This window comes from Solanum dulcamara, chromosome 8, assembly GCF_947179165.1.
Source record: "Solanum dulcamara chromosome 8, daSolDulc1.2, whole genome shotgun sequence".
Classification (NCBI taxonomy): Eukaryota; Viridiplantae; Streptophyta; class Magnoliopsida; order Solanales; family Solanaceae; genus Solanum; species Solanum dulcamara.
The window spans coordinates 3,515,039-3,587,127 of record NC_077244.1 but is presented as its reverse complement, the minus strand read 5'-3'; the positions used below and the strand labels follow the sequence as shown (position 1 = coordinate 3,587,127).

The 72,089-nt window shown below is 36.2% G+C and overlaps 3 protein-coding genes, 1 long non-coding RNA gene and 1 pseudogene across 6 annotated transcripts; 3 read left to right on the top strand and 2 right to left on the bottom strand.

Moving 5' to 3' along the window:
• The first annotated feature begins 1,288 nt into the window (after positions 1-1,288).
• Positions 1,289-3,227, top strand: LOC129901418 (probable protein phosphatase 2C 25). The gene is made up of 3 exons (XM_055976584.1): positions 1,289-1,824; positions 2,122-2,460; positions 2,593-3,227. Exons 1-3 carry the CDS (start codon positions 1,336-1,338, stop codon positions 2,935-2,937), a joined length of 1,173 nt encoding a protein of 390 aa, XP_055832559.1. The 5' UTR covers positions 1,289-1,335; the 3' UTR covers positions 2,938-3,227.
• Positions 3,228-15,714: 12,487 nt separating this feature from the next.
• Positions 15,715-28,594, top strand: LOC129900765 (ERBB-3 BINDING PROTEIN 1-like). 2 transcript variants are annotated; one of them, XM_055975795.1, is made up of 10 exons: positions 15,715-15,821; positions 15,927-16,046; positions 16,853-16,937; positions 17,046-17,195; positions 17,500-17,653; positions 26,983-27,198; positions 27,302-27,438; positions 27,543-27,634; positions 27,773-27,955; positions 28,306-28,594. In XM_055975795.1, exons 2-10 carry the CDS (start codon positions 15,956-15,958, stop codon positions 28,380-28,382), a joined length of 1,185 nt encoding a protein of 394 aa, XP_055831770.1. In that variant the 5' UTR covers positions 15,715-15,821; positions 15,927-15,955; the 3' UTR covers positions 28,383-28,594. The 2 variants fall into 2 exon arrangements, with proteins under 2 accessions (XP_055831770.1, XP_055831771.1); XM_055975796.1 differs by having other exon boundaries at positions 15,716-15,821; positions 28,309-28,594.
• A 1,622-nt stretch (positions 28,595-30,216) lies between these two features.
• Positions 30,217-51,879, top strand: LOC129898938 (ran-binding protein 1 homolog a-like; annotated as a pseudogene). The gene is made up of 5 exons (XR_008769450.1): positions 30,217-30,451; positions 31,581-31,691; positions 31,776-31,802; positions 32,060-32,193; positions 51,346-51,879. The product of XR_008769450.1 is annotated as a ran-binding protein 1 homolog a-like (transcript).
• Positions 51,880-55,767: 3,888 nt separating this feature from the next.
• LOC129898936 (pentatricopeptide repeat-containing protein At1g12620-like) lies at positions 55,768-56,448 on the bottom strand. The gene has a single exon (XM_055973648.1). It carries the CDS (start codon positions 56,446-56,448, stop codon positions 55,768-55,770), a length of 681 nt encoding a protein of 226 aa, XP_055829623.1.
• A 7,827-nt stretch (positions 56,449-64,275) lies between these two features.
• On the bottom strand, positions 64,276-64,726 carry LOC129901689 (uncharacterized). Its single transcript, XR_008769905.1, has 2 exons — positions 64,607-64,726; positions 64,276-64,509 (listed from the first exon to the last, which is right to left on the bottom strand). It is a non-coding gene; the product is annotated as an uncharacterized LOC129901689 (long non-coding RNA).
• Positions 64,727-72,089: the final 7,363 nt, after the last annotated feature.

Sequence of the window (72,089 nt, the reverse complement as noted above, 5' to 3'; positions counted from 1 at the left end):
AATTTATCAATTTAATTTATTTATTTTTGCGATTCTTTTTTAGTAAAAATCAAAATCAAACCAAATAATATTGATTTTCAAAATTTAAAACTAAACTTAACCGAACCAGGGTTTTTTGTTGACTACATCCATCTTATAAAATTGACTACTTTTAGTGAATTGCATGTTAAGAAATGCGCCAAGTGTCAGCTGTACTATAAAAGTCAAAACATGGGCATCTTTTGATTAGCGTGTTTTGACTTAGAATTTTGAATTCACGAGACAATTTTTCTATGAGAACATAAGTCTTAAACTTATTTATCATTAGAAAAATCTATACATAATAATTTGTGTCTTTCATTTCGTCTTTCTTTGTGAATTTTTATCATTTAATGATTAAATTAATACAGTAAAAAAAAAAAGTAGGAATTTCATTCTTTAATATCTCTATCAAAATAGTGTAAAAATGATCGGTTGATATCTCAATTGTTGCTTCTTTATGTAATGCTAAAATATTCTTCATTATAATTTTCTTTTCTTCTTTGATTGACATAATTATTATGGGGATTAAGAATATGTCCGGGGTAAATTTGAGGGGAAATTATATTACCTTCTTATTTTTGTGAAAGGTCAATTATTTTGAATCAACTTTCATAGGTTAACACGTCAAATTAGTATTATATGATATATATGAATTATATATATAATTATATACTTCGACATATAAATTTAGTATTTCTATATTTATTTATAAATATTGAATACCATATCAAAATATCAAAAAAAAAATACATATCAAATACCATAATATCAAAATTATAAAATCAAAAAATTTAATTTCGATATGATATTAGCTATCTACCATAAGAGAGAATACGTTCAGTTTTCTATTAACTATCTATCCTAATTCTCGACCTCCAAACTTTCTTATTAAAGGTGATATCCTCAATAAATTGCTCTAACTCTTTTTCAATCTACCTCTTCTTAAATTATTACTATCACATTTATTCCATGAAATATTTATATTATATTTCTTTTCTGCATAAATTATCTCAGCATCGCTTTTCTCGTGACAAGAACAAGAAGAATTGAGTTTCGAAGATTTACCCAAAAATACATAAGAAGGAATGATTGAAGTGAATGGTCAAAAATCAAAATAAACAAATTACCCCTCAAACACGGGATGAATACTGAAAATGGATCCCACACCCAAACTACTTTGACTGCCTACACTCACACAATTTCCCTCTTTTTCCGCACATATAAATACCCCTTTTTTACTCCTCTTCTCAATTTCTTCATACAAAAAAAACAACAACAACGCGGAATTCCAACTACTTTTTGAAAAATTAAACAATGTCTTGTACCATCGCTATTCCAAACTCACCGGCGTTTTCGCCGGCGAGTAGGATTCCGGTGACAAATTCTCTTTTATGTAGATCGGCTTCATTTTCTTCTTCGCCTTCTTCACCTTCTCGTAAATCATCTGAAACGCTAGCTTTAACGAAATTTCCTTCATGTACCTTTTCTTCTTTGTCTTCGTCGTCGCAATTGAAAATTCTTCGGATTGAGAAGCCTTCATCAGAACCGAGAAATTCTTCTGAGTGTTCTACTTCTGCACCGATTTCTACTTCTCCGACGGTTTTAAAGAGGAAGAGACCTGCCAGGTTGGATATTCCTGTCGTTTCAACCAACTTTGGGAATTTTACGGTGACTCCGATAGCAGCAGTGGATTTCGTAGAGGCTGAGGGTGATGAATACTCTGTTTGTTGTAAACGTGGAAGGAGAGGTGCAATGGAGGATCGTTACTCTGCGCTTGTCAATTTACAAGGAGATTCCAAACAGGTAATTTTTGCATATGATTAAATTATTTAATTCTGAATCGCCCAATTTTAGTTCCTATGAGGTCAGACATTCGAGCTGCAGAAACAGGCTATTGCAGAAATATAGTATAAGACTGTCTACAATAGATTTGGTCTTTTCCTGGATCCATGCATAGCAGGAACGTAGTGCATCGTGCTGCCCTTTTTAGACTAATAAAGCTTTAATGAAAAGAGTAGTATTCTAGTATGAATCTTAGTTTACTGTTATTTGTGAATGGTTGAAAGTAATTGTAATTGACAAAGAGATTACTTGTTTCAGGGTATTTTTGGTGTATTTGATGGACATGGAGGAGCTAAAGCTGCTGAGTTTGCAGCAGAGCATTTGAATAAGAACATTATGGATGAAGTAGTAAGGCGGAATGATGAAAATGTCGTGGAGGCGCTCAAAAACAGTTATTTGAAGACAGATACCGAATTCCTTAGTGAAGATTTTCAGGGTGGATCGTGTTGCGTAACAGCATTGATCAGGAATGGTAATTTAGTGGTATCTAATGTTGGCGATTGTCGTGCTGTTGTTAGCAGAGGTGGGAATGCTGAAGCACTGACCTCAGATCACAAGCCTTCAAGAAAAGACGAGAAAGACAGAATTGAGACTTCGGTGCGCAACTTGACCATGAATTCGCTTATCTAAAATGGACCACTTATCAGTGTATTTTTAATCTGTTTATAGCACGTAACATGTCTTATTTTTCAGGTTACTAATCTTATCATGCTTTACTTTGTTCTGTAGGGTGGCTATGTTGATTGTTCTAACGGTGTTTGGAGAATCCAGGGATCTCTTGCTGTATCAAGAGGTATAGGAGATCGATATCTTAAACAATGGGTAATCGCAGAACCTGAGACAGAAGTCGTTGAACTTAATCCTGAATTAGAGTTCTTAGTCCTTGCATCTGATGGTTTATGGGATAAAGTCAGCAATCAGGAAGTAGTAGATGCTGCTAGACCTTTGTGCTGCACAGGCATCAGTAAACCACAACCATTGTTGGCATCTAAAAAGCTTATCGACCTTGCTATTTCAAGAGGTTCTGTTGATGATATATGTGTGATGATAATTCAACTGCAACAATTTTGGTGATTGTGTAGTCGTACTAGTGTGTGATACGGATACTAGATGCCTAGAAACTGTTGAATTGCTGGATGAAATTCATTCTCGACATTGATGGATTGATACATTTTACTTTTAAAAAGATACCGGAAATGTATAGCTCTTTTAATATCTTACCTTGTATAGCAAATTGCTTCTATGATTAAATAGTTTACTGAGATCCAAACTGAGACGTGGGCGTTGATGGGAATATGCACTCTCTATATGAATTTCCCAGTTTTTGTTTCTGATTCAAAAGAAAGTTTCTTGTTTCTCGTTTTCCTTTTCGTTTGAATTTCATTGTCTCGAGTTCTGGTTCGAGAGGCTAAAAGATTCAATGACTGGAATTGTCTGGTGCTGCAAATTTTAGACATTATTGTTTTGCAGATCAATGAAATTCAATATACACTTTCATAGGTTTTTAGTAGAGTAGTTCATGAGATCTCGAATATTCACATTGGGCATTATTAAGTATGGGACTAGGAAAATGCATTAAGTCATCAAAGAGAGAATTTAATTGAGTATAATGATATGGAACAATTAGTGTTATTTGGGTAGATATATACATAAATCACCTTAAATCTATAAAGTTCTAGGCTAGTCCCAGGATAGATGCATAAATCACCTTAAAGGCTCAAAAGTCGAAATAAAAAATCTAAAATATCCAAACAGATTAAAATTTGGAAACCGAACTTGAAATTGTAATATTTGAACTTATTAGAATTCTATTTGTTCAATTCAAAAATCTAAAATCCAATCTGAATGGCCTGATTGCCCGTCCTAATAGGTTGTTGTTTGAAGAAGATAAGAAGAGATTTGGTATGTTGGGGGTGGATAGGGTGTGCATCGATCGGTTCGGTCGATTTTATTTATTATTGTTTCGGTTTATTAGTTTTTTAAACATGTTAAACCAATAATCAATCCAATAAGATCATTTCTATCGCTTTTTGGTCATTAACGGTTCAATTTTGATTTAACCAATAAAAAAATACTCATAAAACAAAGTATTACTTCTCCAACAATTAAGTGTGACTGAACAATAATGTAACTTTACAAAATGCTCATAAAATAGAAACAATAGTAACTAACATGAAAAGAACTATACAAATGCAACACAAATAAAAGAATTAGGACAATAATGTGAATTTAATGTTAAAGAGCAAATGTAGTAACTAGCAAGGTACTGATATTAATATTTAATATTTATGTAGGGATAAAGTAGTAAATTACTACGATCTTAATGAGTTATTGGTTTACCTAATAACCCAATATTAAAAAAATCAAAATCAAATCAATAAGCCGATGATTTTTTATATATATATAAAACCATTAAAACTCTGTTAAACGCAATAACCCAATAGCAATAAACCACTAATATTTTTTTTCATTCAATTTATTGATGGGTTCGATTTTTCAGAGGTGGGTCTATTCGGAACCTTCAACTCTGGGTTCCTATTTGGTGTATTAGACTTCCAATTATTTGTGCATTATACGATACTGTTTTGTCTCAATCATATTAGATCTTTTAGCTACGCTGTATGGATTTTCTTCACAAGTCTTTCGTCTACATATTATTATTTTGTGGGCATTTCGTGAGGTGTACTTTTCATTTAGTAGGAATTCTTTTGTTGTTTTCTTTTTTGATTTTTTAGACATTCATGCATCTCGATAAAATATAGATAATTTTTAATAATTATTTTATATAATATTGACATATAGTAAATTTAAATTAAAAAACCTAAACATGATTGTTGAGTATTTACACAGCAGATCGTAATGTGTTTTGGATTGAGGTGTTATTGTTGTTGTAGATATTCAATATCTGAAATTCATCAATTTGATTAATTTAAAATTGTGTCGAATAGGCTTACTAAGGAAGTAATGTATTTTTTTCTACTCGGGAGGTTCTCTATCTTTAATATTTAAACTCGAAACTTCTTATTAGGAGCGAAAGAATTTCAATCATATTACTACGATATTTGATGGTTGTAAAGGAAGGATTTTATAGGTGTACACTATTCAACGTGCCAAAAATTATTATTTATAAAAGAAATTATAAACATTAGATGCTCGAGAATTTAGAAAGTGGTACACTTATTAATTTCTTGTGTTTTTAACAACAAAATATTGGTTAGGTGTAAAAAAGTTCTCAATAAATGGGTATAAAGCTTTCTGAAATTCAAAATTCATGATTAAAATTTTATAAGAAAAAATATCCTCGATAATAACTTAAAGGTAATATCTCAATTACATATAAATCATAATTATTATTAAATTTCAAAATCAATGAGCCAAATAGATCTCTATATAGCATATAGCTTTCTTGTTTCTCGTATATTACTTAAAAAGTAATTTATCCAATGAAATTTAACACTTAAAAAATGTCAAATAAAATAATTCCGCGTTCAAATATCACAAATATTGTGTCGTTCTGAATCGTCGCACAAAAAACTATAATCAAAATCTTAAATGAAGATTATTCTAAAATTTAAGATACATGAATTGGTTTCAAACTTTCACATGGTTTGTCGTCTAATTTTAACATTTAACATCTCACGTTTTCTCTGCATATCCCTTTGGGAGTCCATTCCTTCTTGGAAAAGACCATTTGTTGGAAATAAATCAAGAGTAGAAATTCTAAGTTGTTTAGAATTAGTTATTTGATATTTATTTAATTTATGTCTAGTTAGAATTTATTTGTTCTAGTTCATATAGGAATATGTTTTCTAGTCCTAGTTTAATTTGGTTTGTTAGTATTATAAATAGGGGTGTCTGATTACATATTTTTAATATAGTGAGATACAAGATTTTGAGTTATTAAGTAAAGTCTCTTATCTCTCCTCTCTAGCTTAATAAGTTTCTTCTAAATAATCTTTGTTGGGTCTTTCACTTGCGTATATATTATTCCGCTGTGTGATTTTATTTTTTTCAAATTAGTATCAGAGCTTGTGTAAGATCCTATTAAAGCATTGTGTGAAATCCGACATATACAAAAGAATAGGGATATTCAATATTTATCCAATTGTCCCGTTTTTGTGTTTGATGGCAAAAATAATTTTGAGAGTTGGCATCAACAGATGGATAATTTTTTCAATGCGATTAGACTATGGTCCATTATTGATAATGGATTCGTGGAAGCTCTAGAAGGCACAACATTAACTGGTGAAACAGCTAAACAATTGGAGAAAAATAGACAATTGGATTATAGGGCACATTTTTACCTTGATAGCAAGGTCGAACTGCATGTATATAATAAATTTTTACATGCCAAGACAACAAAGGAGGCTTGGACAATTTTGGTGAATTCACATCGAGGTTCCGCAGATGTAAGAAAAGTCAAATTGCAAGAGCTTAGAAGACAATACGAATTAGCCCAAATAAAATCAACAGAGTCCACCAAAGAATTTTTGACAAAAGTTACTAATATTGTCAACGATATGAGAACTAATGGAGAAGCATTAGACCAAGTTAAAGTTGTTGAAAAAGTATTGCGATCCTTGAGTATAAAATTTCACACCAAGAAGACAGTCCCCAGAGGCCGCCAAAGATCTTAGCACTTTGACACTTGATGATTTAGAAGGTGAATTGGTGACATAAGAGATGCCCCTTAATCAACAAAAGAAAAAAACAGTTGATGAAGTGTTGCAAGCAAAGGTGAGTCAACTAACCGAAAAGAAGAGATATCAAACTTGGCTGAGACAGATCAAAGAGGTCAGAATTTTAGAGGTAGAGGACAAGGGAATAGGAGTAACTTTCGAGGCCGTGGTAGAGGTAATTTTTCTTATCAACAGAGAAATAATAACAATTTTAGAAAGGAACAACAAAGTAATCAAAATTTTCAGAAATGTGATAAATCAACAGTTCAATGTCATAACTGTGAAAAATTTGGGCACTATCAAAGAGATTGTTGGTTTAAGAAATCCGAAAATAGAGAAGCACATACAAAGTTGGCTGAAAATTATGGAGATAAACAAGAGACTTTATTATTTTGTAGCTTAGGAATTGAAGAAAATAAAGGGATTGAATGGTTCATTGACTCTAATTGTAGCAATCATATGTCTGAAAATAAAAAATTATTTATTGATCTAGATCAATCATTTAGAGCTATCATAAGACTTGATGATCTAGAAGATGAATTTCTGATAAATGAAATGTATCTTAATCAACAAATGGATAAGGTATTTCAAATAAAGGATAATCAATCCAAATAAAAAGAAGAGTCATTGGATTTGAAAGAAATAAATGATGGAGACGAAAGAAAGGATGATCAATCAAAAGAAAAAGTAGACTCATCGAATCTGACTTACGAAGAAGATCAGAATTTGAAAATTGTGGAGAAAAGAAGTGAAGTTAAAGATAATATTTACTGTGGTATAAATATTCTTGATTGCAAAAAAGACTTCAATAATGGTCAATCTAATAAGCCAATAATTTTTGGAATGACTAAAAAGAATAATTTGATTGAAACTGACGTTATTTTGATAGAGGTTAGTGATTTAAGCCACGAAAAATGTAATAGACATGATTGGTCTATACAAGGTGAAACTATTGAAGAAGAAATAAAAATATTTACTATTATCTCACAAGAAAAATTATTTGACGTTTTTGAAGATGAAGCTAGTAATAAAAGAAGCAAAAGTAATCACCAAGAGCAAGGTTTTGATGATCTATCCAAAATTGAAGTAGAAATAATTGAAGCTCTAGATCAGCAATTGAATTGCATGATTATGGATATTGAAGATACAATCAACTTTGAGTCCTCATCAAAATTGTAGATTATGAAAAATTATGTTTTGACGATATTATTGTACTACATATAAAAAGCCAAATTGAAGATGAAAAGGCACGCAAGATCAAGTACAACTCAAGTGGAGAGTAGATGATTTTAAGGCAATAATAGTTATTCAAGAATACAAGAAAAGAAAAAAAACATGATGATGATATTTCAAAAATGTTTACTATGAAAAAAAGCCAAATTGACTTTAGATCCTGTTGAAGAGAAATTGAAGTTTACTAAAGATGACACACACGATTTTGCTGATGCTACATGTTTTTAGAAAATTGGTAGGGAGTTTAAGGTACTTGGCTTTTATACGGCCTGATATTAATTATGGAGTTGGATTAATTAGCAGATTTATGGAATTTCTGCGTCAATCTCACTTGCAAGCAGCCAAAAAAAATTTGAGATATATTCAAGGTACACACTATGATGACCTATTTTATTCAAAGACTAATGATAGTAGTATTGTTGGATTCACTGATAGTGATTGGACTAGTAATATGATGGAACAAAAAATACTTCTGGCTATACATTTTATTTGGAATCTGACGTATTTTCTTGGTCTTCAAAGAAGCAACAAGTTGTTGCTTTGTCAACTGTTGAAGCAGAGTATGTAGCTACAACAAATAGTGTTACACAAGCATTATGGTTGAGAAGGATGCTTAAATTTTTTCAACACAAGCAAAATAATCCTACAAAGATATTTTGTGATAGCAAGTTTGCAATTGAGTTAACAAAGAATCTAGTTTTTCATGGCCGTAGCAAACACATTGACATTAAATGACACTTCATTCGTGATTTGGTTCAAGATAAATAGATAGTTGTTGAATATTGCAAGACTGAAGAACAAGTTGTTGATATTTTCACAAAGCCATTAAAATTGGAGTTGTTCATAAAGTTGAAGAAGATGCTAGGCATGGTCTCATTTGAAGATCTTGATTTAAGGGAGGCTATATTGAAAATAAATCAAGAGTAGAAATTGTAAGTTGTTTAGGATTAGTTATTTGATATTTATTTAATTCATGTCTAGTTAGAATTTATTTGTCCTAGTTCATATAGAAATAGGTTTTCTAATCCTAGTTTAATTTGGTTTCTTAGTATTATAAATAGTGGTGCCTTATTACATATTTTCAATATAGTGAGATACAAGAGTTTTGAGTTATTAAGTAAAGTCTTTTATTTCTTCTTTCCAGCTTAATAAATTTCTTCTATATAATCTTTGTTGGATCTTTCACTTACGTATATATTATTCTGCTCTGTGATTTTATTTCCTTCGCCATTGTCTCTCTTTGCTTCATCATTCAAATTTTTTATAGTTAATGTGCAAAGTTTTTTTTTTAAAAATAATAATAATTAATTTTAAATATGCCATAAGATTTTTATGATCTATAATAAGTATATGTTATACCTAAACTGTTAGATAGTAAAAAAAAAAACTCATATTTATAATGGTTACTAGATAAGTGGTCCATGCTGTGGACGAGTGTCTGATGTCAATTTTGTTTGCAATATTAAACTAATAAATTTGAACAACCTTCAAATTCATAATTTTGCATCTACAATCAATTTTTTCTTAAGCGCGTAATAAAAAAGTGCAAACAAGGACATTAAAGTAAAATAATAAAATGGATCATTACTTAATTCAATCACATCACACAAGATACCTAACATTTGTAATTTTACATTATGGTAATTTAGAATTCGTTCACATTGATGTCACAAAACATACCATCAATGTTTCATTTTCAAATTACGTCTATATTAATATCATGCGCTCGCAAGCAAAGTAGTAATTATTTCACATCATGCATGATGGGACCAACTTATTCAATAAAATGACATTGAATATTTTTTTACAACGCGCTATGTGACGAAAAGAAACTAAAAAAGAAATTCAACTAATCAAAAGTTTAAAGTTATATATAATAATCGGAAAAGGGTAAAAAATGTCCTTAAATTATGTGAAATAAATAAAAATATCCTTCATTTATAGTTTGGTCCAAAAATATCATTGTTGTCAATACTTTAGTCCAGAAATGTCCTTATTGTTGATAATTTGATCCAAAAATGCCCATATTATTACAAAATGAGTTATATATACATACATATATGAATAAATTACTCTGTGTATATTATATTATTAAGTACAAAATCTTAAAAAATAATGTAAGTTTTTTACGATAAAAAATGCACTTAAAGAGAAATATTATAATTCACCACGATATCAATAATTTAAGGAGTAAAATTATATGTAGGAAAATATTTTCAATAGAAAACTCTGATCTTGAAATTCGAATCTAGACAAGGCCTCGACGATCGATTGGGATCCAATTTCGACGCTCGACCTGAGACATGACTTCTGACTCCCTCATTCAGGACCCAACATTCAAATCGAGATCCGATATTTAAACCGGGACCCAATCTCAATACCCAATATGGGATCCAACTTTCTAAGAGAGACCCGACCCAGACTTTCGACTCCTGACACTCAACCCAGGACCCAACTTTCAAATCAGACATGACCCGACTTCCGATCCAGGACTCGACTTCTGAATCAGAACTTGACCTCGACATCTAACACTAACGACTAATTTAGGATCCGAATTTTGAATTGATATCCAATCCCAACACGTAATTCGAAACCCAACTTATAAAGTAGGATCCAACCCGACATCTAGAGGGGACCTGACCCTAAATGTCGATCCATGATTTGGTTTTTGAACTGAGATCTGACCTCGATATCTGACTCGACGATCGACTTGGGATATGAATTCGATAGTTGACCTATGACCTGACCTCAACTTTCGATTCGAAACCTGACTTAAAACACCATTCCAACACCCAACTCAGGATTCGACCTTGAAGCTTACATATAATCCTACATCGAAATCTAGATTTGATCCCTAGCCGATTTGGGACCCTGAGTTTGGTCTCAAATCGAGGTCAAGAGTCATTTCCGAATTGCGAATCAAGAGTCGAATTTTGAATTAGTATCGGGAGAAAAAAATATTAATTTACAGTGAAAGTTTTCTTATAAAGGACATCGACCGAAAGAAAAGAAAATGGACTCTTATAAAAATAAAAAGGGTAAGAAACTAAAAATGGTAAAACCAAACACATGTGTTTAATATATAAAAGTTATTTTATTTCAAATTTTTAATGTAGAAAATTTAACATTAAAATTCCTAATAAACCTAGAAAACATAATACGTAAACAATATGCTTAGGTTATGAAATAAAACTTAATGAAAAAAAGTGTTAATTCTAAAATATGATTATAATGAGTTAAAAGGAGTCCATGATACAAATATATTTAGTTCTAAACCTCTCCTTCTATAATTATAATTAATGGAATTTTTCATTATTTTAGGATAATTTAATAAACAAAACCTTCTACCGAATATTTAGGAGTTGGCCAACTATATTTTTTTTGGGTCAACTTTATTTTAGTTGGAAACAAATTCTCCATGTAGGAATCTAGCCATATAAGAAAATCTTTTTTTTATTTTTATTATGTTTATTATAGTCAATATTAAATATCATTAAAATAATGATAAGAATAAAGGTGAAAAGATGATTTTGTCTACAATGGAATCTTTTAATGAAGGGTAAAAAGTTCAAACAATATTTTAAGGGTCTTCATGCTTTTAATATAGTATAGATTACTTTTAAAGAACTCTATTCTTGTTTTTTTTAAACCACGTTGAGTAATAAAAATGTAGGAAATAATGTTTTCTTCTTAATCTCATTTTACCAATTAAAATTGAATAATTTCATGTACTCTTTTAAGTTTTAACGGATAATTTATGTCATATATATAAGATCATAGTAAATCTATCATTAATTTTTATTTAAATAATTGTAATGAAATAATTTTTTTTTGAATTTGTCACGATCCTTACCTGTCGTGATTGGCACCCACATTATCCTTTCGGTGGGAGAACTACTATTATAGCCCAAGCTAACAACATTCGCAATAGATAAAAAATTTAAATATGCGGAAGCCGGATCTAATAAAAAATAATGCCGAGTTCCCATAAACTCAAAAAATCTAATCAACAACGCCAAAAATGTGGAAATTAACACATATGACCTGAAGGTCGATGTATCAAAACTCTAAACAACAACAAGTCTAGGAAAGAGGATACAACCCAAAAGTCATAAAAATAATTAACAATGAAGTCTCAGTCTTAAAAGAAGGATTAGATTTAGGAGAGCCCATGGCAGCCTGAAGAGATTGACTCATCCTTGAACTCTCGCATTTACTGGTTCTCTATTTTAGGTCTCTCAGCAGCTGGCTGAATATGTTATGTACTCAACAAAGACAGAGCAAATGTAGTATAGTACACAAAGACAGCAGTGTACTGGTAGGATCACGCAGCTAGGCAGTAAGCGAGACATGAACAAGTAAACACAACACAATAAACACATATATACAAAATATAATTAACCATCAACAACTCATAACCAGTACCCAGCATGATCACGGTTCATCAGTCTCCATTATCATGCAATTTCATATAAGGGTCCTCTCATGGAACCTACAGACACCAAATTGTGTGTCGGAACGTAACACTCGATCCAAGGTTGTGTCGGAACATGACACCCGGTCCAAGGTTGTGTCGAAACATGACACCCGATCCATTTTATGTGACGAAATGTGACAACCGGTCCAAGGTTGTGTCGAAACGTGACACTCGATCCAACTATGTGTCGGAACGTGACACTCGATCCAACCATACAAAATCAACCACAATCACAGTGAATAGTTCAACTATCTTATATACCGAGAACAGGTTTACTACGAGTCATGGCCAGTAAGTAGTCATTTTACATAGTTCATTTCTTTTTTCCCTATTAACACGTACATATGCATACAATGGAGTAATTTAACAAGTACACATATCACATACGAAAAGGTAAACTATCACCTACCTCGAAACCAAGCTTTGACAACTCTAAAGTGTAAGAGCTTTCCCTTTTCGATTTCGTTCAGCTTGTTCTTGGTCTAAAAACAGTAATACGCATACAAATGATCAATATAATGACCTAATACACATGAATTATAACATAATTCTCCTTTTAGGCCAAACCTATGATCCCAACCCCCATCTAGGGCTATTTCCCACCATTAGTTGCAGGGCACCCCCCCCCCCAAATAATCACCAACCATAGTTTATAGGTTGTAGGAATCAATTTACAAGTTAAGAGAGTGTTTTACTTACCTTTATCACAATTTATGGTGGAAATCAACAAGAATTCTCCCGAGGCTACCTTTTAATTTCTTAAGAACTGTTTTTATGCCGAATATCATTTTTGAGGTTTTTACCCCGTCTTTATTCGCGACTGTTCCACCACAACATGACCATATCGTTCTAGCGGCCCAACCCTGGAGGGATTATTCCCAATCTGGCGGGATATGCGGAGAGAAATAGATCGTAAAGAGTTTTCAAGTCTCCCATATCACAATAGACCCTGATCCCATGGCTTCTTAACATATACTCTTCACGCCAAATTCAATTTCGGGAGTTTTACTCTTCTGAATACGATTCCGTACAAGCTCCGTATCATACTGACTATCAAATAAATCAACCAGACTATAGGTTCAATTCCCCATCCATTTATGGATCACCCTAGACCTCACCTGACTTAGAATTCGTCCAAGTCTAGCTTAGACTCAAAATTTTCCAAGTTACTATACGAAGTTTTCTGGCCCGGATTCCTTCCCCATTAACTTATTCGTAACGATGGGGACAGGTCATTACAAAATTGAAGTAGGATAAATATTTGCTAGTAAAAAAATATTATTAGGAAAAAATGTGTTCAAAAAGAAAACAAAAATATATTTATTTGAAAAAAGGGTATTTTTGACCTATTAAGTAACAATAAAGGCATTTTTGGATCAAACTATTGACGGCAAGGGCATTTCTTGATCAAACTATAAACGGAGGGGATTTTTATTCATTTCAGATAGTTTAAGAGCATTTTAAACCCTTTTTCGTATAGATATGAAAAATTCAAATAAGCAGGAACGATGAAGTATGAACACATATGTATCTTGACAATATTTTTTTTTTTCAAAAACAAGTTATAAATGCATTCTCTATGAATAACGTAATAGTGCTATAGCAGAAACTCCTGATGAAATCAGAAAAAATTGTCCTACAATTATCATATGTATAAAATTGAGTTAAAGCCAAAAGATGTGAGCCATATAATATATCAAACTTTACATGTATTTCACCAGCCTTAGAAATCCTATAGAGTGAGACACATACAACATATAGGATTTTCAACAAATTTTACTATCTTGTGACAATACTGTTAGATTATAACTTAGATAAATAAACGGACCAACTCACTTTAACTCAATAGTTTTCTTCCATTGATAGACACTTCAAAGACTATAAACTCTACCTTCCCAAACACTAAATATCCAAATCTAAACAACCTCACTGAAAATAACAAAGAAAAATCATCAAATAATTTCAATACTCATATTCAAAACACCCACCCACTCCCCAACAACTTCCCATCGTTATATAATTGTTGGACATCGTCAACCTGAAGAATAAATCTAAAAGAAAAGTAGGGTACATAGTATAACAATTATAAAAAGGTCGGTTAAAGAATAAAAAAATTAATAAGTTAATAAGCAAAAATAAAATGAGAAAAGAAAAGATAATAATGCAATCACACCAACTCGATCATTACATAACACTATATTTGGGTGGTTGTTACGTATTGTTTCATAATGTATCATACTATATTATTTTAAGAGATAGTTTCAGAGACCCCCTCCAGGTTTTGCTCTACAACACTCACCTCCCCCGTGATTTAAGATATTACGCGTACCCCTTTTGATTTTTTGGTAACCATTCTTTTGAACTTATCAAAATAAATATAAATTAATTATTATTTGACAAATTTTTCCTTCTTTGTATTAATTTCTTCGTATTATAAAAAATACTTATTTAATAAATATTTTTTTTTAAAAAATGACACAAATAAAGTAATACTATTATATATATACACACACATATTTTCTTTTATAAAATAAAGATCAAAGGTTTTGGAAACCACGGGGGAGGTGTGTGCTACAGAGCGAAACATTATTTTAATGAATACAACGTTTGGATGGATTATATTATTCTGCATCGTTATATAATATCACACATCATCAATTTAGAGAATATATAAACCTATAAAAAAGTAGGGTACATGGTAAAACTTTTATATAAAGGCATGATAAAAGATAAAATAAGATTATTAAATAATAAGTAAAGACAAAATGAGAAGAAAAAAATAACATGATCACACCAAATCGGTCGTCACATAAAATGAGATTTTTCTTTCGTTACCTAATGATAAGTTTAACGTTACAGTACAATAAAATTTAAATGAAAATCAAAACAAACATTATATTTAAATTGACAATACAATACAATAAATAACAATCATCCAAAACAAGGTGGAAATATAACTTTCCATCATTACGCAATGATAAATTTAACGATATGATAATAAAATCTCAGTAATAATCAAAACACATATTGTATTTAAAATAACAACAATAGTTAACAACCATCCAAACAACAACGTAGAAAAAAATATTAGGCGATTCTCCCATATATTCTAGCTTTAATGAACAAAATTACCTAATATCTATTACAAATGGGAAATAATAAATATGTCATAAAATTAATCAAAGTGCACAAAAACTAACCCAAACACCACAGTCAAAAATTAAGAAAACAACTAGGGAATGTACCTTTTTTATATAGACAAAAAAAACAATAAATACACTACACTTATTATTAAAGTATACTAGTAATACTTTAAATTTCAATCCAAGAATCAAAAGGACTGCCTAGCAGGAATAAATAAATTACTGTAACCTTAAAACACCCACAAAAATATTGACACAATATCATCCACGTCACCATATCAATTAAATTCCTCAGTGGGACCCACTTAATGCCACGTTGTCACTTGTCTTCCCATAAAATTTCCCAACACAAAAACACACTCAAAAAAAAAAAAACCCTAGCTCAAACCCTTTTCGCCTCCATTCCTTCAATCAAGAAATCAAAGTGTATGTATAATTTCTTTGCTTTTTCAGTGACCCTTTTCACTGTTTCTAACATTTCTTTCTTGTTTTCTTCATTTTCATTTCTTTTTTTTTTGCTGTGTGTTTCAGCTGTGTAAAACTTGAACCATTTGATAACTATGTCGGATGATGAGAGAGAAGAGAAGGAGTTGGATCTGACAAGTCCTGAGGTTGTTACTAAGTATAAGGGTGCTGCTGAAATCGTCAACAGTTAGTATTCTATAACCCCTTTTGGTTCTTTTTATCTCTTTCGTTCCTGTCATTTTCTTGTTTCTTTTTTTTTGTGTGTTAAAAATTGAATCTTTACATGTTTTTTGGATACCCCTTTTGATTTTTTTGGATTGAAAATTGTTTCCCAGAAAATGGGGTTTCTCTATTTGGGGTTATCTGATAACTGAAAATCACTACTGATGTTAGAAACTTTGGTACTCCCTCCATTTCAATTTGTTTGTTTTGTTTTGACTTTGACATGGAGTTTTAAGAAAGTTAGAAAGACTTTTGAATCTCGTGTTCTTTAGTTTAAAGATATGTAGAATGTGTGCCCTTTAATCCAATGGTGTTAAACGAAAAGTTAAAATTAAAGAGTTGCCAAAAAAGGTTCTCCTCTGTTCACTATTACTTGACTACTTTACGCCCTTAAGAAACAAAGATTAATATGAGTATTTTACCACAATACCTCTATTAATTGATGCATAGTTTTAAGTCTTGGAAAATGATTTGAGGAATAAGTAATTGATGTTGAGGGTAAAAAAATTATTGTTTTTTTATATGTTCAAAGTGAAAAGTGAAAATCTCTATTTAGAATACTAGACAAGTAAAAGTGAATGGAGGGAGGTAAGAGATATTCTTTTTGAAACGGAGGGATTAAATGAACGGGGTTGGTTTCCACAAATTGTATTTTATCAAGAAAAAAAGAGAGAAGAAAATAAACAGTTTGGAACTCAAATAGTAGTGATATTATATCAAATGTAACAAGGAGGGTATTAAATTTTGATATTTTGCTATTAATATTGCAGAGGCTCTGCAGTTGGTGGTGGCTGAATGCAAGCCAAAAACAAAGATAGTTGATCTTTGTGAAAAAGGAGATGCCTTTATCAAAGAGTATTAGCTTTTCTCATTTTATGTGTTCTCTATCAGATTATATATTTCAGAATTGGTGACAACATGTGATATGTAGCTTTTCAATTTGATGAGTGAAATCTGGTACAGGCAAACAGGGAACATGTACAAGAATGTGAAGAAGAAAATTGAGAGGGGTGTGGCATTCCCAACCTGCATTTCAGTTAACAATACCGTCTGCCATTTTTCTCCACTGTCTAGTGATGAGACAGTGTTGGAAGAAGGTGATATAATCAAAATGTAAGTAATAGTTTTGAGCACTTTGAGGTGATTTAATTTCTTGCCATGGTAGGAAAACAAAGTTTGAGTGCTTGACAGAGTTCAAAATTGAAGAACTGTTTATCACGTAGTTAATCCCCCCCACCCCCACCCCCACCCCCACCCCCACCCCCCCAAACCCCAACCCAAACCAATCCTAACTCTTTAAGGTTTAATTGTTTTATGCAGAACATGAAGTTTCCTTTTGATAACTTAACTGTCTTTTATTATATTGTGGAATCAGATAAGCTTTTGTAAGAGTAAGTCATGGTTACTTTTTTTGCAGTGATATGGGGTGTCATATAGATGGCTTTATTGCTGTTGTTGCTCATACACATGTGCTCCAGGGAGGACCTGTTACTGGTAGAGCTGCTGATGTTCTTGCGGCTGCTAATACAGCTGCTGAAGTTGCTCTGAGGCTTGTAAGACCAGGAAGGAAGGTATATGTTTAATCTAAATATTTGTTTATTCTGGCATGGTAGGATATTAGATGTTATATAATAAATGATATTTGGAGAAGTTATCTTGCGTCAAGTTGGGCTTCTCAAACTTCAGCTACCACCAGTTACATGTATAGGATGGTTCACAATAACAATTATCATTGCCTTGCAGAGACCACAAGTGTCAATGCCGGACAAGTCTCGGTTGCTAAAGATTAGTTCTATGTTTCGCCTGGAAATATTGTTTATCTATTGTCCTAGAATGATGCTTAGTTTGTCTTTTGAAATGATTGATTTTCGAGTTGTACATCAAAGTTTTGGGTAAGAGAAAATGTGTTTTAGGTAGGTTTGATTACATAGAAAGAATGTGATGAATATGTGGGTAAGGGCATTGTATTATTAATTTGTATGGATGTGGATGAACCACAGATACGGCTTACTTGATGGCCTAAGCTTGAGATCCAAGTTGATGATTTCTCTGCGACTATCAAATAGTCTCCTCTGTTTTTCCGAAGATAGGTATAGCAAAATAATATGTTGATGATATTCTTTTTCTGCTAACAAGTACATAACCCCACGTGCATTCAAAATAAATAACTAAACTTTTGGACCAAAACTTTATTCAAGCAATTCTTAAATAATCCAAAAATATATTGAAATCTGTGAACAACTAGAATGTATGGAAAACACGACTATGAAGCCTCTACCCGAGTACTAAGGGGAGTGCATAGGATATAGGATATAGATTTCCTGGCTAATGCCCTAAACAAATAGTGGATAAATGTCTAACTGAAAGAGAAGAAACTCCACGGTCAAAGGCGGGGCTCTTCAAATCTATGAATTAGTCATAGATTAACCAGTAGTCTGCTCTTTTATGAAACCTGCATCAACATTGACTTATGTCAATGTAGGTTCCACAAATAGAATGTCGGTGCACCACTATTCGGTGAGTTAAGACATTCTCCTCACTAAAGTCAGAACGTGATCTTGGATAAAAACATGTGGGTAATGAAGGGATACAAGAGGAAGCAAGTCATAATTCATCCTAAAGTATTGTACCACGTGAAGCAGGAAAACAATCACTAAAACTTATAGCTTAATCAGTTCATTAATTCATACTTTTTCACGTCTTTTAAGTTGTTTTAGTCGACTAGACTTTTCTTGTGCCCTATTAGTAACCCTTTATTAACCACTGAATCTTCGGTGTCTTGTTATGACAATATTAGAAACCCTTTGTATGGCTGCTTGTGATCCTTTATATGGACACTATTCATGTTGTGTCTCATTGTGGCTAAGTTAGTAACCCTTTGTATGATTACTTGTAACCCTTTATATGGTTACCATTTATATTATGCGGCATTATGACAAAATTAGTAACCCTTTATACGATTACCATTTGTTAAAGTTTTGCATTAAAGTTTCAACATTTTAACTTTATCATAATCGTAGCGACCACACATTTTTCTAGTTACATTATAAAATTTAGCATTTAGAATCATAGAAGCACTATTTGTTGGTTGTATTCCTCCTTATGTAGACAGGTTGATGAATCACGGGTCAACCTGAAGGACTAGCTAGTTGACGATATGCATCCAAATTAAGTACTCTATTAGTTTAGAGAATAGGGCACATTATGGCTTGGTCACTTGGATAAACTCAGGAGGAGAACATAGAGTACTCGATAGACTCATTCGATGATAAGCATGAGCTCACTCTTTCCAATTAAACTCACACTAACCTTAAGAAACATTTAATCACTCTGTGGGTATGACTTTGTGAGGAAAGAACTTTAGTAAGAACCAAGTCTTAACTCACCTTAAAATTCTTTCTTCCTAGCAAGGATAACTTCTACGCTTGCCAGCAACAACCAATAACTCAATCTACTTCAAATAATGAAATAAAGACTTATCCTAATCTCAAGAAATTCAATTTCGCCAAATTCAACTTTTGGCTGAAGCTAAACAACCCAAAATTTTCAAGGTTCTTAATTTCTAAGGTTGTGAGAAATCTCATCCTCGTAGGTGTATCTCCACTTCATTACTACTTCAAAAATGCTCCATCAATTTACTTATAATAAATCATACTCCTCATGTAGTCATTGTCAACGAACTAACAATTTTCCCCAATTTCTATACTTCCAAGTCCGAGGTGGATCCAAGATTCAGAAGCTCCGGTGCTATACTGCTTTGAATAATAATATGTGTAGCATAATATTCACAGTGGAAGATTATACTAATATTTAGCAAACTTTTACACAAGATTTTGACCTGTATAGTTGGTTTAGTTAAGGTTTTAGTTAGAAGAGGTTTGGGGTTCTATTTTTCTTAGCCACAATTTTTTAATAATAAATTCACTTAAAAATGATGTTCTTATGATAAAAAAAAATATAAGAAAATTCACCCAACAGGGCTTGAACTTGCGTCCCTAAGGTGTTAAACTTGAGCTTTAACTACTGACACCACAAGGTTCATTGTTTGTGTGGGTGGCGTGGTTAATATTTATACCTTTCCTTATACAATTATTTACAATATATATATATATATATATATATACACACTCACACATACAATTTCAATCGAGACATCTGAGTGACGTGACACCCCCTCCATTCTACATAGATCCGCCCCTACTTCACGTCAAATTCAATTGATAGTCTAATTTATCTATTTAGATTAAATACTTCATCTTAAGCATTAAATATTAACCCCCATCTCATAAAGTAGAAAGGAATTACGAGTAGAGTAAATGGGTTACCTTGAAAGTACACTAATGGTGATTTATGGCTTTCTGTTAGGGAACCCTTGATATAGTGATGATAAGACAGTAGTAGCGTTTGTCAAAACCACCCAAAATATGTACTGCACCACTATGTTGCTCAGACTTTCATTTTCTGTGCCGCACCCATGGCGAAACACATGGGTGTGGGTGTGGGATCGGTTTCCGATCTGGACAACCAATTTTGGGTACTTTGACCAAAATCGAGGGAGAAATGTCGTACAGATTCATTGAATTCTGAATCAAAAAAAGCTTAAGGTGAAATAGAATAAAATGAAATACCTTGTGTCTAGATTTCTATGTTCACTCCTTTTCCTTTTATCTCCTTTAGATTCTCCTCTTGATCAATATTTTCTCCTCAAGTTTTCCACCTAATATCTCATAATGGAATACTGCGCCCGTATCCATATTGGATCCGCATCCTTGAATCTTAAAATTTAGATCATGAAGGATCCGATTCTGGATCTGCACCTGTATCGAACACTCGCACCCCAATCTGAGCAACATAGTTGTAGAGTGATCCTTGGTTCTCTCTAAGCCGCTCTAAACAAAATAGCAGTAGGGTTGCATATATTCTCTTCATTGCTTCTATGAGGATTAAGCATATCCTTTGGATTTTAATGTTTCCCCATGTTTCCATTAATGGTAGAAAGCCAAATATGGTCAATTCTTCGTTAATCCTTTCATATCGTGTGACAACTGTTACATTCTCTTGAGAAATAATTAAGTAATACCTAGTTTGGAACTTCACTTTATATCATGTGCACATTAACATATTTCCTAATACTTTGTGTACACCTTGAGGGTCTTTATACCTTTCAGGCACATTAATTATGCTTAACTTGTTACTACTGTAATTGTTAGCCTAGTTACGGGGTTTTACATCACTTTGTGGATAATTCTCACTTGTCCTTTAGAAAAGAAATTGCAAATTATTTGAATTTTGAAGCATCCTAACTGCACTGGTACATCAACATGCACCATCTCTTAAATTGGAAGTTACTATTTAGGACACTATCCATTGATGTGCTCATGTGATCTTTATGCTTAATTACGTGCAATATTTCCCCTGATCTTTCAACCATGTAATCATTGATCTTTTCAACAGTTCTCCCTTAGCTTATCAATTCCGTCAATAAACAGTTAATGAAAAACATGCATCTCTCAGAAACCTCAAAACTTCAAAGATACTCTTAATAGGGAGAAGATATATAATCATGGGTAGTGTTTGTTTTCGGAAAACAGTTGATTTGATCTTTGAAATGAAACATACAAAATAGTTTTTCTCTGTGGGATTGGATAACTGTGGCCACATTTGCAAAAGCTGAAAGGGTGTAGCATCTTGGCCCCCATGATTTTCTTTCTGCAACAATTTTTCCCCTTCAAACTAACAGATCTTTTTTTTTTCAATATGGAATTACGTTTAGTTGCAGGCAAAGATGCTTAGTTGGGTTTAATTATTAATTCCACTCATATGAAAACCTCAAGATTGTATTGAGGGTTTTACTGTGTTACTGATCTTTTTCCCCCCAAAACAGACCCAAAAACTTGTTGCGTCCAAACACACACGTAAGTGTACACGATATCAAAAGTAATATAGTGACTCTTTTTAAGAGCTGGATATCGAACCCACAGGAAAAGTTAATTAGGCATTAGTTAGCTTTCCAAGGAATCAAATTAGTCATGCGTGTTTTCAAAGGATTGAGTTCATTTATATCTAAAATGATTATACCAAAAACGATATAAGAAAATGATTCAAAGATATTAGAGAAATTTTATCAATTTAAAGAAGAGTCCCATGGTTGTAACACTTATAGATTTTCGGTCTAACATCTTTTACTTTGGTATCCAATGGGTTTTTCGATTACTGATTTACATGGTTGATTTTATAATTATGATCTTCCTACCTCTAATTGCCTACTCTTGTTGACAGCTTAACTACATCGTTGAGCGGGGATACGCATGAACCAACAAAAATGCATTAATCATATCGTCCTGTTTAGAAACCAAACACGGTATATAAATATGTGTCACATTCATTCTATACACGAATTATTCTAGACAATTCTAGGACAAACATGCTCCTTATATTCTAGTGTTTTATCCCCTTTCCGTCTTCCGAGTTCCGGGTGGACAACAAATTTGTCCTTATATTCTAGTGTTTTATCCCCTTTCCGTCTTCCGAGTTTCGGGTGGACAACAAATTTGTATTAATGGTGATCAAGCATTAAAACAATTAAAGCAAGACTATAAGAGTAATCACATACAAAAACCCATTTTTAATCAAAGCAAATAAGATTTAAACCTTCATCTTGTGGCTACAACCCAAGAACAAGGGGATTTAGCCACTCATCATTTGTAACATAATTACATAAATCATTAATAACATAAAAACTTGAATTCAATTGAAAGAAAAGAAGAAAATATCATCAAAAGTAGTTCTTTCTTCATCTTCTTCATTCCTTTCCCGACAATCTGATCTCCTTTTCAATAAAGTATGTAGAGATGCTATTTATAGCACCAAAAACGCGGAGTTAAAGTAGGCGCATTGAAGTCAGCGACGCAGACTTGGTTCAATTCAGTGCAATTTTTCATTTTCTGTGTCGGTGGAAATTTGTTCTATCCAAAACCAGGTCTGCGATGCGGACCTGGTGTGCACCACACTGTTGAGTCGAATAAATTTCAAGTTATTGAATTAAATCACTGAAGCTCAGTGCGCGGCGCGGGCACACTTCTTTATAGTGTATTATCTTCACATTTTGTTCCCAACTTCTCTTTTTGAGCTCTACTTTCAATCCAATCTTGTTTTGAATGTCCATTCTTTCTCAATTAGCCCTGAAAGTGTTTAATCATGTTGGTTGGTCACAACAATACACAAATATGCAAAAATAAGAACTAAACTCTAGGAATTTGCTCTCAACTTGACTAAGGAATTATGAGTTTTATTTGCTATTGGTCACATAAATGTACCCAATATCACCACCCCACACTTATAACTTTGTTAGTCCTCGAACAAACTCTTAGTCTTATTCCTAAAATAACAAATACATGATATATAAAGCAATTCTACCAAACCACAGTGATTGCACAATTAGCTTACATTATACACACATGTCTAATTTTGTTCAAGCAACTGCCTAACTCAACACCACATACTCTCGAGAGTTGACTCTGTAATGAAACAAACTCATATGGCTTGTTAAATTAAAATTCATGCAGAATTACCATTTCTTCATCAAACATGTGCTCTCACCAAGAAAGAATTACCCATACTCTCGCAGTTACATTCCTTGTCAACAAAAATGGGTATTTAGACAAAATTTGCTCACTTTCTCAAATGAAATCACAAGTTGTTAGAGATGAACCATAGGCTTGCCCTTTTCTATTAAGGCAGCTAAGACTCAAGGATCACTTAGGACTTTTCAGGTTGTAATGTGGGCTAGGGGACGTGTAGGTAGAAATCTGGACATGTATAGTGATTTGGTTCCCAATAGCTTTCAACACACTACATTCATTAATCCCATGTAGGTACTTCATAGCCTTATTCTTACCACTTTGTTATTTCGTTAGTTCAACTTTTCACTTCATTTATCTGTGTAGAGGAATTTTTCTTTTCTTTACTCTCTTCAACCATAATGTGGTTGACGTTCTTTTCACTTTCCACAAGCTTGTCTTCCCTAACACAAGATTTTATTTCAATTCATTGGACTAATGGTTTTACTTCTTAGTAACCCAAGGTTGTAAACCCCCCATTTCTCCGCTTTTTTACTCTTCCAAAGCTCTTGGCTCCTTGGATCAGAATTATGGTCTCAGAAAAAAAATGAGAATAGGCTTCAAGCTAGGCTGCCAAAGAATTAAGTTAGAGGCTCAAAAGGGCTAACTATGGATTTACATTAAGAAGTTGGGTACAACAAGTGGTTTTAAAATGAGGTTACCAAAGAATTGCCTAGATCCTTTCCCTAAATTCTAAACTTTCTTTGTTTTCACTACTCATACACACAGGGCAAGTTCTAGCAATCAAGAGCAATTAGGATTATACAATTAACCTTACTCAAACTACACTTGTTTAATTTTAGAACGACAATTCTTCAGAAAGGGAGATACAGTCTGTGATCCATGGATCTCCGATCGGGAAACCGTATCCAAGCTCCGTGGCTAGTCTGCGCTCTTTGGACTTTTCAAACTTAGCGAACTGAAACATCTTAGTAGCTAAAGGAATCGGCAGTATTCTAATAGATAGTATGGTAGAAAGATTCATCTATTGGGCTCGGCTTTACTTAAGAAGAAGGGGCGAAGTAATCATTCCATAAAAAAAATCTATATGTATAGGGAGATCCCCTAGATATATAGATCGAATAGATGTTCATGGATAGACAGACATTCCATTGATTCTTAGTTTTACTATTACATGAATTCAACATTATTCAAAGTCTAACAACAGTCTTAGGTGTCTCAATTTAATCAATTTTTCATGTTTTTCAATCATTTCATTTGCTACCTATGCAATCTGATAGTTTGGCAAAACACTTTATATACATTACAATTTTTTTTATATACGGTTCAAAGGGACTATCCATGGCCAAAGAACCGAAAAACAAATGCCATGAAACCCAAAGTCAGTAAAAATGTTAAACGACATCAAATATTTAAGATAAACCAAAACCAACATTTAAGATAAACCCAAAACATCAGTACTACCAATCCAATCCAGATATACCACAACATAAATCTAACAAAAGTAACCAGCTATAGCAATCCAGATAAACCAAAACATCAAACTAACAAAAAAAATAAACAAATATAGTTTAATTAAACAGACATTCCACCCCACGCTTAAAGTTGGGCACTGTCCTCAGGAGCAAAAGGTAGTAGACTTCCTTGTCTACTCATCCATCAGCCCACCAGATCTTTCACCACCAAAGGGTCAAACTTTGTAGGGATGTCATCTTCATTAGGCTCATAAAAATCAGGTCCAAGTCCTAGGACAGCATAGCATGCTCGTTCGGCGGATATTGTCTCTCTACCTCACGGAGTTCTTCTTCAGTTGAAGCTCGCCCTCTGGTGCGGTGTCGAAGCATCTCCAGGCCAAACATGCGGGCTATTATCATATCATCGCGCCTCGCGCGCTGTTGTGTAGTGAGGACTGGGCCGTGAGTGTAGTCTGTCCCCTTAATGTTTGTGACATCGTAAGAATCTGAGGGAAGGGGGGCCATATAATCATGTTGTTCCTCGTGGACCCCGGCCCTTTGGCATATCTCCGTGATGAGGCCTCCGAATGCAAACCCTCTACCTCGATGGACTCTGCATTTCCGGATAGTAGATTTGATAATAACACCAACATTTACGTCCATCCCTTTCATAAGGGCATAGACTAAGCACACTCTGTCCCGCGTTATTTCTGTGTAGTGGAGGCTTGGAATAAGGCTGTGCATGACAATTTTCACCCATACACGTGCTTCTTTGTTAAGATAAGCGTATGGGAACGTGCTGTGGTATCCCCGCAGCCCGTGACGTACCCACACTTTGCTGTTGACCTAGACCCACATAATGTATGTCGGACATCCCTATATGGTGGTTGAATATTCAAATTTGTCAAGGTGGTGGTAGGCAGCTCTGGAGTACCCAATATCTCGTTTATGGCCATTGGAGATAGATGAACATCAACCCCTCGCACTGTGATTTAATGAGTGAGCTGATCAGGTTGATAATTTGCATAAAATTCCCGTAGCACGTGCAAATTGCACGGCTTTGGTTCAGTGAACAAGAAATGCATATTCAGTTCCTCTATTCTCCTCATGATTTGGGGTAGTCTCTGGCCAATGTTTCTTCATCAATTGGCATATCGGATAGATAGAGAGACTCGGTGCGTCGCTTGTACCAGTTTTTCCCTGTTGGATGTACCGCTGTCAAGCCAAATCGACGAGATTGGCCTCGAGGCATAGGTGGGGTAGGTGATATAGAGGGTGCTTCTCTCTCTTTTCCTGCTGCCGGTTCCTTTCCGGGCCTTAGGCGAGATGACATTTTTTTTTCTGCAAACAAGCCACCCCAAAACAACATATTAGTCACTAAGTGGTGGTTACTTATTTTTATATGATTATGTTATAAAGTGAACTTGTTCCTTAAAGATTAGAAGTGTATCAATGCAAACTTAGCTAATGATAGGGCACAAGGGAAGAAAAATATCTATATAGGTGATAGTTACTAGTTGATGATACGTTTTTAAACTTGATTTATTTTTATTTTATTTAGTACGATGATGAGATGAAATATGCTTATTGTTGTTGTTCATTGTTTCAAGTTAGTAGTTACATGTCTTTTGCTGCTATCGCCTATTCCTAGTTGCCTCAGTATGCTGTGTGAGTTACATTTTTATGCCTTGGTCCTGTTTGAGAGTTTTGAAAATACTAAATAGTAGGTGGATTTATGTCCAGGATTAATGATAGCAGGAATTTCATCTTATGCCTTGTTGTTTTGACAGTTCATCTTCTATAGGCTGTTAGTTTCATGCTTTCAGTGTTCTAAATGATTGTTGCTAAGTTTCTTTTATGTTGCAGAACTCGGATGTAACAGAAGCTATTCAGAAAGTTGCTGCAGCATATAACTGCAAGATCGTTGAGGGTGTTTTGAGCCATCAAATGAAGCAGTTTGTGATTGACGGAAACAAAGTTGTCTTGAGTGTGTCCAATCCTGATACTAGAGTAGATGATGCAGAATTTGAGGAGAATGAAGTCTATTCAATTGACATTGTCACAAGCACCGGTGAAGGAAAGGTAAATTTTGAAACTTTGAAGCCTGAAAATTACATGGAAACCAAAACTTATCAATTGAAAATCTCACAAAGTTTACTTTCTTGTGCCATCCGAAATTTTGCAGCCAAAGTTGTTGGATGAGAAACAAACAACCATCTACAAGAGAGCTGTAGATAAAAGTTACAACCTGAAGATGAAAGCGTCAAGGTTTATCTTCAGTGAAATCAGTCAGAAGTTCCCTATCATGCCATTTACAGCAAGGTCATCTTGATTTTCAATGTTTTCTTTATTAACAATGTGCGTAATAAATGTATTTGTTTTATGATTATCAATGTTGTATTCTTGTTCTGCGTAAACTTGAACAGGGATTTGGAGGAGAAAAGAGCTCGCTTGGGACTAGTTGAATGTGTTAACCATGATCTTTTGCAGCCGTATCCTGTTCTACATGAGAAACCTGGTCCGTACTATTTTTGCCCTGTTCTTTAACATAACACCATGCTTAAGGAGCGTCATTTTTTTTCTGTATTCTGACAGAAATGCCTTTTTCCAGATGATGTCCCTTGTACTTAAAACTTTTTCATATTACGATATGCAGGTGATTTGGTTGCTCACATAAAATTCACAGTGCTATTGATGCCTAACGGGTCAGATAGGATCACATCTCATGCTCTCCAGGAGCTGACACCTACGAAGACAATAGACGATGAACCTGAAATCAAGACCTGGCTAGCCCTTCCCGTAAAGACCAAGAAGAAAGGCGGCGGCAAGAAAAAGAAAGGTAAGTTCACCAAAGCATTTGAAAAATAACTGAAGTAATCTAGTGTTTAATTCTTCGTGAAACAAGTGCGATCTTGGAGATAATATCATAGAGAAGTGCAGAACAATTTTTGACGATATAACATTAACTGCTTTCAATGTATAAAAAGTATCTACATAGGTGATATATCAAATAGTTGAGATTGAGTTTCATTATGTTAGTGCGTTACTTTTGGTCTAATATTTTGTAGGAGTCGCCTTAGCCAGCAGATAATATAGATAACGTCTCTAGTCTCCTTACCTTAGGATTGAGGCGTTCTTGCAGTGACATTTAAATTCTTTGAATTCTCATGATCACTATCTTTTGACTAGCAGGCAAGAAAGGTGAGAAAGAAGAGCCATCTCAAGCTGATCCTATGGAAGGGGAACCAAATGTTGCTGAATCTTGATTTCAATTCCAAGAACTATTTGGTTCATTGTTATATTTGATGTGGGATTATTGAGGTGGTTTTGGATCTTTCTTCCGGCCTTTTGCTATATACAAGAAAGGGCATGGACAGTTGTTGTCCTTTGTCCTCGAGGCTTTTATTAAATGGGGTTTCCAATGCTATAATGCTCTATTATCCAAACCTTCAATAAAATGTTTTGTACACTTTTCTTACTTTTGAACTAGGATAGATGAGAGTTGCCTCAACGTAGTAGTGGCTTAGTGGTCAATGAAGTGGTACGAGAACTATGGAATTGTTTTTGTAGGGGCAAGAATCGCTAGGTGGTGAACTTTAGGGGATGGAGTTATTCGGTATCTAGGTTGCTATTCCTCATCATTCTCAAGGATAGAACAAACTTACTTGCAAGTAGTGTAGAATAAACATACTTTTCTACTATGCAAATGTTGCCATAGAAAACAAAAAGTGAATACAACATATTCGGTGTGGTTTTACAAGTGGGTTTTAAGGAAGTGGGTTTTAAGGAGGATGACGTGCAACAAGTCAATGTAGTTATAGGAGAATTATTTTTTTAGTAGAGGCAAGAAATGTAGTTATAGGAGAATTATTTTTTTAGTAGAGGCAAGAATCATTAGGTGATAACTTTGATTGATAGAGTTATTTGATACCTAGGTTGTTGGTATTCCTCATCACTCTCAAGGATGGAACAAACCTAAAAAGTAATGTAAATAAAACATACTTTTCTACTATGCAAAGGTTGCCATAAAATACAATTCGCTAGTATAATATATTTAGTGTGGTTTTACAAGTGAGATTTGTGCAGTATAGAGTGTGTAGGTTTTTCCTCTATTTTGCAAGGTAAAAGGTTGTTTTCGATAAAAACAATAAATCAAGGCGTATTTTTTTAAAGATGACGTTTCAAGTGATACTCCTCGTACAAAAGTGACTACACCACTACTCTCTACTTGTTTCACTTTTAACATGATTTCTACATTTTTAACTAAACTAAATTTATTAAATTATTGTAACAATAATAACAATAATAAGTCCAATAATAATAATAATATCTAAAGGTATGACCTAATACTTGATTGATAAATAAATAAAGGAATTTTGGATTGGGTCAGCAATTCAAGTTTTGACAGAAGTGTAAAAGAATCATGAGGTTCCATGAAATGAGGGTCATTAGCACAAATGCTTTTATTTTGGAGTGAACTATAATTTTTTTCCCTCAAATTTGAAATTTGATCATTAATTTTTTGTCTTTCAGTATTTTAAAAGTAAAAAATAAGTGACAAAAAATGCCTCAACACTGAGATAACAAATCACGCGTCATAACTTAATATTTTTCTAGCATAAAAAATATATTCCTTCAAAAGTTATACTGATCAAGACAAAAATTTAATTTAAAATCCACAAGTTATGCTATAAAAACATAACTTTATGACATAATTTAGTTCTTAAAGAACTTGTGTTGAGAGACAAAATTCACTTTCAGAACCCACAAATTATGCCAAATAACTTATACCGAGGGAGCAAATTAGATATTATACAATTTATGTCAATAACTTAATTCCTATGAAATTTATATTGGCCGAGACGAAGATTTCTAAACTTATGCCAAGCAAAATTAGGTCATCAATAAAAGTATTTTGATGCACAACTTTTTAGCAATGGAGCAACAAAATAAAAATAAAAATCATCATATTTGAAGGTAAAAATAAAAAACTCCTTACTAAAACTTAAAATTTGTGAAATAGTTCGTACATAAAAATTGGCCCGAACACGTCGGTCATCAACTAATTATTACTCCTGTTATTAAAACCCTTATAAAACTCGTATATAAATTCTTTGGTCCGTCGAACATTCTTCCACTCTAATTCAAAACCTCATACACCAGAAATGGCGACCACTAAGCCTAAGCACAAGCACCGGGAAGAGGAAGAGGAAGAGGAAGAAGAAGTTGCCGGAGCCGATGATGAAGATACCGGAGCTCAGGTGGCTCCAATTGTCAGACTCGAAGAAGTTGCTGTATCAACTGGAGAGGAAACTGAAGATCCCGTCATTGACTTGTAATTTCTTTCTCCTCTCATATGAATGGTTATTTCTTCTCAATTCATCCAGTTATAGGGTTTAATTGATCAAATCTATAGTTTTCAGTTACAGTTCAAGTTAGATATTCCAATTGTTCAAATAATGATGGATTACAAGTGTCACTGCTGTTAGTTTTATGATTATATGGTACAGACCTTACCCTATCTCGTAGAGATAGATAGGTTGTTTCCGATACATACTCAGATTTAAATAAAGCATTTTCCAAGCACCTTGTAAAAGAGAATAGAGAAATGAAAGCAATAACAACAACGAAACATCGAAATAATGTGAAATGGGAGCAACACACAAAATATAGCAAAAAAAAGTAATTCCAACAAAATAATGCGATAACGAAAGCACAAAAAACGTGCGTGATAATCGAAATCGAAGAATTAAGAAATTACGAGAAAAGTACTACCACCAATCCTATCCTGCAGGGAAGTGAGAGAACGCTCAACTACTAATTAATCTTCTATCCTAATCCGCAACTTCCACACCCTCCTATTTAAGGTCATGTACTCGGTAAGCTCAAGATGCGCCATGTCCCGTTAAATAACACAATTGTTCTAATCTGTGGTTGTATGTGCTCCCCCTTTGTTGAAAAAAAAATGTCAGGGTTTGGATTACAAATGTCACTGCAGTTAGTTTTCCTTGTGAATCTCTTTATTTCCAATCCATTAATCCAATTCAAGGTTTAGTCAATTACCCAATTGTTCAAATTTGTCGTTTTGAATACTCCCAACGAATGGTGGGTTCGGAATATGAGCGTCGATGAAGTTAATTAATATTCGGTCAACCCTATTTATTACTTGCCCCTAGTGATACAATTCTAGGGTTAACTAATAACCCAATTGTTCAAATCTATCGTTTTAAATACTCCTTCTGATGGAGGTTTCAGAGCACAAGTGTCGATGCAGTTAATTTTGAATCTGTCCATTGCTTGTCCATTGATCCAATTCCGGGCTTAATTAATGACCTATATTTTCTTGTATTCCGTTTTTAATTCTCTCGGCATCAGATAAAGATGGTAGCTTCAGAGTGGGAGTGTAAATGCGGTTAATTTCTTGTGTGATTTTGGATATGATCTTCTTGGAATAAAAATTGCAGGAAAGCCAAGCTTTATAGGTTTGATAAAGATGGGAATCAGTGGAAAGAGAGAGGTGCTGGAACTGTGAAGCTATTGAAGCATAAGGAAACTGGCAAAGTTCTAATTTCATTGTAAAGTAGGATATAAATTTCTCAACCTTTTTGAAACTAAATTTACTATTTTGTGATCCTTTTGACTGATTGTCCTGTTAGCAGGAGTAGCTTGAGTGAGGAAAGAGATTTGTATGTTTGTGCAGAGATATGTGATTTCAGGGAATAATCTCTAGTTGAGTATTCTAATGAAACATGTTCAACTGAAATAGAGGATCTTTAGTACAGAACCTAATTAGTTTGTGGCATTGTTACTTTTGTCCTAAATCTCATTAGGAAGTTTTGGTAATTAAGTTATCAGTTTTATTTGCTTGGGTGATCTGAAATGTAGTTTCTGTTCTCATGTGTTTGGTTTTTCTTTTCTTGCTGTGTATATGTTTGGAAGAATGATCTCCAGTTCCCCCAACGATGACGGTTCAGGAACATGCTAGAAATGAGAAGTCTTGCGTGTGGCATGCACCAGATTTTGCTGATGGTGAACTGAAAGATGAGCTTTTTTGCCTCAGATTTGCATCTATCGAGAGTGAGTCATCTCACCTCTGCATCACTATCTTTATCTACTAGTTTCTAAGTTTTCTTGCTAGTTAGATGGAGGTCCAGCGAACTAGCAAAGGCAAATGCTTGATATTTTCTCATTCATCAATGCTTTGTCTACTTTGCAAGTCACATAATTATTGTAGCTTTCTTTATCACTATCAATCTAGAGGAGTTGTCAGAATTGAATGCTTTTTATGCCGGCAGTCAGCCTTCTGCAATCCTTCTTCTTTATCCATGTTTAGTACCGGCTGGTGCTTTGCATATACAGTTGCTTCCCTTTTTTTTGGGATCAATATAGCAGTAGCTTCCTTTATATCTATAGTTGCAGAATCAACCATTTTATGTGTGGATAAATTCTTTTTCTTTTTGAGATATTTTTCGGTACCAAAATTGGTCTGTACAAAGTTCAAAAGTTGTACTGATATAGCAACCACACAACTAGCAAGCTAACCACTATTACGTCATTTCTCTAAAAAGCAAAGAAATACTATGACTAGAGACTAAGGATAAAATTAAGCTCGACAAGTCTTTTGGCCAATCGAGTAATCAAGGACTTCTGAAGAAAACCTCTTGTAGTATCTTCCTTGTGACCTCTTGAGGGGGAGTGGTTTTGCTTTGAAATATTCTCTGATTACTTTCAATCCATACCTGATACACATTTGTTGTCAACCCACTATATGGGGAATAGGTACACATATATCCCCATGTATACGTTCTAAAAAGTTAGGGGATTCAGTGTGTTCTTCATTGGTGATGACCTAGTAATCAATTTGCCTTGACAACAAGGACACATGAAAATTCACCACTTGTAAGAATCTTCAGGGGCCCATTTGAATTTTCAATGATTTGTCTCACCATTATCGATCCAGGATGACCTATTCGGTCATGTCAAACCACAAAATATTTAAAAATCGATAAACTTCTATTTTACGATAGAGTATGCTTCAATTGTACTTATTTCTGCATAATATAATCTAGAAGACAAAGTTGATAATTTATCTAATACATATTTCTGGCCTGAGACATTTTTGGTAATACCAAGATATTCAACATTCATTTCATTTATTGTCTCAACATGATATCCATTTTGGCGAATATCTTTAAAACTTAACAAGTTTCTTTGGGATTTAGAAGAGAACAATGCATCTTCTATAACAAGTTTTGTCCCCTTGGACAGAATTATAGTAGCTCTTCTAGAGTGTTCAATTAATCTCACCTCTGCATCATCTTTGAATATGACGTGCATTCCACTACCAATCACACAAATATCTTCATGATTGACTTGATCCAAATAAAATTTGAGGGTATCTATAATTTATATATTATTCAAGATGAAAGATATAGACAAAGTTAATATTATTTCTAAACAAAGCATTACACAAACTTTATTTATTTAAAGGACTAGAAAAACATGATTATACTAGTTAACATAAATAACGAGAATGAAAATATTTAGAATATTACAGATTCGCTACATCTAGATGCATGAGCTCAACATTATATTCGGAGATAAAGTTTTCTTCTGCATTATTTTTCATCTTCTTCACGGATTTTTTGATAGAGCTCAATCAGGTGCCTTGGCATATGATAGGTATGCGACTAATCCCCTTTTCCTCCACATCGATAACATTTTGTTATCTAAATTTTTCTTTTGCACCATTTCATACTTCTCATTCTTTTTCTTACATTGTTGGTGGTGAAGGTTATTATTTGGTGCAAGACGATCACCATGATTAATATTTCTTCTTCGACCATGGCCAAAACCACGATCTTTTCCATGCTGAGATTGGTGAAAATTTCTCGCATTCACTTCAGGGAATTGCATAGAACCAGTAGGTCGACTTTCATGGTTTTTCATTAATAGGTCATTATGTTGTTCAGTAACAAAAAGATGTGAAATTAATTCAAAATATTTTTTGGATTCCATTTCTCAGTATTGCTGTTGTAAGAGCATACTCGAGGCAAGAAAAGTGGAGAATGTTTTCTCCGGCATATCATGGTCAGTGATATTTTCTCCGCATAATTTTAATTGTGAAATAATTTTAAACATGAAAGAATTATACTCACTGATAGATTTAAATCATAACGTGCCTTTGAAAGAACGACCATCTTCAGGTGGTCATAGCTATGTTTAAATTTACTCCACAATACAAGAGGATCTTTAACAGTGAGTTATTCAATTTTTAAGCCCTCATCAAGGTGATGGCGGAGTAATATCATTGCGTTGGCACGATTTTGATGCCTGTTTTTGTCTTTGATAGTGTCTTCCAAACCCATCACATCAAGACGAATTTTTGCATCTAGCACAAAGATAGATAGCTTTTGTCCGATATATCTAGGACAAGACATTCAAATTTAGAAGGATTTGACATTAATTAAGAGAGGAAATTTATACCTTCGAGGCTTGCAAAGTATCTGGTTAAAATGGCAGAGATTTGTGCTGATAACATATTATAAAGATGTGATGAATTAAATTAACAAGAAGAAGAGAGAGGGAGAGAACAATTTAATTGGCCAAGTGAAAAGGTGTCATAATGCTACAGTGCATTGACTTTATTGACCATCAAGAAGAAAGTTAATTGGCCTAGTGAAAAGGTGCCATAATGGGTGGGTCTCATACATGAGCATTCATTCTTATTTTACAACACTCCCTCTTGGATGTCCATGTGAATCAATTTGTATAATTTTGATTGTGAAATAATTTTAATTATCATCAATTAAACTAACGAAATAACGAAATCCTAAGGTTGAACTGACTCTACTAGGACCTCATATATCAGAATGAACTAATGAAAAAATAGACTCTGAACGCCCCTCAATACTACGTGAAAATGTAGCACGAGTATATTTTCCATGTTGACACGACTCACAATCTAATATGGATAAACTAGACAAACTAGGCACCATCTTTTGTAGCTTGGATAGACTCGGATGTCCCATAACATATGTGAATTAGGTCTGGAGGATTTGTAACGGAGTATGTTGTGAAGGAATTTGAAGAGCTAAGATAGTAAAAGCCTTGTGATTCATGTCATATGCTAATCATCTGTCCCGTACTGCGGTCCTGCATGAGAAAAAATCATCAAAAAATGTTATGCCACAATGTAGGGCACGCGTCAAACAACTAATAGATGCCAGATTAAACGGAGAACCAGGAACATAAAGAATAGAGTCTAGAGTGACTAAAGATAGGGGTTTGGCTTGTCCAACCCCTTTTGGTTTTGTTTAGATTCCATTGGCTAAAGTAATAGCATGAAGAGATTACGAATAAACAATCGAACATAAGTGATTTGTTACCAGTAATATGATCAGAAGCGCCTGAGTCCATGACCCATGATTCAGGAGTACTAGACTATGAAACACAAGCAAAAGAATTACCAACTACAGAACCATCAGTCTGAGCAATCGAGGCTACTTGTGGAGACGTTTGCTTACTTGCTCGATACGGAAGGAACTCATCATATTCTGTCTGAGCAATATGAGCGTATTGGATGGTCAATCAGGCGGAGCAACCGAGGCTACTTGTGAAGATGTCTGTATACTTGCACGATTTTGAAGTAACTCATTATATTCCTTTAAAGTAGTACAATCAAAACTAGGTCGTGGACCATGCAAAATATAACATATGTCACGAGTGTGTTCAAGCAATAACTTCACTTGGATCGAGGTTTCCCAAAATGACCCCCTCCTCGCTGATTCTCCATAGATTGGTATGTTCGTTTTCCTATGACTTGAGATGCGAGAATGGAGGAGTCAACAGTGGATGATGAAACGCCTTTGTGACTGGGAGGCGCGGCAAGATGAAGCAGTCTAGAGAATAACTCATCTATTGTAGGAACCGTAGAACTTGCTAAAATCTGATCACACACTGAATCATGGACAGTAGGCAGTCCAACAAGTGTAAGAACTAGAAACAACGTCTTTTTGTGCTCTGAATGTTTTTCCACATTCGTAGTGACGGACATCAACGTTTCAAATTGTAGGAACCGTAGGATTAGCTAAAATCTGATCACGCGCTGAATCATGGTCAATAGGCAATCCAACAAGTGTAAGAACTAGAAACAACGTCTGTATGTGCTCTTGTTTTTCCACATTCATAGTGATGGGCATCAGCGTTTCAAATTCCTCCATGACTGCTTATACTTGTCCCAAGTCAGTAGACATCAGATTCTTGTTTCTTTAAGTTGGTCATTCTAGATATCACATCATAAAAACGAGATATGTCATTAGTGTATAAGCACGAGCCTTTTTTCCGACTGAATAACATGTCTGGAATGGGTGAAACAATGTCATCAACTTGGAATCATAGAGCGCCACAAGAGACTACATAATTGAGCATCAACCTTCTCCCATTGTGTTTTGGTTGTTGCATCTTCATCACTAGATTTTGCCTTTTTATTTACCACACATGATTTTTTGCACCATAATTCAACTGAGGAAGCCCAAGCTAGATAATTTGAACTTTCCATTAATGGTTCAGAAGTTATCATAGAGCTTGAACTTCCAATTTCCATATTTTTATGCCAAAAGTGTCAACCCCAAAGACATCTTGTGAAATCAGAATCCCCCCCCCCCAAAAAAAAAAGAAAAAGAAACAAAAATATAAATAAATTGGAATTAGGTTGTCAGAATCTAAAAAATAAATGTCCAGTTGCTGGAAATACAATCTGGTTGCCGCAAACTGGTCAGAATAAAAAAAAACAGTATATGGTCAACCTCGGAATGGGGAGGCGACCTCACTGGGAGAAAAAATTGTTGAAAAACTGGACAGCCACCGGAAAATCTGCACAGTAACCCTTATTTCCAAGGATATTCTTCTCACAATTGCTTTGATTCCATGTAAGAAATACAACAACAACAACAACCCAGTGAAATCCCACAACATGGGGTCTGGGGAGGGTAGAAGTTACGCAGACCTTACTCCTACCAAGGTAGGACGGCTGTTTCCTGTAGACCCTCGGCTCAGTAAAAGCATAAATGCATAAAAAATGTTAGATAAGAATAGAAAATTAAAAGTTTTATGAGAAAAACAACAAACAAATAACGAATAGATAACAAATAAATACAAATAAATAAATACTAATAACAAATAACGATTAAATAAATAATGAAAGCGTCACAGGTAAAATTGAGTAATCAAAGCATAGAAAGTAATAAATAATAACAGAAATAACAGAAATCAGAAGTCAAAGCGCAAAAGATAGGATCGTAGATCCTGTCGAGACGAACGAAACGCAAGTTACGACGTTTCGAGACTCCAAACACAGCTCCTCCAATCCACAGAAAACCACTGCGATCACTATAGATATTTCTGAGGAGGAGCTGCGCCGTGCTCAAAGAATCATTGATTTGAAGAACAATGGTTTGATTCGAGTCACAAGACCTGTATCATCTGATTCCTTATCATTTGGACTACCTATAGTCCAAAAATTGGATCAAAATACTACACAAATCGCGAGCACTGATCCTGCAATTAGTGCGCTGGAAAATGCACAGTCGCCGGAGGTGCGCCTTGAAATTCGACCAAGTTCCGGCGAGATTCGAGACCTCGGACCCACTGGGGTTTGTTCTCCTAGGCAAGACGCTTCTACTGGTTCAATTTTCACCGGAGTTGGAATCGCCGGTGAACAGGTCGACGCCGGCGCCGGAGCTCCGGCATACATATCCTATCAAAATCATTGCCAACGTGTTGAGGTTGATGCGGAGGACCTCCCAGGTACCAAGAGCCAGCTCGAATCAATCCCAAATGCCTCGAATATCAATTTGATCCCTCAGTCAGATGAGGTCGCCGGAGCTCCGGCAACTCAATTCGACCAAGCTCAATACCAAAGTGTTCAGCTTGATAGGGAGCACCTCCCAGCCACAAAGAAACAGCTCGAATATCTACCCTCTTCCTCGAATTTGAATTCGAATACTGGCCATGATGGTGTCGCCGGAGCTCCGGCGAACCAATCAATCCAATATCAATGCCAACAGGTTCGTGACACTAAGGGGAGGCTTCCAAACTATATACCCAGTATCGAATCATCTCCTATTAGCTCAAATTCGAAAAGTCGTCAAGGCGACATTCAAGGAGAGGTCGCCGGAGCTCCAGCGACTCAATTGAGAAGGGACCAATTCCAAAAGGTTCCCCAGGTTGTTGGTAACCTTTCCAGGCAAATTATTGAGTTCGAATCACCTCCCATATGTTCGAATTCAAAAAGTCGTCAAGACGCAAATGGAGGTGACACTCACAGTTTCAAGGCCTTACAATCTGAGGAGCTTACTTTAGCACACAACCAACATCAGTATAGAGACAATGGCACTCAATCCATAACACCCCAAAGGAATGGTAATGATCAGGCTCATGAAGTCTCAACTCATCACAGCAGCAGCTTCCACCAAAGCATTCCAGGTAAGTACCCCATCTCTAATAATCCTAACCAGGGTCAGTATAATCATTCTTCTAATGAAATACTTTTAAATTCCAATGCTATAGAACACCATACTAACTCTGTGCTTGGCCTAGAAAAGGTTTTGGATTCTAATCCTGACAAACATGATGGTAGAGATAATGTTGCAGGGCACCCCTCTAATCTGCTTAGCTATGATGTTAGTTTGTTGAAATCCAGTGGAGCAAATGTGCTCCCTGGTACTGCTGCTAATGTTTGTGTGCAGGGTAATACTCATAATAATCCTATGTCTACTAGCAAGCCTGGAAACAATCAGCCTACTAGCCTTCATAACAGCTTCCCTAAGATATCATCCAACTTTGATAAAATTAGCCCCAATAACCAAGCTCCTAAACCTGGGACTAATCAGCCTCAACAAGTAGAAAATACCAATAGAAATCCTCAAAGGAATCCTTTCCCCAATAGAAAGGAACAGGTCCCTGCCCCTGTCAGTGGTGTTCTCCTGTAAATTTCCAACCTCCCCTCCTTCAACTACCAGATCAGCCATAACAACATCAGCCTTTGGGGGGGGGGGGCAGGGGTATTGGGAGTGATAATTCAATACCTGAATTCCTTGCAACATTGGTCCTTGATGCAGTACCTGGTAATGCAGTACTTGTGCAGAGAATATGGGGGGAAGGGGTTTGTGGGAGAGATAAGTCAATACCTTGTCTCTCAGTTGTGGTGCTTGCTTGCCTTGTTGATGAACTCTTCAGAATTGAGTTCCTTAGGATGTTTGTAGTTCCTGCATTTTGGTTAGTGGGTTGATCTTGCCTAGCAAGATCAACATGAACATTGGGAATAGAATTAGGAGTAGGAATCTTACCTGGATCAACATGGACTTGCTGCACTGCTACATACTTGCCTTTGAGTGATGCTCCAGTGTTTCTGCTGTCCTGATTTTGCTGCACATTGGATGGTCCTTTGTTCTGCTTCCTTCTTTGTGTTTGCCAGCCATTGTCATCTTTGCTAGCCTTGGAGTTTTGTGGCTGTTGTGATCCATTGATTGTTGAAGGATTGTTTTGAGTCTGTGGTGGGGGGATTGTTCTGTTTTGTCATTCTCATCATGGCTCTTGTTTTTCTTTCCATTTTCAGTTTCTTTCCTGTTTTTTTGTTCTTCATCTCTTTTTCTAATGTTGCATACATGTATCATGTGCCCCTGATGCTTGCAATACATGCAATATTCAGGGACATTCTCATAAAGCAGTTCTTGCCATCTTCCAATAGTTGGATCTCTTTTGTCATAGCCAAGCCAGACATGATGAGGCCTCTCTTGGGTCAGATTGATTTGAACTCTTACTTTGGCAGTACTTCCTCTTGTCTTTTGGACAGAGGCAGTATCCATAAAGAGAACTTTTCCAACAGGGGCCAATAAAGTAGTTACAAACTCCTTTTCATAGCAATGCCATGGGAGTTCTGGCAGGGCTACCCACACAGGAACAATAGGAGTTTCCTCCTCAGGCCTAAAAGTTGGAGTCCAGGTTTGTATCCTCATAGCTTGGCCTTCAATGGTCATTCTTTGCTTGGTCCACACAGTTGTGTAGTCCAATTCATTGTCCAAGTCAATGTATACATGTCTGGCATTGAAGTGGGCAATTTTAACACCCCCTACCAATTGAGTTTGGAGAATGAAGCTTCTCCTTATTAGCTCCACCTTAGGCATAGTGCTGCTGAATTTTCCAACAAGGGTATATTTGCATTTTTGAGCTAATTTAATCATGAAATCATCATGGTCATATATCACAGCAGGTAGCCCTTGTCTAGTGGTATAGATAGGGGGAGATAGCTCAAGAGGGGTGTCATTCTTGGCTTGGTTTAACCTAAGCTTAGAGGCAAAGGTTTGGATCACTGTGTATGGGGCAGGGGCAGGGACCTGTTCCTTTCTATTGGGGAAAGGATTCCTTTGAGGATTTCTATTGGTATTTTCTACTTGTTGAGGCTGATTAGTCCCAGGTTTAGGAGCTTGGTTATTGGGGCTAATTTTATCAAAGTTGGATGATATCTTAGGGAAGCTGTTATGAAGGCTAGTAGGCTGATTGTTTCCAGGCTTGCTAGTAGACATAGGATTGTTATGAGTATTACCCTGCACACAAACATTAGCAGCAGTACCAGGGAGCACATTTGCTCCACTGGATTTCAACAAACTAACATCATAGCTAAGCAGATTAGAGGGGTGCCCTGCAACATTATCTCTACCATCATGTTTGTCAGGATTAGAATCCAAAACCTTTTCTAGGCCAAGCACAGAGTTAGTATGGTGTTCTATAGCATTGGAATTTAAAAGTATTTCATTAGAAGAATGATTATACTGACCCTGGTTAGGATTATTAGAGATGGGGTACTTACCTGGAATGCTTTGGTGGAAGCTGCTGCTGTGATGAGTTGAGACTTCATGAGCCTGATCATTACCATTCCTTTGGGGTGTTATGGATTGAGTGCCATTGTCTCTATACTGATGTTGGTTGTGTGCTAAAGTAAGCTCCTCAGATTGTAAGGCCTTGAAACTGTGAGTGTCACCTCCATTTGCGTCTTGACGACTTTTTGAATTCGAACATATGGGAGGTGATTCGAACTCAATAATTTGCCTGGAAAGGTTACCAACAACCTGGGGAACCTTTTGGAATTGGTCCCTTCTCAATTGAGTCGCCGGAGCTCCGGCGACCTCTCCTTGAATGTCGCCTTGACGACTTTTCGAATTTGAGCTAATAGGAGATGATTCGATACTGGGTATATAGTTTGGAAGCCTCCCCTTAGTGTCACGAACCTGTTGGCATTGATATTGGATTGATTGGTTCGCCGGAGCTCCGGCGACACCATCATGGCCAGTATTCGAATTCAAATTCGAGGAAGAGGGTAGATATTCGAGCTGTTTCTTTGTGGCTGGGAGGTGCTCCCTATCAATCTGAACACTTTGGTATTGAGCTTGGTCGAATTGAGTTGCCGGAGCTCCGGCGACCTCATCTGACTGAGGGATCAAATTGATATTCGAGGCATTTGGGATTGATTCGAGCTGGCTCTTGGTACCTGGGAGGTCCTCCGCATCAACCTCAACACGTTGGCAATGATTTTGATAGGATATGTATGCCGGAGCTCCGGCGCCGGCGTCGACCTGTTCACCGGCGATTCCAACTCCGGTGAAAATTGAACCAGTAGAAGCGTCTTGCCTAGGAGAACAAACCCCAGTGGGTCCGAGGTCTCGAATCTCGCCGGAACTTGGTCGAATTTCAAGGCGCACCTCCGGCGACTGTGCATTTTCCAGCGCACTAATTGCAGGATCAGTGCTCGCGATTTGTGTAGTATTTTGATCCAATTTTTGGACTATAGGTAGTCCAAATGATAAGGAATCAGATGATACAGGTCTTGTGACTCGAATCAAACCATTGTTCTTCAAATCAATGATTCTTTGAGCACGGCGCAGCTCCTCCTCAGAAATATCTACAGTGATCGCAGTGGTTTTTGGTGGATTGGAGGAGCTGTGTTTGGAGTCTCGAAACGTCGTAACTTGCGTTTCGTTCGTCTCGACAGGATCTACGATCCTATCTTTTGAACGAAATATTTCCTATGAAAGTAACTTGGAGCTACAAAAGAACCTGCAGCAGCCTGTGCATCTGTCCTACTTGTTTGTCTTCTTGTCACTTGTCTTTACAGGTTCAAGATACCTCAACAAAAGAGAAACAACAACTTGGCATGCTAGGACTTCACCAAATAGTCAGCCTCTCACTCAAGCCAACACCCTCCTTGCAACATCTGTAACTAAACTTCAGCAGGGTAAGATGTGCAGGGTAAGTTGCAGCATGTGGAACTGCACCATGGCCTCAAAACTTTGCAGGATTGCAGCACATACTATTTTGACAAGGCCCAAGAAGTTTCAGCTCAAACGGATAATTCGAGACGTTAGGCGAGCGACATTGAAAAAATCAGCTGCCTTAAGCATAAAGAGAAAGCATTCTGCTTTTTGGAACTTCCAACTAGGGCAAAAATCCTTCAAAATTTGCAGGGATAAAGAAAAGGCCATATATGCAAACCTCATGAAGTTTCAGGTCAAACGGATAATTGGAGACGTTAGTCGAGCGACTTGGAAAGAGATAATAGCCTCCAAAGCTCTTACTGAGGTCCCCCCCTTTTTGTTAGTTTGTGCAAGCCTTGTTTTGTTTGTTTTTGGTTGTTGTATTATTTCAGGTGCCTGGAGTGATGTATCAACATTCTTTAACAACCAATACATAGAGAAAAGCACAATTACAACTTCCAACCACCCTGCAGCATTTAAGCTTCAGCAGGGCAGCAGGTGCAGAGTGAGGTGCAGCATGTGGACTTGTCCAAAGGCCTCCAATCTTTGCATGGTTTCAGACAATAATATAATGACAAGGCCCAAGAAGTTTCAGCCCAAACGGACAATTGGAGGCGTTAGGCGAGCGACATTGAAATATTCAGATGCCTTAAGCCTAAAGAGAGGACCTTTAGTAATTTGGATCCTCCAACTTGGGAAACAAGCCTTCAAACTTTGCATGGCTAAAGGAAAAGATATTTATGCTAACTTCATAAAGTTTCAGCTCAAATGGATGATTGGAGACGCTAGTCGAGCGACTTGGAAAATGATAACAGCCTCCAAAGCTCTTACTGAGGTCCACTCTTTATTGCTAGTCTGTGTATATTATGTTTTGTTTTGGTTTGTTTGCTGTATTATTGCAGGTATCTGGAGTGATATATCAGCATTCTTCAACAACAAATACATAGACAAGAGCACAAAAACAACTTCCAAACACCCTGCAACCTCTAAGCCTCAGCAGGGCAGCAGGTGCAGGGTAAGTAGTAACTTGTGGACCTGTCCAAAGGCTCCCAAACTTTTCAGGATTGCAGCATATATTATTTTGATAAGGCCCAAGAAATTTCAGCCCAAACGGATAATTGGAGACGTTAGGCGAGCGAGCTTGAAACTATCAGCTGTCTTAAACTTAAAAAGGAAGAAATTTGCTAAATGGAAACTCCAACTTGGGAAACAATCCTTCAAACTTTGCATGGCTAAAGGAAAGGATATATATGCAAACTTCAGAAAGTTTCAGCTCAAACGGATAAGTGGAGACGTTAGTCGAGCGACATGGAAAATGCTAACAGGCTCCAAATTTCTCTTTGAGATCCATTCTTTTCTATTAACCTGTACAGGTCTTTGCTTGTCTTTGGTTATTTGCTGTGTATTTGCAGGCTGTTGGAGATCACCAACATGCTTTAACAACAAATACATAGAGGACAACACTGCTACAGGACTCTCCATGACTGAAACAAAAGGATTGTGCAGAAATGGAGACTCCTCTTGTTTTTTGTGCTTGTTTGGTTGTATGTATTCCTTTGATTGTTTTTGTTTAGGTGCAAGAACTACTGGGGAGACACACACAAGGAACCTGAACCAGATCACAAGAGAGGACCTTCTTTTCTGTGAAGCAGGCTCCAACAAGTTCCTTAACCTCTCATATTATGAAAGAAACTTGGAGCTGCACACAAACCTACAGCAGCTTATCCTTTCTCCCCATTTGTTAGTTTCTTTGGTGCTTCCTTATGCAGGTTCAAAGATTCCCAAAAGAAGGGAGACAGCAGTTGGGCATAACTGGACCTCATCTCCTAATCACTACTCCACCTATACCTTCTCCAATAGCTCAACACCTGCAGCAGCTCCTTCTGCAAAACCTGTATTACCTGCAATAGCTCAACACCTGCAGCAGCTCAACACCTGCTTGTTTGGTTGCTTGTCTTTAGTTGGCTGTTTTTGTTTAGAACCTATTTGGAACTGCTATAAGGGCTACAGTTACCTGGGGCTTCTATGGAGAAGCACACTAAGCTTGCCATCCACACTCTCTATTATCAACACACCCCAGCAATAACTCCAACAACCTGCAGCAAACAAGGAACAAATACAAGCTAATTACAGCAGCATGCAGATTTCTTTGGTTGTGTGGTTTGTTGGTTTTGTTTGTCTGTGCAGGTACTACAAGAAGCTGAACCTGATCACAACAAAGGATCTCCCTTCTTGTGTAATTGACACCAGCAAGCAGCCTAATCACAAAGGAAGCAACAAGGAGATGCACATTTACTTGTTTCTGTATTCTTCTGGTTTTGTTTGTCTATGCAGGTATCCCAAACCCAAAAGAGGGATCTACAACAAGCATATTACCACTTCAGCTACAGAGGCAACAAGAAACTGGTTCCAGGACTGCAGCAATCTTCATTGCTTGCTTCCTTGGCTATTGGCACATATTTACTCTAAGAAGCTGACCACCAGGATTGTGATTCAGTCTTTCTCCTTCCACAACAACAGCCCCAGCAGCAGTATTCAACAACTCCAACAACTTCACCCTGCAGCTCAGAAGGACCATCTACAATTCTTGTTAGCATGTTGTCTTGTTTTGGTGGACATGTGCAGGTACTTTAATGAGCTGAACACTTCAAAGGAGCTGACCACTCTCTCTTTGGAGGCAACAAGAAGCTGTGTACAGTTCCACAAAGAGTCAAACAGAGGGAGACATTACAGCTCCCATATTTGTTTGGCTCTTTGGTTAATTGTTTGTGCAGGTACACAAAGTCTCAGAAAAAGGGAGACAACAGCCACACATGCAAGGGCCTCACCTACTTCCATCACTTATCCATGCATACCAGATGCATTCCATCAACATCTGCAACAGCTCCACCAACCTGCAGCAGACAAGGAACAACTACAAGCTAATAGTATTAGTTACAGCAGCTTACATACTTCTTTGGTTGTATGGTTTGTTGGTTTTGTTTGTCTGTGCAGGTACTTCAAAAAGTTGAACCACTTCAAAACAAAGACCAACAAGCAGACTAACTACAATGGCAGCAACAAGGAGTTGCACACAAACCTGCACCAGCCTTTTCACTTGCCACAATTGTTAGTTGCTAATGCAGGTTTACAGATGCACACCTGCTACAACCTCAAAGTTGAGAATGCTTGGCTTCTCAGGGAACCTGCAGCCATCATCACCCACCCTCTGTACCTCCCATATGCAGCACAGCAGCAGCAGTATGCAACATATGCAGCACACAATGAGCATCTACAAGTCACTAGCCAGATTTGTTTGCTTGTGTGTTTTTCTGGTGTTGTTTGCCTGTGCAGGTACCAAAAGAGGGATCTACTACTGAACCTAACCTGCAACAACAAACAAGCTATCACTGCAGCTAGAGAGGCAGCAAGGAACTGGGTACAGGACTGCAACAACCATGTTTGTTTGATTCCTTGGCTACTTGTAGGTGCAGGTCCACATAATTGTAAACAAATGGATACTAAAGCATGGCTTACTAGGGCCTCTCCAGCACAACCCAACATCCCTCAATACCTGCAACAACCATATACTTGGACCACCATGCAGGTGTTCGAATGCAGCTACACTTGTTCTGATATTCAGGCTCTCAATTTTCTCCACAACAACTCCAAGGCTGTTGGATATTATAGCTCCATATACTTCCTCTCCTTTCAGCCTCCTTAGCTGGTAATCATGATACTGATACAAAGGCACACTTCACCTGGATTTACCTGGTACGACAAGACTAAAAAGAGCAAAGATGAAAAGAGTTTTCCCATCCCATGCGAGATAGAAGTTTCGTATACTTGTTCTTCTTCAATGTAGCTATGTTTGGTACGTAGCATAGTTGAATAGGACTAGTGTAGGTTACTTTCCTTTTTCTCATGGAAGGGGAGAGTCTCCCTCATTTATGCTTTCATAGTTGAATTGTACCGGGAGGAGTCCTCTCACAGGTTTACTGTTTTCTAGTTATAGTTAGTCTCTTTTTGTATCGGGGATGAGTTAGCCGACCTTAATAGGTTAGCCGACTTATGAACCACCATAGGATCGGAGGTAAGGTTTATGTCGCCCTCCTTGTATTTTTATTTTAATTATTTATGTTAAGGCTTGGGGGTGTTGCTTAACCCCTGACTGTGCAAAAAAAAAAAAAAAAAAAATAGAGAAGAATAACGAGACTATGAACTAGCCTTCTACCCTAATGTGGGTCCTCCACACCCTCCTATCTAAGGTCATGTCCTCCGTAAGCTGTAACTGCGCCATGTCCTGTCTAATCACCTCTCCCCAATACTTCTTCGGCCTACCCCTACCTCTTCTGTAACCATCCATGGCCAGCCTCTCACACCTCCGCACTAAGGCATCTGTGTCTCTCTTCTTCACATGTCCATACCATCTCAGTCGCATTTTCCGCATCTTGTCTTCCACCGAGGCCACTCCTACCTTATCCCGAATAGCCTCATTTCTAATCTTGTCGCTCCTGGTGTGCCCACACATCCATCTCAGCAACTTTCATCTTTTGAATGTGAGAAGTCTTAACTGGCCAACACTCCGCCCCATACAGCATAGCCGGTCTAACCACCACTTTGTAGAACTTGCCCTTAAGTTTTGGTGGCACATTCTTGTCACATAGTACTCCGGAAGCGAGCCTCCATTTCATCCACCCTACCCCAATACGATGTGTGACATCATCGTCAATCTCCCCGCTGCCTTGCATGATAGACCCAAGATACTTGCAACTACTTCTCTTTTGGATGGCCTGAGCACCAAGCCTAACTTCAACGCCAACCTCCTGAGGTGTCTCACTGAACTTGCACTCTAAGTACTCTGTCTTTGTCCTACTCAACTTAAACCCTTTAGACTCCAAGGTATGTCTCCAATCCTCCAGCTTAGCGTTAACTCCGCGGCGAGTCTCATCGATCAAGACTATGTCATCCGCGAAAAGCATACACCATGGCACCGCATCTTGAATTTGTCGCGTCAATCCATCTATCACCAAGGCAAATAAAAAAGGACTAAGAGGTGATCCTTGATGCAACCCCATCACCACTGAAAAGTGCTCTGAGTCCCCTCTTACTGTCCTTACCCTGGTTTTCGCTCCCTCGTACATGTCCTTGATCACCCTAATGTATGTCACAGGTACACCTTTAGCCTCCAAACATGTCCATAGTATTTCTCTTGGGACTTTATCATAAGCCTTTTCTAGGTCGATGAATACCATATGCAATTCCCTCTTCCTCTCCCTATGCTGCTCCACCAGTCTCCTCATAAGATGGATGGTTTCTGTAGTTGAGCGTCCCGGCATAAATCCAAACTGGTTCTCTGAAATAGACACGTCTCTCCTCACCCTCATCTCTACCACTCTTTCCCACAGTTTCATAGTATGGCTTAGTAGCTTAATACCTCTATAGTTGTTGCAACTCTGGATATCCCCTTTGTTTTTGTATAGAGGGATCATTACGCTCGACCTCCATTCTTCGGGCATCGTTGCCGTTTTAAAGATGACATTAAATAACCTAGTCAACCACTCCAAACCTACCAAGCTCGTGCTCTTCCAAAATTCCCCAGGAATCTCGTCAGGTCCGGTTGCTCTTCCCCAGCGTATCCTACGAACGACACTCTTAACCTCCTCGACCTTAATACTCCTGCAATACCCAAAATCGCGACACCTCCCTATATGTTCTAAATCTCCCAACACAAAGTCTCTGTCCCCTTCCTCATTCAAGAGTTCATGGAAATAGGACTGCCATCTCTGTTTAATGAGGGTCTCGTCTACCAATACTTTTCCATGCTCGTCCTTAATGCACTTCACTTGGTCCACATCGCATGCCCTTCTCTCCCGCGCCCTGGCTAGCCTGAACAATTTTCTATCCCCACCTTTCTCTTCTAGTTCAGCATAAAGGCATTCAAAAGCTGTTGTTTTTGCCATCGAAACCGCCGACTTTGCCTCCTTTCTTGCTATCTTATAAAGTTCCCCATTCGTCCACTTCTCCACCTCATCTGTGCTTTCTATCAACTTTGTGTACGCCATCTTCTTTGCTTCCACCTTTTCTTGCACTTCTCCATTCCACCACCAGTCTCCTCGATGCCGACTACGACTACCAGTCGAGACTCCCAACACTTCCCTTGCCACAGTCCTAATACAACTAGCCGTCCTATCCCACATACTGGTCGCATCCCCATTACTATCCCAGGCCCTCATGACCTTCAACTTCTCTCCCATCTCTAGGGCATTTGCAGTGGTCAAACTCCTCCATTTGATCCTAGATCGATCATCCCCGACCCTCTTATTCCTCATCATCTTGATCCCTAAATCCATCACCAAAAGCTTATGTCGGGTTGTAAGGTTGTCTATCGGAATGACCTTACAGTCTTTGCACAGACCTCTATCGACCTTCCTCAGGAGTAAAAAGTCTATCTGAGTCTTAGCCACCGAACTATGGAATGTTACCAAGTGGTCTTTCTTCTTTGGGAAACTCGAATTGGCTATGACCAACCCAAAAGCTCTTGCGAATTCCAAAAGTGAAAGGCCTCTTCCATTTCTGACCCCGTAGCCAAAGCCTCCATGCACATCATCATACCCTCCTGAATAGACCCGATGTGCCCATTGAAATCCCCTCCCATGAAAAGCTTCTCAGTAGGTGGTATACCTCCCACTAACTCGTCCAAATCCTCCCAAAAGCGCCTCTTATCCTCCTCTCATAAGTTCGCTTGTGGCGCATAAGCACTAATAATGTTGAATGTGCTCCCTTCAACGACCACCTTAATCGACATCATCCTATCGTTGACTCTCCTAACCTCCACCACCTGATCCCTTAGATCATTGTCTACTAAAATGCCTACCCCATTCCTATATTTCGATCTACCTGAAAACCAAAGCTTATACCCGTCTACCTCCCTAGCTTTAGAACCTACCCATTTGGTCTCTTGGACACAAGCTATATTAATCTTTCTCTTCTTTAGAATCTTAACTAGCTCTATGGATTTGCCCGTTAACGTTCCAATGTTCCAAGAACCAACTCTCAGTCTAGACGCTCCTTTAACCCACTTACCCCTCCTTACCCTCATCCCCGACCCCGTCCCTGAATGAGAACATGACCTTAGTCTACCATCACTATCTAAAGCCACGAAAATACGTAGGAATTAATAAATTATTCAAAAATCTAAAGTTAGCAAAATGCAACGATAAGTGTATGAACAAAAATATAGGTAAACCGGAGGTACCAACTCCAGTTGAAAAGAACCTGATTTACGCCGGAAACACTGTTCACGCCGAAAAAAAGGAAAACCGCGAGACGACGCCGGAAATCAATAGATCTAGGCCAAATCTGAACAGATCTAGATGGTCTGGAGGGGTTTTGGCCAGCCTCTTTTACGACTTCAAAGCCTGAAGAACAATTTTCAATCTCTGTTTCAGAAGGTGGTGAAGGAAAGATGCAGGGACGAATAGAAACGTTCGAATCTGTAAAAAAAGATTAAAAAAAATATTGGAGAAAAATATTTTTGAGTTGTGTATCTACATTATTACACAGAGAGTCAGAAACCTTATTTATAGATACTACAATACAATTCTTTACCAAGTAGGCTGCGTACAACAGACCCTTGTGGTCGGGCCCTTCCCCGGACCCTGCGCATAGCGGGAGCTTAAGTGCACCGGGCTGCCCTTTCCTATTTCTATTATGTTGTATATACCTATTCCTATTCTAACATGATGAACTAAATTAACAAGAAGAGAACTTGTTCTTGTATCTCTTTTGTTCGTTTGAAAAGGCTATTTATAGCCAAAGTGAAATAAACAAATTTGAGGTAGTAGCATTACTACAGTGCATTGACTTTATTGGCCACCAAGAAGAAAGTTAATTGGCCAAGTGACAATGTATCATAATGCTACATTGCATTGCATAAAGAAAGTTAATTGGCCAAGTGAAAGTGTGACATAATGCTGCATTGACTTTATTGACCATCAAGAAGAAAGTTAATTGGCCCAGTGAAAAGGTGCCATAATGGGTGGGTCCCATACATGAACATTCACTCTTATTTTACAGCACTCACTTGGATGTCGTGTGAAAGAACAAGTATATATAGTCATTCGGAATACGGATTGAAATTATTCTTCCATGTTTAAAATTATTACACAATCAAAATTATACAAACCTAAAGATTCTTACAAGTGATGAGTTTTCATGTATTGCTTGTTGTCAAGGCAAATTGATTACTAGGCCATCACAAAAGGAGGTTAACATTTAATCACCTAATTTTTTTGAAACATACACAGATATATGTGGACCTTTTCACCCATATAGTGGGTTGTCTATGACACATTTAAAGTTTTTCAATCCTAAAATATGAATTTGCAAAAATAAATGTATTCGAATTTACAATGTTAAGCTAAGATGACTGATTATCCAAAATGCTAGAATCATCAGTGCACCAAAGCTTAGTCTTGGCTTGATTGAGATTCTTGAGTATCTGTGTGCCATATTTTTTTTGTTGAGGTCTCTGTTGGCATCTAGAGAGAACTGAGCTTGGACTTGAATATGGAATCGAGTATATCTTCATGGCTATGGTGGTGAAAGACCATGGTCAATGATATATTGTCCGAGTAATATTTTCTTTGCTTTGTGAAATATTGCATTTTGGTGGGCTTGATCAATGTACTCTGGCTGAGTGTCCTTACGATTCATTATAGGTCTGAATTAAGCTGATTGTATTATCCATCTGCTGCATTTTTTCCTTGAAGGGTGGAGTTACAGTATTTGACTTTATATGATCAGAAAATTTCAAGGCATTTCAATGGACAAGGGCTCCTACAAGTGTCATATCGTCAATTTTCACACCATTGCCTCTTTTTTTTCTTTCCCTTTTAGAGTCAGTAATGTTCTTCATCTGATATATTTTTCTCCTTAGATTGCAAATCCTTCATGGCGATGTTTCAAGAGGTGCTGAATCACAAAAGAAAGAGGAAAGTGAAGATGGATCTACTGCTGCCGGACTGCTTGAACAGTTAAGTGTTAAAGATAAAAAGTCAGAAGAGAAAAGCGAGGAGAAAGCCGAAGACAAAACCAAGGAAGGGGATGGTAAGGAGGAGAAACCCAAAGACAAGGAGACAGAGAAAAAGGACTAAAAGGCTACAGCGTGAGGGTTATGCAGGCCATGTTAATACGCCTGTAGTTTTGAGGTTTGTAATGCCATTTCTTTGCCAACCAAGTTGGTTGTATTGTTGGTCCAGTGCAAGAAGTGGCTAAAGGGATTCTCTGGGTTTTTTTTCCGGCTGGGGTTATTCGTACCCAGGAAGTGTTTGGTTTTAACGTTTGGAGAAACTTTGAGTCTTGGTTTTAAGGTCGGGTCTTGTATTCTGGTTGAGGTATTTGTCGAGTGGGAGTAACAATAGGTCTTGCTGGTGTTATTTCTTAATGCAATCTGAGTTCTGAGTCACTTTTTCGCGAAGGCATCAGTTTGATTGATTTCAAAGTTACTGATTTTTTGAAGGTGCTGCTAGTTACTGCTAAATAGTGTTGGCTATGCTGAATGGTGTGTTTTGCTTCAACCAAATGCACCCAGTTGAAGGTAGAGAGAAAGAAAACATAAATATGATGGCCCCCTTTGGATTTGGTTCAGTGGTCAGAGTACAGCGTGTGATGTGTGGTTAGTTGCATGTCATGAGTTTTAACTTTAGTACCAAAAATCCAGTATTTAAGTAGAGGATGAATCGTGAACAGTACAGACAGTTGGCTCAGAATATCTCAGTTTAGAAAATATAAAATGTAACATAAACAAGGAAAAAAAGAGAGAACAATGTGCACTTTTTTTTTGGAAATTTGAGGTAAGGGAGGGGATTACATGATGGGGAATCGAATTTCCACTAAATAAGCTACTAAGATTATCCGACAAGACTACTAAACCTTTGAGATAGGAGATGTAACATGTTGGAATCACCTTTTAAAGTATATTTTGATCGAATTCATCAGTGGTCATCTAAAGTTCGCACCAACTTTCACTTAGATACTTTAACTAGTCTTTGTTCATTTTGGATACCTCATGTCATGACTCATGTCCATTGTGTTATTTTGACAATTTTTGTCGATATGACGTAGTGAGTGTGATACACTCCTTTTTTTTTTGTGATTAACAAGTAGCTTTTATTAACCAAAGCTGGATCATTACAAAGCCAGATAGAAGCTGACCATCTACCTCCAAACACAATAAATCTAAGAGCTTATATGCACTAGCACTACTGCTGAAACACTAACTAACAAAAGTATTAAGGGTAGTAGTTTAATCTAATCCAAGTGTTCTGCCAATGTGCTATATTCCTTCCTTTGATATGGACCTGCAGTGCAATGTCTTTGCAAGTCTGGTGCATCTCAACTTTCCCATACTGAAATCTAAGGCGAATTCTGTCTTTCCATATCCCATAGATTGCCATAGCAGAGGTGCAGCAGGTGATCTCTGCTATTCCATGCTTCCTCCTTGCTAGTATGCATATTCTATCAATCTCCTGTTGCCATGTCCCAATAGATCTTTGTTGTCCAAGCCATGTAAGAAGTTAAGTCCACAATTGAGTACTTTACTCACTTCTAACGAATAGGTGATCAAAAGGCTCCACTTCCTTTGCACAGAATATACAGTTCATTGGCACTTGAATGCCAAACTGTTGAAGCCTCTCCACCAGGGGCGGACCCAGCATGTATCCAGGGGGTTCATCTTCGGCGAAAAATTATACTATTTATACATGGTTAAAATATTTTTTTATGTATAAATAGTAGATGTCGAACCCCCTTCGACTAGTTCGTGTGTCTACCTTTTTAGATTTTGAACCCCCTTATTAAAAATCCTGGTTCCGCCACTGCTCTCCACAGTTGCAAGTCTTTGTTGTACAGCTAGTCATAGATTGAATCTATACCTTAGATGCACATACCTATGGATTGTGATTGCCTTCCATGGGACTTTAGGGAACAGAGGTTGTAAGGTTGTGTAAGCTCTTTTAATCCAAAATCTCCCACCTCTGGTCATTATGTCCATGGTTTGTTGCAGAGTACCTTGACTGAAGTTTTGATTCAGTAAGCTCTTTCTACTCTCAATGATCTTTTTTACTACCCTTGCTGCATTTTGGGGGATAGTCATCTCCTCTACAGTCATATTCTTGACATAGTAGTAATGTATCCATTTAATCCATGTGTCCTTTTTCTTAAATATAGCCCACAGATGCTTTAGTATTACAACTTTGTTCCATAGTTGGAGGTTTATCACATTCAATCCTCTTGTTGAACCAGGCTGACACACCTTTTCCCAAGCTATTAATGCCTTCCAAGACAGTTCACCAGTACCAGTCCAGAGGAATGATCTACAAACAGCCTCCACAAGCTTGATTATCTTCTTTGGTAATACAAATATCTGGGCCCAATAACTCTCTATGCCAAACACTACAGATTTTATAAGTTGAAGTCTTCCTGCGTAGGACAACATTCTAGCTAACCAGCATCTAACTCTCTGAGTGATCTTTTCTACAAATTATGTGTTATAAACATAAGTGCCATTTCAAAACATTATGGCTTAATAAGTTCATAACCTACAAGTTATTTTACATGCATAATTTAGTTCTTACAGTACTTGTGTGATAGAGACATAAGTCAGTTTCAGAATAATTATGCACACTTTATTCCTACGGAACTTTTAACGAACAAGTTGCAAAACTAGGTCATATATTCTTTAACTAAGAAAAGCAAGGGCAAAAATTAAAGACCATCCTGAAATAAGGGAAATCCGTGCAGAAGCTTGATCAAAATTAGATGAAAAAAAGGATGTGTTCCGCAATTTGAACCTATGACCTCTTCGTCACACGACAATAATTTTTACTTTTGAACCAAGGCTCTCCTTAACAATGCAAATAGGTACAAAGAATTAAAAAGTTTACCAAAGAGAGGTAAAGTCAAATTTTGAAAGGTCTCCTTCCAAACAGTAGACCCAAACATATTTCTTGCCATCAACATCTAATGACCTCCTTGTATGTAGGCTTTAAACGGTTCAGCTCATCCCAATGTTCACTTGCAACAGTATAGACAACATCTGTAGGGATGACATACCAGTCCAATCAACGACTAGAATGTGCTTGATGAGATTATCTGGTGACACGTTATGCAGAAAATTAGAAAGAAAGATTTGAAGCAAAAAAGTCCTTGGAAAATATCGCATGTATGGTATTTAGGGGATACAAACAAGTCTATTCCAGAGACAACAAAGCACGTGTACTGCAAGTTGGTAAGTCTTTTTTTAAAAAAAAATAATTGATAACCGTGCCACCATGGGTGTCCAAGACAGCTTGTGCGCACCTCGACTAATTCCTTAGGATAACTATCACCTTCCACTAGCAACAATTACTAGGTACTAGAACAAATGAAAAGAAATCACTTGCTGGGATTTGAACCTAAAACCTTATGATTCTCAACCCACTTTTATACCACACCCTTGATAAGTTATATTTGGGAAGACACAATTATTTTTGACCAGGCAAAGAAGGTGTAATTATAGATGTTGAAGCATATTCAGAAAATGTGTCTTATTTCATGAACATGTATTCATCTCAGTCAGTTAGAACTCTAAACCCAAACTTAAGTTCTAAAAAACACTAAAACATGTTACAGCAACGAATAAATAAATACAAACAGAAAATAGCCTTTTATTTGAAGGTCTGGTCAGGCCCAGCCAGCACAAATTTTGCAATAAACCAGTACAAACTGCTCTAACATGTTGCAAAGTATTCAAGATCATAGCAAGATAAAGTTTTAGGATTACCTCTTCGGTCATAATATCCTTTTGACTTATCAAAACACTACAGCATGGCAATTGTTTGTGTATTCCTTTCCCAAACATGACTTGTTTTATAATCCTGCCCTTCACATGGCCAAGACAAGGCAAGCGAACGCAACAAGAAAGTATCAGCATGACATTCATAGACGTCAGGTGCACTCTATTACGTTAATAAAGAAGAAACAAACGATCACAACTGACATTCAAAACATTCTAAAGACGAGATTAAATTTTTGACAGAACATGATCACGTCACCTATCTTAAATTGTCCACAAGATTCAATATTTCATAGACAACTGAACATATCTGGTAGTCAAAGATACCCGATACTTGTGTTGGTGGGAGGTAGCATGTACTTGCTGAATAGTAGAAGGTACACATAGGAGGGCCCTGGTATTTGATTAAATTTTTTGATTGAAGCTCTGGTATCATGTCAAGGACAGAAGAATTCTCCCTTACAATGTCTACCAAAAAACCAGCTGTAGTTGCATCAAATGAGAAGCCCCTTCCAGCCATTACCTTCATAAAAGATGCCATTTCACTAATTTTGTTGCACCTGAGAAACCTTGCACAATGACATTATAAGTGACATTGTTTGGAGAACAACCGTTGTCTTCCATTTTTCTTAGAATATCTTTAGCTTCATCCAACAACCCTTCAAGACAAAATCCATTTATCATTATAGTGTATGTTCTCACATCCGGGAACAATCCAAGGAAAGAAAGCTTCTCGAAAACAACATGCGTTTCATTAAGTTTACCATTTTTGCTCAATCCGTTAATGACTACATTATAAAATGCATTATTAGTATATTCTCCACTTCTTTCTAACTTATTAAAGAGTGACATAGCTTCTTCAACAAGTCCACACTTAAAATAACCATTGAGCAAAGTGACACGAGTGTATATATTCAGCTTGGTCCCCGCAAATAACATCTCAGCGTAAATTTGTTTTGCTTCAACTGTTCTTGCAACTTCAAACAGACCTTGCAAGATTGTACTGTAGGTAACATTATCAGGCTTTGATACCTTTTGAGAAATTTTACCAAACAATTGCATGGCCTCGGCGAGTTTCTTTTTCTTACGGTATCCATTTATTAGTATGTTATAGCTAAAAATGTTAGGCTCAATGCCCTTATCTATCAAGATATCAAAAATTCTCCTCGCTCTATTTAGTTGACCACGCAAACAATACCCATCCATTATCGCACTGTAGGTGATTATATTAGGCTCTACACCCTTTTCGACCATGTGTTTCATTACTTCCTCCGCATCTTCGACTTTGCCTTCTTTGCATAATCCATATGTTTAGTATGTTGAAGGTGAGCACATCTGGATAAATATTAAGGTTCACCATCTCAGAGAACAAAGTCGTAACCTTTTCCTACTGACCAAGCCTACACAAACCATCAATTATTGAATTATACATGACTAAGCCGGAAGGAATGCCTTTCTGCTTCATCTCTTTCAAAATGTTGATAGCAGCATCTGAGTTTCCATCTTTGCAAAGGGAATCAACAACAATAGTGTAAATATATATGTTCGGCTTAGTGTTGCCTTGTTCCATTAAACGGAGCAAACTTAAAAGTTTTTTCAGTATGCCCCCTTTTGTTGAGCCCATTCATGACGGCTGCATACATGAATTCATCGGGCTCACAAATTTTGTCTCTCACCCTTGCAAAATGTATAATAGCAGCCCACAAAGAGTTTCTACATTTCTATGCACCCAAGGGTGAGACCTAGCAGTCAATGAAGTGGTTTGAGAACTACGAAGTTTCAGTTCAAATTTCAGCAAGGAAAAACACTAGTTGATTTCTTCCTATTTATCTAAGCCTTGGTGGACAGAATTACAACATTGGTCGGAGGTAGTACAGTGGAATTAGTCGAAGTGCATACAAATAAGCCTGAACACCACAGTTATCCAATAACAATAGCATACTGATGTGTCATGTATTTACGATATTTTCGACGCTCAAAATGGTGGATTAGTGTGCGTTGCAAGCATGTTTCTGTAGATATGTTCATTTTGCAGAAAAACTAAGTCGTGCATGAGTGTGGATGATTTTTGAAGAGTTGATGTAGTTTTGCTGAGAACCCAGGACTACGAGTGCCACCACGAACTGTGGTGCCTTGTACGGGACGTGGTGGCTGGTGTGATGCTGATACGAGCAAAGATTCAAATACTGAAATTTTGGCTAAGTGGAACTCCACGAGACCCTTCACGGGCCGTAGAGTCCACTATGGTACGTGATCATGGCTCGTGAAGGGTTGCTGATTGAAGACTTGAATTGGCTAAGGGAAGTATTGCGAACACCAGTACGGGGCGTAGTCAGGACCACGAAGCGTAATACTCGGCCGTTAAGAAGAAAAGGCCCACATAGTGGTGGAGCTAAGTCAAAAACCACGGGGCGTGAAATCCAGTATGGACCAAGATGCTATAGCGTGAACTCCTCCGACTTAAGTTTTCCTAGCTGTTTTAGGAGTAGGTTTTGTACTTCTATAATTGCCCGAATTTGTTCTATTTTGAGGGTTACGCGTTTTATTCTTAGTTTTGACATATTGTGAACATTGTGAGAGCATATTTTGGTGACTTTGCATTGGATGCCATTTCTTTTGCACGGATGATAAGGAAATTGTATCACAGTGATAGCATAGCCGAATGAACCAAACAAAAGAAATATTCACTTCTTATTTTTCGAGTGAAGCTCTGGTATCATGTCAAGGACAGAAGGATTCTCCCTTACAATGTTTACCAAAAAGTCAGCTGTAGTTGCATTAAATGAGAAGCCCCTTCCAGCCATTTCCTTCATAAAAGATGCCATTTCAATAATTTTGTTGCACCTGAGAAATCCCTGCACAATGACATTATAAGTGACATTGTTTGGAGAACAACCGTTTGTCTTCCATTTTTCTTAGAATATCTTTGGTTTCATCCAACAACCCTTCAAGACAAAATCCATTTATCATTACAGTGTATGTTCTCACATCTGGAACAATCCAAGGAAAGAAAGCTTCTCGAAAACAGCATGTGCTTCATTAAATTTATCATTTTTGCACAATCCGTTAATGACAACATTATAAAATGCATTATTAGTATATTCTCCACTTCTTTCTAACTTATTAAAGAATGACATAGCTTCTTGAAGAAGTCCGCACTTAAAATAACTATTGAGCAAAGTGACATGAGTGTATATATTCGGCTTGGTCCCCGAAAATAACATCTCAGCGTAAATTTGTTTTGCTTCACCGGTTCTTGAACTTCAAACAAACCTTGCAAGTTTCTTTTTCTTACCGTATCCATTTATTAGTATGTTATAGACCCTTCACGGGCCGTGGAGTCTACTACGGGACGTGATCATTGCTCGTGGAGGGTTGTTGATTGAAGACTGGAATTGGCTAAGGGAAGTACTACGGACACCAGTACGAGGTGTAGTTAGGACCACGAGGTTTGAAAAATCATTTTCTTTTTCTTCAAATTTGTTTTCGAGGTTTCTCTTCTTCTTCTCCCCTTTCTGCAATTTTGGACCAATTTTAATTTTTCTATTTTTGAATTTTTTTTGTTCATAATGGGTATATGAGGGGGAAGACGGCGTGCTTGTTTGAAAAGTAAGATAGAAAAATCTAAAGTTAGTAGACAACTTCAAATACCTCCAACATGATTAGAAGTTTGAAACTAACTTCAGATGGTCCTCAGCATCATTAGAAGTTCAAAAGTCGACGTCAAATTTTCAACACAACAGAATTTTGAGTCCACGGCAAAGAACTTCAGAAAGGTCATATCAGAATACCTCAGTTTAAATGAACATGAAAACATTTCAACGAACTATCGGATGCGCAAGAGCTTCGAACCAAGAACATTCGACTAAGCTTTATGTGAAATGACACTTGACAGTGATCTTTTTCAAAATTATTTTTCAAAATCTATTTTTTCTCAAAGGATTTTTATACGAGTCTAAATATTTTGTTTAAATATAATATGGTCTCGTATCTATCAAGAAGTGGGAGATCGGAGCAGTCAACCAAAGATAGCAAGACAAGAAACAGACAACCAAAGGAATCAACACAAATCAATTCGCTTAAAACTAACAATTTTTTCGTGGATGCAGAAAAAGTCATTGAAGTTTCTAATAGAAAGGAAGCAATTTGGGATACGTGCAACATCGCCTCGCTCAAATTCCAGAGAGATAGGAGCTATAATGAACATACAAACATGAGACGAAGAAGTCGTACGGAGTGTCAAGAGAACACTATTTTATCATATTTCATTTTTCAGCATTAAGGATGATCGATAGAGATAATATTACTATCTAGAGGGACACCGTATTCACTACCTAGAAGGCCATTCATGCCATATTATCATAGAGATAATATTATTATCCAGAGGGACTTCATATTCATTATCTAGAGGGTCATTGATGTCATATTATTAAAGAGATAATATTATTACCTAGAGGGACATTGTCTTTATTACCCAGAGGGACATAGTATTTATTACCCATAGGGACACCATATTTATTACCCAGAGGGTTATTGACGCTATATCATCAAATGACATAATAACATTACCAGAGGAACATCATCTGCAACACCAAGAGTGACATTATCTCTAAACCATTATAAAAACTTCATCAACTTTACATCATCGCCAAAAAGGCCATCAACATATTGCATTACATTAGCATATTGCATCATATCCATTTAAGCAATATAAGCGTTATTTGCTTTACATCAAACTGAAGGAAGCTGACGTCAAAGGTTCAAAGAGATGAATACGTGCCAACATAGTAACGGCACTACCTCTCCATTTGAATTTTATTTTATACTAATGAATTTTTTCTCAATCTTTATCGAGAGTATACAAGAAGATGGATTCTCGATCAAACCACAAGTACGGACGACATCAAAAAGAATGCAACACAACGTAGAACTTTCTCTTAGCAGCAAACCGGGACGTAGTCCGAAGAGGAGTATCAAACTCTTAGGACGCGAGCTGAGGAGCAACTTCCAGCACAATAAAACCACACCCCTATCATAAGGCATGTGGGTTTTTCTTGTGTCTATCAAATTCAGTTTCGCATTCGAAAAACTTCTAATTCTTATCAGAAGCAAAATTTTCGATCCGAATGACAATACACCAAAAGCTTTAGAAATTATGTCCACGTATGTTCTTAATTATGGGTGTGAAGCGCGCCACATTCATGTCTAAAAGGTTGCAAGCCTCTTTTTGATACTCGATTTATTTGTCACTCTTCCAGAACTGAAGGTTATCTTAACATACTATATTTCCTTTTCAGCCGATTGAGTTGAACTACAAACAGCCTCATTCTGAAGTCCAGGGATATGTAGGCAGGCTAAATGTTGAAAACGCGGTTGTAATCCAACAATCACTCTCAGTCTCATTCCCGAGCATTTTTGTTTCTTCATAATTTGACTCCATAATAACTTTTGTATTCTTTAAAATTCATGCGCCAAATCAAGCGTCTTGAACTACAAGTGACCTGAATTCTCATATAGCCTGAGATATGTAGGAAACCCGACACCGGAGTCTAGCCATATTTTCCAAAGTCTGTATCAACCCCCTTTCAGAAAGATGAAGATGTAGAAGGCCAAAATTGAATTTGTCAATTTTCTTTGTCCAGGACCTCCTTCATCGATCCTATCCAAAGAAAGGGACAATTGTTGACACCCAATTTTGACCCTCCACAACGTAAATTAGTTATCGAGTTTCTTCAATTTTAAACAAATTAAAGTAATTACTTTTAAAATCCAAAAAAACAAATATTTTTGAGTTATTTTATTTAGTTCATAATTAAATTAATCACTTTATTTAGTTGTAATTAAAAAACTCGTTAACTAATTAGTGAATTCATCTTATTTAAATTATAGTTGAATCAACTAATAATTTCGTTTCGATTAAATTTATAATGCGATTGGCTATAATAGAAATTGAAATATTTTGGTCATTTTGCTAATTATAAATCTAACCCATTTTGACTCCTTTTTCTATAAACAAAAACCCCAAACCCACTTACAATACTTAATATGCAATACCTATACCAATACACCACTAACTGACCCTTCCTTAATTCCTACAATCCAACACACCCTTACAATATACTCCTCCATCGCCCCAAACAAAAACACCAATTTCCCTATTTATTCAATACATTCCCTTAACTCTCAACATATACATACAATGCAATACGTAACAACCATGCAAACAAAGTGTAAGGGGTTATGAAATATAAGTTGGGAAGTATACTAATTTTGCCCGCAATATAGATGGAGCTTTTATCAGCATTTGCTTGCAGTCCTGTATTAAACTCACAAATGGTTTAATCAATTATCAGAACGTGAAAGACTTAATTAAATTTTTTTTCTTCTTCTTCCCCATTTTTCAGCCACCATCTCCCAAAACTTTATACTCCTTGATTTGATGATGCCACAGACAAAAAAATGAATTCTAGCGCCAAGAGATTTCCTCAAGCTTAAACAACTTTTCTTATTGTGTTGCTCTTTCTTCCTCAAAATAGTTTGAGAAAAATCAACTAAATTTTAAGATTCTCCAAATCATTTTAAAGTCATCTTCATAGAATCAATACTTTTGAACACATTCAGTAACTTACGATGTGCGTCATGCAACTTTCGGTGATCGCAAATCCATCGAATTTCCTTTTTTAATTAATAATTGATTTTTCATAAATAAAGAAGAAAAAATCATGCTTTTGTAAAATAAATTTTGCGAACTAGTTAAATCCTTGAAAATGTTTCTGGAGAAGATGACGTGGGTTGGGGTTGGGGTTAAGGTGGGCAGGGGTGGAGAAGACAAAATGGGCGGAGTTAGATTAATTTTAATTTTTTAATTTTTTGGGTAAAATATGCCATATATCATCTAGTCATTGGCCATTTTTTTTCTATTAAAAAATTATTATTTGAGAATTATTTTGCTATATATGTCATGTGTCTTTATTTGATTCATCATTAGCAAGTATTTATACATACATTACATATTTAACTAATTGTCAAAATGAAACAACAGAGCTTGACACAAGGCGTCTAAAATATACAAAACATAATTGAAGTGTCCAAATAAAAATTGATGTTAGCTTTAGATGGCACCGATAAATCCTCCCTTATTTTTTCATTGATACAGGACAGCGTCAACAAAGTTGAAAAATAGAAAAGAATATTAAGCAAAGTAGGGCGGATGAGGTTAAAACTTTCGCTTAGCCTTTATTTGCCCCTGCTGCTTACCCCCTTCCCTCGGTTTTGACATCACTACAAATAAATTATGTTTAAAATAATCATATTTAAATAACTGACCTTTCCTACTTGAACTCAAATTGTGTTTTTGAGGACTAATGTATAGCTTTAAAGATGATGTACAATCTCTGTCATCCAAAATAAACTTCGAACTTAATTCAATCTTAAACGTTAATTTATCATAACAAAATTACCGAAGAGCATATAAGAGAAGACCAACTATTCCACATACAACCAATGTTGGACAAATCATCTCTTATATGTAAAAATAAAAACCTCTTGTAAAAAGAAGGTAAAACTTATAGTCAGTTTGTAACAACTACAAAACAATGATCAATTCCACCATAAGTTGAATATTCACTTTGGTCGAAACTCTATAGACACGATTTCATCACCAATTCTACTCAATTGACCAATAACAATGTCAAAGCTCACTATCGATGTCCTAATGTTAAAACAAACTCAGTTGCACACAATCCAGCTACTAAATCATTTATAGTAGTAGAATTGTGATTGTCAATTAGGGGTTATAGTGGTTGAGGGCCATGAGGCCCTGCGGGCAGCATACACATAACGCAACAACCACTTCAAATACAAGATCCAGACAAGGCAATACAACCTCTTACTTCACTCTTGTAAATAAAATGATCAATCGGGTCCATAAAAGATAGCTCTCTTGCAGTAAAACTGAAGGACAAAGTGAATATTCTAAACCCTCCCATTATCATACCCAAAGCAAAGGGCATAATATCCATGTTGCACCAAGGAAACGATCAAACGTTCATCCTTCAAGCTGGAGACCGTCTCATAGAACACAGTTTCATATCGGTCTGGAACAACAATGTCATGCCATCCGTACAATACAATATCAAATTCATGACACTTAACGATAGCACCTACTAGGCTAACACTGGAAAAGCAAATCTCATTTTACTTCCTGGTACAAAACTATGGTCAAGTTTCGAAACATTTCATGAAATTATTATTCAACTACTACTACTACTACACACCAATCACAAAGGGTCAACTACAAAGATACTCACTGCCCATATTGATGCATTTCAGTATGTCTGCTACTTGAACTTACAACCACATAAGAACAGGTCTAAGAATTCAGTTGCTAAGCATCCAAACCACATAAACATGTTTCATATTCATTTAGTATAGGTATCCCAACTATAGTCAAAATTTGAACTTCACTAAAATGTCAATTCGAACTTCAAATAACTTCTCAGTTTAGTATCTTTTTCAATCAGGAACTTCAAACAAGTTTTACACAATGCTAAAGCAAACTCGCACATAAGTCTGTTTCCACAAAACTAAAAAACTTTGTAACATATAGAAACACATTTACTTCATTGTGTAAAATCTATAAACTGTCATCTCAACCAGACCATATCTATCATAGAGCATGATGATGTACCGGGCTCGTTTGTTTTAGGATCGAACAATACTAAAAAACAAGCGCATTTGATAATCAGCCAAAACATCATCAACCAACTAACAATCTTCATGAAGCTGAAAAGACCACCAATTTAATAATAACACATGATGTAAACACTAAAACGAATATAATACATAATTTAATCATTTAGTTAACTATCTATACCATATTTTCTGTTTCAGCTACCACAACTTATGAAAAAATTTAGCAAACAAATATGGATGCAGATAATTCAAACAAAGAACAAGCACGCCAATAACTAATACTCCACTTCAGTAAACTCCAAACAGATATAAATAGCAACGCCAGCAATAAAAACACAATTAATAAAAAACATAAATCAATAGCAAAAAACGGATATCAGAATCTGAATTCGGTGCCAATAGGATAAAATCACCACTCATTGTTACTGCAATTTCAAACTAAAACTTCAACAGCATGAGGCTACATATGATTAACCATAGAACCATTGAGAACTGCGTAATGTGGTTCTACTTCGATCTCTGCCTCATCTTTCGGCGCTTCCTCTTCAACCTCCTCATACGCTTCTTCTTCCACTGTAAAAAACGAAAAAAAATTCTGATGAAATTGAGCATAAATAACTTACGGAATGAGTGAAAATGGAGAAATTTGATGCTACGAAACTCGTTTTACCTTAGCTCTCATTCTGAATCGGTGATGATCGAAGAGTTCTCTTCACTTCTCAGAGCAAATTTGTTGAGAAAAGATGCGGCTGTACAATGGGGATTAGGGTTTTAGATGGCTTATATAGGAAATTCTAGAGCCGTGAGATATGCGGATGACGGATGGGCCTAGAATGTAATTCGTTTTGGGTCCAGTTATTTAGGCCCAATCGCGTGGTTCTGAGTGGATGGATTTGCAAGAATGACCCATAAGGGATAAATCTTTCACTTTAAGCCCGATATAAAGATTTTTTTAAAAAGTGATACAAGTAGGCGGTAATTTAAATTTAGGAAAAATTACCAAATTACACACCTTATATTCCAATATTTTCAATTATTTTCTATCATTTGTAAAAATTTCAAAAAATCTTCTTCTGATACATAGGAATGATGTTAATACATCGCGATTTGATAGATAAACCATTTTCATGATACATTGCTAGTTGATACAAACCAAACACAAAATGTATTAGTAAAACATAAGTTTTACTGTTATTTTTGTTGTGTTCATGAAATATTAGGTGTTATAAGCTGATTCATAAGTTTTATTGATATTACAATGTTTGGTTTGTATCAACTAGCGATGTATCATAAAAAGGACTTATGTATCAAATTATGATGTATCAGCGTCATTCGTATGTATCAGAAATCTGAAAAAAAGAGGAAATTCGGATAATTACCAAAAAAATTGAGATAAATTATAATTGAGCTTTTTCACTATGGAATTTAAGTAAAATACCTTTAAATTTATCTATGAAGTAAGAGTACACGATATTTTAATAAGTTAGAGATAATGAACCTACTCAATTAATAACAAATTATGTCTCATAGATAAAAGTTTGCTACTTGTGCAACATTTATAGTAGGGATTCAAACTCGTAAAACAATAATTCGAATTGTCATTTCTTATTTATCAAGTTCTCTTTTTAGGAACCAAAAAGCATTAACTTTTTAAAATATAATCATCTTTTTTGTTGTATCCTTTGTACTACTTCCATAGTAAGTTACTTATTTTTTCTACAATGTTTTCTTCATTTTTGTACTTGGATGCACTTGAGTCGAATATCTGCCGAAAATATTCTCTTTTCCTCCATGATGCATGAGGATGTGATAAGATCTACATACATTCTACCCTCCCTAAACTCCTATTATTGTTAGTCACATGTCATGAGTGTTGGTCTTTGGTCTTTTTTTCTTCCTATGTGAATAAATAAAAGCTCAATTTGGACTAACTCACTTTTGCCCATAAGCCCAATTCTTATCGTGCATATGTAAGACTCTTCTAGGTCTTATTTTCATGAATCAAAAGAAGGATTAACAAGAGACTATAGCAGCCACACATAGAGAGAAAAGTGAGAAAAGAGTGCAGATTTTCACACCCCATTTTCAGCCCTAGCAGCCATTTTCAAATCATGATTCCCGCTTCGTTCTTTGTCTGATTGAGCTGATTTTTGAACAACTTGATCTTTGATTCGAACTGACAGAGATGGATTTGGAGTCTTGTAGCTCCAGATTTTAGCTCGTGAACAGTAGCTGTGTTTTAGTGATTTTGCTCTTTTTACTTCTATAGTTTTTGGTGTTATCTTGTAGTTGTTGTTGCTCTTTGTTTGACACTTATTTGGTGGTCATTTTGGAGAACACTTTTGTAGCTTTTGTTGTTATAGTGGAGCTTTTAGTCTCGTGGGTTTTACTATTCACACCGAAGAGGTTTTCCACATAAATTTGGTGTTTCGTATTGTTGATTTAGCTTGCCTTGCTATATTTATTTTGGTAATTTATTTGCTGCCCTAAATAGTGTTCGTGCTTGCATTAGTTTTTTTTCTCTTGATTCAAATAGAAGGGAAAGTTTTGATTTGGGTTTTCTTTCGCTATTGCCTTATCGTGCACCTTTATTTGGTGCTTGCCTTTCCCAACAAAATGGTTTTAGAGCCTTGGTTGTTGTTGATTGTCTATTTTAATGATGGGGTCAAATATGAGCAAGATGGTGTGTTTGAATGTTAGCAATTATCATATTTGAAAAGGCAAGATGAAAGATTTTCTATTTGTCAAAAAAATGTATTTATCTGTGTTTGCTTTCAATAAAATCGAGTCTATGAATGATGAAGATTGAGAATTTGAGCACTTAAAGTTTGTAGCTATATCAGACAATGGGTTGAAGATAATGTTAGAAATCACATTGTGAATAAGACACATGCTAGAAGTTTATGGAATAAGCTCGAGACACTTTATGCTTCGAAGACTGAAAATAACAAGTTGTTCCTGTTGAAACAATTGATGAATATAAGATATAAAGAGGGCAATCATATTTCTGATCATATAAATAATTTTCAGGATGTCCTTGATCAGCTGTCCAGAATGGGTGTAAAGTTCGATGAAGAAATACAAGGACTCTGGCTTCTTAATACTCTGCTAGACTCTTTAAAACTCTTCGAGTTTCTTTGACTAATTATGTTACCAATGGTGTGGTAACTATAGAATATGTTAAGAGTAGTATTTTAAATGAAGAGATGAGAAGAAGATCTCAAGGCTCATCTTCTTCAGTTTCACACTCCGATGTTTTGGTTACTGAAGACAGGGGGAAAGCAAGTTCAGAGGTCACAATAACAAAGATAAAAGTAGAAGCAAGTCAAAGTCTAAGTACAAGAATATTACATGTGACTATTGCCACAAGAATGGGCATATCAAGAAATATTGTTATAGGTACAAGAGAGATATAAGATAATTAAAGAAAGATAATGATAATGAAAATCGTATTGCTAGTATTGTTAAGGATGATCTTCTTGTTTCTTATGATGAAGATGCCGTTAATCTTGTTTGTGGTGAGTATAGCTAGTTTGTGGATTCTGGTGCTACTTCTTATGTCATGCCAAAGAAGGAATTACTTTCTTCTCTCTCTAGGTAATTTTGGAATATTGAAAATGGAAATTGATAATGAGGTTGAGGTACTTGGCATTGACACGATTTATCTAGAAAGTAATAATGGTTCGAGACTAGTTCTCAACAATGTCAAGCATGCTCCATATATTCGCTTGAATCTGCTTTTTTTAGAAAACCTTGATGGTGAGGGCTATGTTAATACCCTTGGTGCTGGACAGTGGAAGCTTACTAAATGTTTAATGATTGTGGCTCCAGGTAACAAGTTATCTAACTTGTATGCATTTTAGGACTCTATTTTCAGAGGCTCAGTAAATTTGGTGGAGAATGATACTTCATTAGAGTTATGGCATAGAAGGCTGATTCATATGAGCGAGAAGGGGATTGATAATTTGGCTAAGAAGAATTTTCTTTCTGGAGTGAAACATGCAAATTTGAAGAAATATGTACACTGGTTAGCCGGTAAACAAAAAAGGGTTTATTTTCAGAGTCATCTGCCTTCAAAAAAGCTTGATTTACTGAAATTGGTACATTCTAATTTGTGTGGTCCTTTTATAGTAAGGTCTTATGGTGGTGAACTTTATTTTGTGACTTTTATTGATGATCGTTCTCGCAAACTCTAGGTATACTCTTTGAAGTACCAGGATCAAGTACTTGATGTGTTCGAGAATTTTCAAGTCTTGGTTGAGAGACAGATGGGGAGGAAATTATCCATCCGTTTAGATAATGGTGGTGAGTATATTGATTCTTTTGATAAATATTGTAGAGAGCAGGGTATTCAGCATCAGAAAACTCCTCCAAAGACTTCTCAGCTAAATGATTTGGTAGAGAGGATGAACATAACTCTAGTTGAGAGGTTTAGATGTATGCTTTTAGATGCTAAGCTGTCATATTTATTTTGGGCAGAAACACTTAATACTCCTGCCTATATTATCAATTTATCTTCTGTTGTTGCTTTGAATGGTGATGTCCCAGGCAGAGTTTAGTCTAGTAAGAATGTTTTTTACGATCATCTTAAAATATTTGGGTGTAAAGCCTTTATGCATGTTCCTAAGGATGAGAGGTCAAAGTTGGATGTTAAAACTAGGCAATGTATCTTTGTTGGTTATGATCAAGATGAATTTGGCTATCGTTTTTTTGATCAAGTTGAGAAAAAACTTGTTAGAAGTCGTGATGTTGTATTCTTTGAAGACCAAATAATTAAAGATCTTGACAAAGTTGATTCTCAGAGCAGTGAGAGCTTAGTTGATATTGATCCAGTTCCTTTGACTATTGCACATGAATAAAATCTTTAAAATAATGAAAATCAAGTTGATAATGAAGATGGTGACCATATTTAGAATGAACAGCATAATGTCGATGCTCCAGTGCAAGATGATGTGGTTGGTCAGCAACCAACTATTATTGATGCTTCAGAGAGTTCTCTCAGAAGATCTACTTGAGAGAAAATACCTTCATCTCGTTATCCTTCAAATGATTATGTACTCTTGACTGACGGGGGAGAACCATGGAGTCTTAACGAGGCCATGGAAAGTGATGAAAAAGAAAGGTGGTTTGATGTTATGGAAGATGAAATCAAGTCTCTACATGATAGTCACACCTTTGATTTGGTTGAGCTACCTAAAAACTAGAAAAGATTTGAAAAACAGGTGGATTTTCAGGGTAAAACATAAAGATGGCAACCTAGTTCTACGGTACAAAGCTAGATTAGTTGTGAAATGATTTAACTAGAAGAAGGAAGTTGATTTTGATGAAATATTCTCTCCAGTTTAAAGATGTCATCCATTCGCGTGGTTCTAGGCTTGGCTGCAAGTCTAGACTTAGAAATTGAGAAAATAGATATTAAAACTACTTTTCTCCATGGTGACTTAGATGAAGAAATCTATATGGAGCAGCTGAAAGGCTTTAAAGTCAAGGGAAAAGAGAATTATGTTTGCAAATTGAAGAAAGGCTTGTATGGTCTAAAACAAGCTCCCAAGCAATGGTACCGAAAGTTTGGTTTTTTTTTATGTGTCAGCAGGGCTTCAAGAAGACTTCTTCAAACCATTGTATTTTTGTGCAAAAATTCTTTGATGGTGACTTTATTATTATATTGATGGCATGCTTGTTGTTAGTCAAAATGCTTGCAGGATTCAAAATTTAAAGCAAGAGTTAAATAAGTCTTTTGCTGTGAAAGACTTGGGACCAACAAAGTAGATTCTTGACATGTAGATTATCCGTGATAGATAGGCCAAGAAGTCGTGGTTATCACAAGAGAAGTACATTCAGAAAGTACTTCATAGATTTAACATCAACAAAGCTAAGATTGTCAGTACACCTTTAGCTATGCCCTTCAAATTGAGCATGAAACATTGTTCTTCCAATGATGGTGAGAATGAAGATATGAAGAAAGTTCCTTATGCTTCAACCATTGGTATTTTGATGTATGCAATGGTGTGTATAAGATTGGATATTGTTTATGTTGTTGGTATTGTTAGCCGTTTTCTTTCTAATCCAGGAAAAGAGCATTGAAATGTTGTAAAGTGGATTATGGGATATCTTTGTGGCACTTCTAGTCTGAATTTATGTTTTGAAACAGGAAAGCCTATTCTCTGTGGTTACACTGATTCAGATATGGCTGGTGATGTTGATACTCATAAGTCTACTTCAGGCTACTTGACTACTTTTGCAGGGAGCTATGTCTTGGCAATCTAGGTTGCAAAAATGTGTTGCTTTATCTACTATAAAAGCTGAGCTTGTTGTTGTTGTTGAAGCTTGTAAAAAGTTGCTATGGATGAAGACTTTGGGGGGAACTTGATTGTGCTGAGGAGAGGTATGTGCTTTATTGCGATAATACAAGTGCTATTCACCTTGGCAAGAATTCTACATTTTATGGTCGGTTTAAACACATTGATGTGAGATACCATTGGATTCGACATGTGTTGGATTCTAAGTTGCTTGAACTTGAGAAGATTAATACGGATGATAATGGTTCTGACATGATGACTAAAGATTTGTCAAGAAGAAAGTTTGAGGAATGCTGCATGATCGTCGGGATGACGGTCTCCTCCACATAGTCGGGAGGGGGAGAATTGGTGAGTTTTCATCTTTTTCCCTTCTTATGTGGATAAATAAAAGTCCAATTTGAACAGTGGTGGATCCAGGATTTTTTCACTTAAGGGGTTCGAAAAATAAAACGTAGGAATAAGCCAACGAAACACAATTTCAAGGGAAGTAGTAGTATAAAGTTTATCGATACAAAAAGCTAATTATGTAGCAAGAGACCTGAAACTAATAGGAGTAATTACAGTAAAACAAAAAATTACCCCTATACAATGTGTCAATCTAGAACTAGGATGCTAGGTAGAACAAAAAATGTGCTAAGTAGAGCAAAAAAATTAGTCCTCTTTGGGTATGAAATAAATCAACAACAATAAAATTATGTGAGATGATTTTAATAGTTGACTCTTAATTTGGGAGGAAAAAACAAAAAAAGTGATTTAGAAATTTGGAAAGATGAAAAGTGATTTAGCTTTTGAAAATGGGATCCTTTAATTTTTTTGTCCCTTCTTTTAAAAAAAAGAAAAAAAAAGGTGAAAGATCAAAGATGGGCCAGCTAATTTTTGTTCCCAAAATCAATAAAGAAAATCTAAAAAATATATGCCCATAACGTGATTTGAACACTGGACACAAGGGTCCTGAGCGCGGATGCGAGGGTTTATCTAGCACCACTGCGCTACACTTTGCTTTATGTTCAAGAGGTTCAAATTTACTATATAACCATAAATATTGAAAATTTACCTTATATATACAGTGTAATTTTTTTTAAGGGATTCGAGTGAACCTCCTCACGCCTCTCTAGATCTGCCCCTAAATTTGGACTAGCCCATTTTTGCCCATAAGCCCAATTCTTATGGTGCATATGTAAGACTCTTCTAGGTATTATTTTCATGAATCAAAAGAAGGATTAACAAGAGAGTATAGCAGCCACACAGAGAGAAAAGTGAGTAAAGAGTGCAGATTTTCGTACCCCATTTTCAGCCCTAGCAACCATTTTCAAATCACGATTCTCGTTTCGTTCCTTATCCGATTGAGCTGATTTTTGGACAAATTGTTCCTTTCAACTTGATGTTTGATTGGAAACTGACAGAGATGTATTTGGAGTCCTGTAGCTCCAGATTTTAGCTCATGAATAGTAGCTGCATTCTGGTGATTTTGCTCTTTTTACTTCTCTAGTTTTTTGTGCTATCTTGTAGTTGTTGTTGCTATTTGTTTGGCACTTTTTTCGTGGCCATTTTGGAGAACCCTTTTGTAACTCTTGTTGATTATAGTGGAGCTTTTAGTCTCGTGGGTTTTACTCTTTACATCGAAGAGGTTTTTCACGTAAATTTGGTGTCTTGTGTTGTTGATTTAGTTTACCTTGTTATATTTATTGTGGTAATTTATTTGCTGCCCCAAACAGCGTTTGTGCTTGCATTAGTTTGTCTTCTCTTAGTTCAAATAGAAGGGAAAGTTTTAATTTGGGTTTCCTTTCGCTATTGTCTTATCATGCACCTTTATTTGGTGCTTGCCTTTCCCAACAATGAATTTTAACTCTAGCA

Excerpts from the sequence above, each read along its gene's own strand:
- LOC129900765 (XM_055975795.1), top strand. The coding sequence starts at position 15,956 with ATGTCGGATGATGAGAGAGAAGAGAAGGAGTTGGATCTGACAAGTCCT. Across the intron at positions 16,938-17,045 it reads GGAGATGCCTTTATCAAAGA|GCAAACAGGGAACATGTACA; the intron begins GTATTAGCTTTT and ends AATCTGGTACAG. Across the intron at positions 17,196-17,499 it reads GAAGGTGATATAATCAAAAT|TGATATGGGGTGTCATATAG; the intron begins GTAAGTAATAGT and ends CTTTTTTTGCAG.
- LOC129898936 (XM_055973648.1), bottom strand. The coding sequence starts at position 56,448 with ATGGATGGGTATTGTTTGCGTGGTCAACTAAATAGAGCGAGGAGAATT.
- LOC129901418 (XM_055976584.1), top strand. The coding sequence starts at position 1,336 with ATGTCTTGTACCATCGCTATTCCAAACTCACCGGCGTTTTCGCCGGCG. Across the intron at positions 1,825-2,121 it reads TACAAGGAGATTCCAAACAG|GGTATTTTTGGTGTATTTGA; the intron begins GTAATTTTTGCA and ends TACTTGTTTCAG. Across the intron at positions 2,461-2,592 it reads AAGACAGAATTGAGACTTCG|GGTGGCTATGTTGATTGTTC; the intron begins GTGCGCAACTTG and ends TTTGTTCTGTAG.